Here is a 60948-nt window from a genome sequence, read left to right as displayed (position 1 = left end):
GTGCTTTCTCCAGAATTCTGTTTTCTCATCCCTTTAATGCTTATTGCCCTCCTGGTCCTTCTAACCAGGCTGTTCTCCAACTCAGTTCACTCTAGCACCTCAGTGATTCCAGCTACATACACATCTCCAAATGAAGAGCTAGTATATTGTATCCATAGCTGGATGTGGTGGCACATGCTTATAATCTCAGTGACTAGGGAGGCTGAGGCAGAAGGATTGCAAGTTTGAGGCCAGTCTCTGCAACTTAGTGAGACCCTACCTCAAAATAGATGTAGCTCAGTGGTACAGTACCCCTGGGTTCAATTCCCAGTTCCAAAAAACAAAACAAAACGTAGTCCATGGTATCCTTCCCACATTTACCCACATTTCTTATTTTGTCAACTCCAGGTCTGTTTCAACATGGGGCAGATCACCTTGGCCAAAAAATTAGCTAGGCAAGCCCTTCGACTGCTGAAAAGGAATTTCCCTTGGACCTGGATTGGTGTCTTTTTCCAAACATTTCTGGAAAAGTATTGGTATTCCTGTTTCCCGAGCCAATCTCCAAATAATCCCAGTGAGAAGTGAGAAGACAGTCCAGATTGTCCTGGTTCCCTTTAGGGCTACAGAGAACCACAGCTAAAGTAGGACCCAGCCTAGAGCTTTTCTTATATTGATCTAAGAGTCCTCTTTTTCTTGCTATCAAGTGATTTTCAAGCATGTTAGCAGAAAAGCATATAACAAGATCCATAATAGCAGAGCAGATAAGTATAACACTTCTAGGTCTCCCACCTTCTTCTCCCAGCTAATTAAGTATGACAAATAGCAAGTCAAAGAATGAGTCTTTTTTAAAAAAGGGCTCATTTCTAGACTTTTCCTTGTTTAGAGGGATGAATTAAAATGGTCCGTGGGGTTGGGAGCAGTGGAGTTCCAGGAACATTTCTGTGTTTGACAATCTGTAGATGGCCCCTAATGAGTAGACCTAGGACTCTTGTGGGGAGGAAGAGTTGGGCATGGTGAAGAATAAGGGTGTGCTGACTAACCACCCCGTGCTTCACAACAGTAAGAAGAAGCTGGCAGTTCTACAGCAACGGGTACATTGCCTCTCCTTGCTCTGGCAACTCTATAACCTGGAGGCCACAGCCAGTAGCCGCAGGTTTGCCTGCCTGGCCACTCTCATGCAGAAAAATTCAGCTGAGGAGTTTGCAAATGAAGCCCAGGTGAGCAATTCTTGGACTTCACTGAGAAACCTCAAGTGCCAGAAAGACCCTGCCAAGTTCCTGTTTTTAGCATCATTCCCCAACACCCCAGACTTAACGAGATACCATTGATCATTGATCATGTATTTGAGAAGGGCTTCTCAATTTGCAGTTTATAGAAAGATTTCCAGGTGTGGGGCTATGTGGGATCACCCTGAACTGAATGCAGAATTTTGTGTTATGTTCAAAATGGCATTTCTTGGGTAATAGGAGTGGGAAAGGTCATAGCTTTCTTCAGATTCTCCATGTCCCTGATCTAAAAAGGGATTAGAACTGCTGACTTAAGGGGGGAAACATGGTGTATATCTTCCTAATTTTAGTTCCCATCTGTTTTTCTCTTTTACCCATTTATTCAACATATATTTGATGAAAACATTATATGTCACGTACTGAACTTGGCTCCAGGGAAACATGTAGTATGTTCAAATATAGTAACATATAGTTTGTTAGGTGATGATAAGTGCAATGGCTAAAAATAAAGTGGAGACGGGGAGGCATAGGGTTCTGAGAGCAGGGGTTGCCTTTACTGAGGGGTGAGTACTGGGGATTGAACTCAGGGGAATTCACCCACTGAGCCACATCCCCAGCCCTATTTTGTATTTAGAGACAAGATCTCTCTGAGTTGCTTGGCACCTCACTTTTGCTGAGGCTGGCTTTAAACTCGTGATCCTCCTGCCTCAGCCTCCCAAACCACTGAGATTGTAGGCATGCACCACTGCACCCATTAGGTTGCCATTTTAAACAGGGTAGTCAGAGAATGTCTTGCTGATCAGGTGACATTACAGCAAAGAGCTGAAGGAGATGAGAAGCCAGGCTGTCTTGGAGCAAGATTGTATAGGCAGAGGACACAGTGAAAGCACAAGGCATATCCTCTGTGTGCGAGAAATGGTGAGGAGGCAAGTGTGACTGGAGGGGAGGGAGAGGAAGAGAGACAACCAGGAGATGAGATCAGAGGGACTGGGGAAAGGGGATGGCAGATGGTGCAGGCTTGTAGGCCAAAAATAGGGTTTGACTTTTACTGTAAAAGAGATGGGAAGCTTTTGGTGCTTCACACACACCCAAAAAAAGGGGGGGGGGCAGTATAAGGTTTAGTTTTAATAAGATATTTTAGATGTTATGCCAAGAACAAACTGAAGAGGACAAAGAAGGAAGACCGTTTCAGAGTCTGTTGGCAGTCATCTAGGCAAGAGATGGTGATAGCTAAGATTGTTACAGCAGCAGAAGGAGAAGGAAGAGTGATCTTTTGTCAAAATAAAATGAGCAAAATTTGCTCTTGGATCTCTTATAGGATGGAAAAGAGAAGAGTCAAGGATAATTCCAAGATCTGCGTCCTGCCCTTTAGAGGCATAGAGATGCTCTTCGTTTGGACAGGGAAGTCTGCATATTCAGTGGAAGATTAGGAGCTAGACTTTGGAGATATTCAATTTCAAATGCCTGTTGAACATCCAGGTGGAGCTGTGGAGTAGGCAGTTGAATATATGAGTCTGGACATCATAGGACCTTTCTGAACTAGAAATGGAAATATGGAAGTCACAGTGTATAAATGCTATTTAAAGTTGTGAAACTGGATGAGAACATCAAAGGAATAGGAATAAGCATAGAAAAGAGGAAATCCAAGGACTGTGTTCATATAACTCCAATATTAGAGGTCAGGATGATAAGGGCTGGTTTAATAAAAGAAACTGAGAAGTTGCCAGAGAGACAGGAGAAAAACCAAAAGAGCAAATGTCCTAGAAACCTTGAGAATACAGTATTTCAAGAAGAGAGCCACTAACATGTCAAATGAGTGCATAGTTGTAATAGAGATCTAAGCAGCTGTTCTGAAGAGCCATAAGGAGCAAGACTCAGAAGCCTTAAGTGGAGGGGGAAAAAAGGGGGTGTTTCGATAAGTCTTGGATTGAAGGAGAAGAGGGGCATGTAGAGAAAGTGCTTTGTTTAAAGAACAGGCAGGGGGCATGATCAAATTAGAAGTGGAAGGGTAAAAGGAGCATGTTTTCCTAGGTGGAGTAGAAGAGTGTGGTAGCAACACCAGGAGTCCAGATTGAGAGCAAGAAGGCACCATAGTAGGCCCTTAAACAGGAAAGAAGCCAAATGGAAATGTCACATGAATGGGCAATGGGAATTTGTTTATTACCTACAGGTTGTCTCTACCTACGTGGACCTCTCCCAGTTCTCCCAGAACATGGGCAATAGGGAGAAGTGGCTGCACTGTGAACAGATAGCCATTCAGAAGAGTAGTCTGTGCTGGTTCTCCAGGGAAGGATTATTGGCTACAGCCCAGCTCATGCAGGCCTTGGCCTACACCAAGCTCTGCCTTGGCCATCTTGACTTCTCCATCAAGCTGGGTAATGGGATGTTGGGGCTGGTGGGCCCAGAGATTTCACAGAGTCCAGGTTCACAGACCTCACACAATGCTCTTTAACCTCCTTAGGTTTTCAAGCTCATGAGCTATGCAGACACCTCAAGAAACCGGCTCTGGAGAATCTAGTTCTCTCAGTTCTTTTCAGATCTGCATTTCTGAAGAAAAAGTATTAAGATCATTTTCAGTTATTGTAGTCATTGTATAAGAATGGGAGAGATGTCCTTCAGAGAAGTTTGGGGTGGAATGGGAGATGCTTTTCCATTTCCACAGCCAGGGCTCTTTACCCTGACCCCTCCAAGAAGCATTATCTTAAGTGCAGGGTGTCAGGAGTGGAAATGCAGGGTGGAACTCCACTTGGACCTAGTGGGCAAACTTTGTTTCCCCGCCCCCCATTTCCCTGCAGGGAGGACAGGGGATTACAACAGCTCGGGTTCCTTGAAACTCCCTCAGAGGCATTTCCCACCTCCTTTACCTAGAGAAAGGTCTGATCTCAGGCCTATGTTCTCTATATAAACAAAGCTCTGGAGAGGAGTTCTTGGGAGTATTAGGTGCTTTGAAGGTTAAGATCCCCTCCTTTCCTGCCCCATCTTCCCCCACTCCCTAGCTGGTCCCAGTGGCTCTGTCTCTCGGCAGATATGATCTGTGTGTCCATGTGCTGGAGAGTCAGTGGGCGCTCATTTCCCAGGGTCATGATGTCCTCGGCCTGGCCTGCTTCTACTCTGCTTGCTTAGATCTGCTGTTGTATGGAAAAGGTAAATCTTGCACAGGGCTCTGCTGTATGCTTAAGGGATGCAAACGTCAGATGGGGCACTAGGTTTGGAACATAGGCAATATGAACCCATCCCTCGGGCATGGTCCCTTTTTCCTAAAGTCTGAGTTGTGATTTAGAGGGTATCTGCTTTTCTGGTTTGTTTCCTCCCTGTACCACCCCTTCTATACCTCACTCTCTATGTCGACAATATATACTAGCCCGGTTACTCTCTTTGTCCACAGGATTGCTGTGTCGGCCCTTTGGCGAGTGTCTGTGTTTCATTCAACACTATGGGCACAGCTGTGTTCTAACTTCTCAAAGCAATGTCATGCTGGGGGTCCATTCCTCCCTGGCCATGTGGTAATGTCCCGCTGAGGATCTGTGGGAAAGGGTAGAATTCTAAGGTCCTCCTGAACTCATTTCGGCACCTCACCCCTCTAAGCAGGACAATTCAACATCTTACTTTTAAAGACCATTCATCACCCATCCCCTATATCTTACTAAAACAGTTCTTCTCGCCCTTTGTAGATTTGGGCCCATAAGTTGAGGGTTACATTTAAGAGCTAGAGTAACCCACGGCAAGGCTGATTATCATGGTCTGTCCCACGGCAAGGCTGATTATCGTGGTCTGTTCTTTGGTCTCCTTGCATGTGAGCTAGACTTCAACATTTTCCAGCACCATAATTCTGACTGGGTGCCTCAGGGCCTTAAAGAAGTGACAGTTCATGAAAGAAACATGGTTTATAAACGGGGGATAGAGTTGAGAGTTATGACTCTTTCCTTCTAGGTTTGCCCAGAACTCACAGTGGGACCTATTTGAGCATCACTTCTCCAAGGCTTGCCGATTGGTGAAAAGAGCCAATGCCTCACTATTTGGTTCACATGGCTTTGTGCGATTCCTAGAGTGCCGTGTGCTGATGTTACAGAAAATGCCAGAGGAGGTCTCTGGTCTTTCCCCAGAGACCCCCAGCCAAACCCTCCAGGTAGCTATTTCTCTTCTGTCATTCAACTAACACCTAACTAATGTAAAACTTCCTGCCACTTGCGTCTCTCCACATTCTTCTCTCACTGTCTCTGCCTCCCTTTTCTCCTTGAATACTTTGTTTATCCACCTAGAAAGTTGCTATCAACATCATGTACCTTCCTAGATATTTTTATATCTAGATTAGGACTTGGTTCCTTATATTTATGCCTTCACACAGGTACTACCCAATATCATTAAAATGTTAATATTTAGCCCTCCTCAGTGGGCTTACTCGGTGACTCAGTCTGTGATTAAATACATCTTTCTACAACCTTACCTTCTGAGTATAAGATACATTCCAAGTTACTGTATCCCAGAACCAATTTTCCAGACTTATTTTGCCATCAGTAACTCTTCCCTGTCCCCTAAGCCCTGAGTGAGTATGTTGAGTGAAAACTGTTGTATGTTCTGCCACAGTGGTGTGTAGGGGAAGAGGGTACTAATTCCAGAGCTAATGGATCTTCCTTTTCTTTCAGTACTTTAAGGAGTTCTTCTCTCGGTGTGTGACCTGCCCTGTCTATAAAGAGTGGGTCTCTGAGCTTAAGGCCTCTGTGATGAGGTATGGAAAGAAAGAATCCATGACCTTGACTAACTCCATCAGACCTTTTGAGACCAGCTTGACCAGGATTTGGATAGAGGGAGAATTCCTAAAGAAAAACAACTGTTATGAAAAAAAAATTAGGAATACAGAGTAAGCATTTCTTCCTGGAACCCTTGTGTGAGAGACACAAAGAACAGTCTCAGATTCTTAGAAGCAGTCAAAGGCTGTACCTCTAATGTAAAAAAAGGACACACAGATATAAGAAGTTAGTCTTTGTTCCAGAGGTAAGTATAATCCTCTCCCTAGTGCTGGACCCAGCCCAGACAATTCTATTGTTATATGAAGAAATTGCTTCAATTGTTTTGACATCTAAAACTCTTAGTCATAGAAAATTTGTTTCTGTGGCTGGATGGTCACAAAGGATAAAAAAGAAGGCCTTAAAATTCACAGAGTAATGTATGTGAAGATGTAGGCATGAAAAAGAAAGAAAGAATATAACTTTTTGCCTCAGGGCCCTGCAGATCTCCTCCTTTCGAGGCTGGTTTGTGATATTTTTTTATGTTCCTTCTTTCAGGATTTGACAGTGTGGCTGATGTCAAGGAGAATAAGGACACAGAAGAAACTCAAAGAATATATATGTTCAAACAAAAGAAAAATAACCTGATGGGACCACGATTCTCATATTGTATATAATGCAAGGAAATGCCCTGAGTTCTCCGTGTTCACCATGTGCATGCTGAATAGACTAACCTTCATAGTCACTGCAGCCTATGTCTTTGTCAAAATAAAAGCCTATGTTTCTAAAGCATGCACTGACATCTTCGTTAACTCTTACAGTCATTACCACAATTGCAACAGAAGTGAGAACCAGAGGTAGACTTGGGGGCTTTGAAATGAACCAGTTCTATCTTATATAAGGTGGGATCCACTAGCAGTTGGGAAACTACACCCCTAATAAAGAGGTTGCCATTAGGGGGCTGGGGCTGGGGCTCAGTGGTAGAGTGCTTGCTTAGCATGCCTGAGGCACTGGTTTCAATACCCAGCACCACATTAAAAAAACTAAACAAAATAAAAAAAAAGAGGTTGTCATTACTTCAGGAAGGCCAGCAGTGGGGTACTTGGGTGTTGCCTTCTTTTGATTGAGATTTGTCAGGGGGAATCCAAAAAAGTCAAGGATTCTTTTGAGAGGTACAGGAGGTGTAGGAGTCTGTTCCCTTCTGTGCTTTGTGATTTGGTGTTCCCAGGGGAAACTGTGGTATTGCCAGAAGGTGGAGGACTCCCACCGTCTTCCTTTTTCATCTTCCTTTTTGGAGCTGCCACCATTGGACTTTTCTCCTTGGTGGTGGTTCATCCACGGGTGTGACCTTCCCACTGACTTTGTATGCTTTATACCTCAGTCACCTGTTGTCCATGGAGTCACTTGCCTAGTGTTGTGATTTTATCCCATATTTACAGATGAAGAAATAGAAGCTTAGAATCTAAGTTTTACCCAAGAAATGTAGCCACAAGGGCTGGGGCTGGGGCTCAGTGATAGAGCACTTGCCTAGCATGTGGGAGGCACTAGGTTTGATTCTCAGTACCACATATAAATAAATTAATAAATGAATGTCCATCGACAACTAAAAAAAATATTTAAAAAAAGAAAAGAAACATAGCCACAAATGGAAATCAGGGATTCTAGTTCAGATTTCATTCCAGAAGTTAACCTCTAGGCTATATAGGCTTTTACAGGAGCTGGCCTATACTAACCTGTCCTATACCCAGTCTTCACTGTTCTCTGCAAATGGCCAAGAAGGGAAATTGAAGGACAAGGAGGGAAAGGTGTGCAAAGAGGGAGCTGTACTTGCCCGATAAATCATGCTGTGCAGTCTGCTCAGGCCCTCACACCCCTTTTCCCCTCTTGCCACCCTTCTTTCTCTCCCTTGCGCCCTCTATCTCCCCCTTGCACTCCTCCATCTCCCCCTTGCCCACTCTTTTCTCTCTCCTCACCAACATTTCCCCCCACACCTTCTTCACTGCTTTAAATTTCTGAGGGGCACTATAGAGTAGCAGTCAAAAGCAAGGACTGGACTTATTAGCTGTGTTTGTTTGGGTGTGTAATTTGTCTTGTGTATGCCTCCATTTCCTTTACTATAGATGAGAATAAAAAGAGCACAAAATAATGTCATTGTGAAAATGAAATAAATACAAAACATTTAGAATAGAACCTGGCACATAGTAAGCACACAGCAAATGTTAGCTATTGTTACCAATTCAATTTTTATATTTCAAAAGTAGATAATGCATTTATAATATGGTACAAAATTCAAAAGGAACAAAAACACTTTAAAAAAAGTCTTTCCCATTCCTGTCTCCAGTTGGCTTCTCCAGAGGTGAACTGTATTAACACTTCCTTGTGAAGCCTGGCAAAATTCTTCTATGCATATGCAAGTAATCGTGTATATTTATCACACTCTTCTTTTCCACAAATGGTGGTGATACACAGTGCCACTACATACTTTTGTTGTTGCTACATTCTTCCCTTTTGGCACTTTTTTGAAGATGGAATTCACATAACATAAAATTCACCCTTTTGGTGTATACAATTCAATATTTTAAGTTCTATTTGCAGGGTCATACAATCATCATCACTATCTAATTCCAGAACATTTTTATTATCCCAAAAAGGATCTCTGTGCCCATGAGCTGTCATCCTTTGCTCCTCTTTCCTTAGTCCCTGATAATACTAGTATACTCTCAGTCCCTATATAGTCGCCTGTTCTGGATACTTATTATAATTGGCAGAACATACGGTCTTTTGCATCTGGCTTCTTTCACTTAACATTTTCAAGATTCATCCATGTTGTAACATTACTTTTTATGGCAAAATAATGTTTCATTGTGTAAATATGCCACACTTTTTAAAAATATGTTTTTTAGTTATAGTTGGACACAATATCTTTATTTTTATGTGGTGCTTAGGATCGAACCCAGTGCCTCACACATGCAAGGCAGGTGCTCTACCAATGAGCTACAGCCCCAGCCCAAATATGCCACACTTTAATTATCAGTTTATTCATCAGTTATTAAACATTTGGCTTGTTTTGACTTTTAAATATTATGAATAATGCTACTATAAACATTCATGTACAAGTTTTTGTGTGAATTCTTGGATATATTCTTGGGTATATATGTATGTAATTTATGAATTCCCAGAAATCATCAAGTCATATAGAAATTCTGGGTTTCACTTTTTGAGGGGCTGCAAGACTGTTCCAAAGTCATTGTACCACTTACTTTCTCACCAGCAATATATGACATTTCCAATTTTCCATAAGCCTTGTTAACACTTGTTATTGTGTATCTTTTTCTTGTAGCCTTTCCATAGGTATGAAATGGTATCTCATGGTTTTGATTTGCATTTCCTTAAGGACTAATGATGCTGAGCATAACTTTTTGGAGAAATCTAATGAAAATCATTGCTTTTGTTTTCCTTGAAGTGGGGGGTCCTCTACCATGAACTACATCCCCAGTCCTCTTTGTCCATTTTTTTTTTGCTTTATTTTACTTATTGTTTTTAAAATTAATAATTAATGTATTTGTTCTAAATTGTTATACATGACAGCAGAAGGCATTTCAATTCATAGTACACATATGGAGCACAATTTTTCATTTCTCTGGTTGTACACAAAGTAGAGTCACACCATTGGTGAATTCATACATGTACCTAGGGTAATGATGTCCATCTCATTCCACTGTCTTTCCTACCCCCATGCCTCCTCCCTTCCTCTCTCTCTCCTTTGCCCTATCTAAAGTTCCTCCATTCCTCCCCTGCTCCCCTGGCCACACCCATTGTGGATCAGCATCCACTTATCAGAGAAAACATTTGGCCTTTGTTTTTTGGGGGGATTGGCTTACTTCAATTAACATGATATTCTCCAATTCCATCCATTTACCTGCAAATACCATGATTTTATTCTCTTTTAAGACTGAGTAATATTCCATTGTGTATATATACCACACTTTCTTTATCCATTCATCTGTTGAAGGACATCTAGGTTGCTTCCACAGTTTAGCTATTGTGAATTGAGCTGCTATGAATATTAATGTGGCTTTGTCACTATGGTATGCTGACTTTAAGTCCTTTGGATATAAACCAAGGAGTGGGATAGCTGGGTCAAATGATGGTTCCATTCCAACTTGTATAAGGAATCTCCATATGCTTTCCATAGTAGTTGCAACAATTTGCCACAAGCAATGTAGGAGTGTACCTTTATCTCCACATCTTTGCCAACACTTATTGTTGCTTGTATTCTTAATAATTGCCATTCTGACTAGAGTGAAATGAAATCTTAGAGTAGTTTTGATTTTGATTTCTAGAGATGAGATCATTTTTTCATATATTTATTGATCGATTGTATATCTTCTGAGAAGTGTCTGTTCAGTTCTTTAGCCCATTTACTTATTGGGTTATTTGTGGGGTTTTTTTTGTTTTTGTTTGTTTGTTTGTTTGTTTTTTGGTATTTTTTTTTTTGAGTTCTTTGTATATCCTGGAGATTAGTGCCTGATTTGCATGTGGCAAAAACTTGCTCCCATACGCTCTCTGCTCACCTCACTGTTTCTTTTGCTGAAAAGAAGCTTTTCAGTTTGAATCCAACCCATTTATTGATTCTTGATTTTATTTCTTGCACTTTAGGAGTCTTGTTAAGGAAGTCGAGGTCTAATCTGACATAATGAAGATTTGGGCCTACTTTTTCTTCTGTTAGTCACAGTCTCTGGTCTAATTCCTAGGATCTTGATCCACTGTGAGATGGATTTTTGTTTACGGTGAGAGATAAGGATTTAATTTCATTTGCTATATATGGATTTCCAGTTATCCCAGCACCATTTGTTGAAGAGGCTACCTTTTCTTCAATATATGTTTTTGGCACGTTTGTCTAATATGAAATAACTGTATTTATGTGATTTTGTCTCTGTGTCTTGTATTCTGTACCATTGGTCTACAAGTCTATTTTGGTGCCAACACCATGCTGTTTTTGTTACTATGGCTCTTTTAAGGTCTGGTATTGTGATGCCACCTGTTTCACCCTTCTTGCTAAAGATTACTTTGGTTATTCTGGGTCTCTTATTTTTCCAAATGAATTTCATGATTGCTGTTTCTATTTCTATGAGGAATGTCATTGGGGTTTTGATTGGAATTGCATTAAATTTGTATAGCTCTTTTGGTAATATGGTCATTTTGACAATATTAATTCTGCCTATCCAGGAGCATAAGAGATCTTTCCCTCTTCTAAGGTCTTCTTTAATTTCTTTTTTTTTTTTTTTTGGTGGTCTGTAGTTTTCATTGTAGAGGTCTTTCACCTCTTTTGTTAAGTTGATTCCCAAGTTGTTGTTGTTTTGTTTGTTTGTTTTTTGAGGCTATTGTGAATGAGTAGTTTTTCTAGTTTCTCTTTCAGAGGATTCATCACTGATATATAGAAATGCATTTGATTTTGTGGGTGTTGATTTTATATCCTGCTACTTTGATGAATTCATTTATTAGTTCTAGAGGTTTTCTGGTGGAATTTTTTGGATCCTCTAAGTATAGAATCATGTTGTTGGCAAACAGTGATAGTTTAAATTCTTCTTTTCCCATTTGTATCCCTTTAATTTCTTTTTTTTAAGAGAGAGAGAGAGAAATTTTTTATTATTTATTTTTTAGTTTTTCAGTGGGCACAGCATCTTTTTATTTTATTTTATGTGGTGCTGAGGATCAAACCCAGTGCCCCGCGCATGCCAGGCAAACACATACCACTTGAGCCACATCCCCAGCCCCATATCCCTTTAATTTCTTTTGTCTGTCTAATTGCTCTGGCTAGAGTTTCAAGAGCTATGTTAAATAGAAGTGGTGAAGAGGGCATCCCTGTCTCCTTCAAGTTTTTAGAGGGAATGCTTTCAATTTTTCTCCACTTAGAATGATCTTGGTCTTGGGTTTAACATAGATAACTTTTACAATGTTGAGATATATTCATATTACCCTAGGTTTTTTAGTGTTTTGAACATGAAGGGGTGTTGTATTTTGTCAAATGCTTTTTCTGCATCTATTGAGATGATCATATGATTCTTATATTTAAGTCTATTGATGAGATAAATTACATTTATTGATTTCTGTATGTTGCACTAAACTTGCATCCCTAGGATGAACCCCATTTGATCATGGTGCACTATCTTTTTAATATGGTTTTGTATTCGATTTGCCAGAATTTTATTGAGAATTTTTGCATCTATGTTCATTAAAGATATTGGTCTGAAGTTTTCTTTCCTTGATATGTCTTTGTCTGGTTTTGGAATCAGGGTGATACCGGCCTTATAGAATGAGTTTGGAAGAGTTTCCTCTTTTTCTATTTCATGGAATAATTTGAGGAGTATTGGTATTAGTTCTTCTTTGAAGCTGTGAATCCATCTGGTTCCAGGCTTTTCTTGGTTGGTAGGCTTTTGATAGCGTCTTCTATTTCATTGCTTGAAATTGATCTGTTTAACTTGTGTTAACATCTTCTTTTTCTAGGGCTTTAAGATGTATTGGTATGACATTTTATTTGTTGACTTTTTCCTTCTTTTAAGGAATGAAGTCCATCCAATGAACTTTCTTCTTAATACTGTCTTTATAGTATCCCAGAGATTTTAATATTTTGTATCAGGGTTTTCATTTGCCTTTTAAGAATTTTTTATCTCCTCCCTGATATTTTCTGCAATCCTTTGTTCATTCATACTCCAGGTGTTGGAGTAACTTCTATTTTTTTTTTGTTTGTTTGTTTTATCATGATATCATTCCATTCTGGTAAGATAGAATGCAGGGTAGTATCTGTATGTGTGTGTGTGTGTGTGTGTGTGTATTTGCTAAGACTTGCTTTGTGGCATAATATATAGTCTGTTTTGGAGAAGGATTCATGTGCTGCTGAGAAAAAAATGTATTTACTCCTTGATGGATGGACTATTATATATATATATGTCTATTAAGTCTAAATTATTGATTGTTCTATTGAGTTCTATAATATTTTTGTTTAGGTTTTGTTTGGAAGATCTATTCAGTGGTGAGAGAAGTATGTTAAAGCCATCCGTTATTATGGTGTTGCAATCTATTTGATTCTTGAAGTTGAGAAGGGTGTGTTTGATGAACATAGATGCCCCATTGTTTGGGGTATAGATAGTTACGATTGTTATGTCCTATTGATGTATGATTCTCTTAAGTAGTATGAAATATCCTTCTTTATCCCTTTTCACTAACTGTGGTTTGAAGTCCACTTTACCTGATATGAGGATGGAAACCCCTGCTTGTTTACATGGTCCATGTAAGTGATACATTTTTTTTCCCATCCATTCACCTTCAGTCTGTGGTTGTCTTTTCCTGTGAGATGAGTCTCTTTAAGGCAGAATATTGTTGGATCTTTTTTTTTCATAAATTCAGTCTGTCAGTCTATGTCTTTTAATTGAGGAGTTTAGGCTATTCACATTTGGGGTTATTATTGAAGCATTGTCTGTATTTCCAGTCATTATTCTCTTTTAATGCTGAGTAATATATATTGTACATATATACCACGGGGTTTTTTTTTTATCCATTCATCTATTGAAGGGCATGTAGGTTGGTTCCACAGTTTGGCTATTGTGAATTGTGCTGCTATTAAACATTCATGTGGCTGCGTCACTATAGTATGCTGATTTTAAGTCCTTTGGGTGTAGACCTGAGAGTGGGATAGCTGGGTCAGATGGTATTGTGATGCCACCTGCTTCACTTTTCTTGCTAAGGATTGCTTTGGCTATTCTGGGTCTCTTATCTTTCCAAATGAATTTCATGATAGCTTTTTCTAATTCTATGAAGAATGTCATTGGGATTTTAATAGGAACTGCATTAAATCTTGGTAGTGTGGCCATTTTGACTATTAATTCTTTCCATCTTCTAAGGAAAGTTCTTCAGTTTCTTTCTTTAGTGTTCTGTAGTTTTCATTGTAGAGGTCTTTTGCCTCTTTTGTCAGATTGATTTCCAAGTATTTTTTAATGTGTCTTATTTTTTTTTTAATATTTTTTTTTTTAGTTCTGGGCGGACACAACATCTTTGTTTGTATGTGGTGCTGAGGATCGAACCCGGGCCGCACGCATGCCAGGCGAGCGCGCTACCGCTTGAGCCACATCCCCAGCCCTCCCTTCCTTCCTTCCTTCCTTCCTTCCTTCCTTCCTTCCTTTCTTCCTTCCTTCCTTTTTTTAAGACAGGATCTCACCAGTTGACCAGACCATCCTTGAGCTTTCGATCCCCCTTCTCAGTCTCCTGAGTAGCTGGGATTACAAGCATGTGCCACCACACCTGACCAGGGAAAATCTCTTTAGGCTAAACTCTCTGCGATTGTAATATGGCCAGGTTCCTGAGTACTTATCTCCTGCATTTAAGTTGTATATCCCAGTTTGGGCAGATGTTTTCAAAGGAACAGTTTCAGATGAAGTTCTGGCAGAGACCTTAAAGGCTTTTCTGTTTCCAGCCTGGACTAACTTTCATTCACACTTGAACATAGCCACAGCCCTCCCTGCCCTGCTGTGCCTTTTCTCCCCTGGGCTTTTCCCAGCCTCTATAGTTCAGACCAAAGGAAACAGAGCTACCAGATGGTCACCTAATCAAGAGAGCCAGTTCTGGTCAGACTGATGTCTACAAAGGTCTTTTATACCCTAATGCTTGAAACTCCTTTGTCTTTCCAGGGAACAGTCATGGTGTCTATTTTTATTTCTCTCCTTAACTCCTGTTTCTTTTCAGGCCCATCTCCCATATCCCATCTGTCCTGGGTCTCCTTTAACTTGTCACTAAGTGCCCCACTGTCCCATCATATGCTATCAACATGTCGCGTTCAAATGGCGCAAAGCAGGAAGCAAAAGAGCTTCCTTGACTCAAGCAAATGAATCTACTTACAGGCCTTAGGGAAGAGGCAGGAAATAGTTTCAGAGGAGTCTTTTGGGTGACCCTTGACCCAAACTGCACTGCAAGGTTCTGACCAGGGAAGAAACTGCTGCAGGACAGCCAGGAGATCACGCAGCACAAACACTGGACCAAAATAACTTTGGTTCGCAGCCCAAGTGATTGTCAAACTTGGTCCCTTTCCTTCCCAAATCAACCATTAAGAGTTCACATATCATCATTGAGGGTTTATTTAGCCCAATGTGTAATGGCAGAGGAAGCAGCGTGGGGCAGGGGTCTTCCCCAAGACCCCTCAGTCATATCTGAGTAGCACATTCCCTATCCGTAAAGTGAGGATATTTGATAATCCCTAGTTGTTCATAGGTTCTGAGAATACAGGGTCTGAGCTGGGGGGATGGGTACGCAGAGCCCCCAGGGTCAGCCCCCCTGCGTGTACAGTGTGGTGAGCAGTTCAACTGGGTGGAGTCTGACTGTTAGATAGATCCTGAACCGACTCCCAGGAGGCCCCTCCGCTTTTGTCCCCTCCTGGGAAGAAAACCGTGACATATGTCACAGACTTGGAGGACATAGAACCTTAGGAGGCAGAGGAGGTGAGGATGGGGATGGAGGTTTCCCAGGTGGGCAATCAAGAGGGAGGCTGGCGTAGGCGGCATTGTCGAAGGAAAGTGATGAGTCAAGCCAAGCACATGGTGCGTCCAAAGGCAATCCAGCAGTGGGTCCAGAATCGTCGATGTGGTGGACTACTGATGAGGGGCCCTGCAACAAAAGCAGGCAGGTCAGGCAGAGGGAGTGCCCCCCATGCCCCAGTTACCTTCAGTGGGAAGCCTGGGAGCACCCTGGATATCCATCCCTCCACCTCTCTCCAATCCTAAGTATGTCTGTCAGTGGACAGGAGGACTTTGAAAGTTGATGAATATCTTCAAGACCAAGTTTCTCCCCAGATCTAGGGAGGTGAGTTACCCAGGTGATCACTGGGGCCAAGTTTATAGCATTTAGGAAGAGGACTGGGTCCCTCTCCTTTCTCCACCTTATCATCCTGGGACCTCTCAGCAATTGTGATGAATGGAGACTCTGGGGGAATTTGGTGGTGGACTTGCAGAGGCCTCTTACCGTGCCTGCAACTCTCTGGCTCGGGAACTGGTCATAGACTTCAGGCCTGTTCCCTGGCAAGACAGACAAAAGCACACAGTCTACTTCCAGGGCTGACTCCCACTCCCTCACTCCCTTCAGAAGCCTTTGAAACTTTTTTCCTAGTGCATATTTGCCTGCCCCTTCCCACCACTAAACCTCTAGCCTTCATCTCCCAGACCCCTCCCCCAGTCTCCCCATCTCTCCTCACCCATTTATTGCTTCCATATTCAGTCTACCTCCTAGAACCCTTCCCCTACTTATTCCATCCCCTTTCTTCTAATCCTCATCCCCCATTCTTTCCAATTTGATATTTCCCCAGGCCTGCCCCCATTGACTCCCTCCCTCCTCTTCACCCCTCAGCTATGGGAATTCTAGGGTGTGGGTGCTTAACTAAAGCCCAGACAAGTCTTTCTGTAGGGGAACAGACCTAGACTCCTGGCCTCATCTGCAAAACTGGTTGAGGCTGGGATAGGTGGGTAGACAGCTACTGACCTCTCTTTTTGGTCATGACAGCAAACAGCACCACAGCTGCCACCAGAAGGCCCAGAAGGGACACAGCACACCAGATCAAGGGGATGCTGAGGGACAGAAAGGAATAGGTAGACTTAGCCCTGAACCCTATGGAGAGTTGCTAACCAGGAGCTCTGGAACATTGAGAGGAGAGCCACATTCTTGGGGAACCAGGGTTGAGAGGACATGGAACAGGATGGGGAGAGTAGACTCAGGTAGACGGACACATTATCAAGGTCTCCTGGCTGAAGATCCTCTAGGATGAAGGACCCAATGCTGAACTGGGGTAAAGAGATTGGTCAGTTTGTCTGTCAATCAGAAGCTCCCAGGGATGGAAGGAATCCCCCTTCAATTTAGTCTAGAGCTCAAAATAAGTCACATCTTCACCAGTCACCTTCTCCCAGCCATCCTAATCCAGTCTTGCCAGTACCTCTTCTGCTGGCTGGGCTCCCAGGGGCTGGCACTGCCTGCAGGGTCCAAGGAGGGATCCTCAGCCAGACTGCCATGCTTATGGGTCTCCTCCTCCTCCTCTCTCAGGCCAGGAGCTAACTCAGAAGGAAACATTTAATGAGAAACACCCACTGTGGGCAGGCTTCCATGGGTTGTTGGGGTCTGAGGGACTAGGAAAACGGAGCCAAGGAAGGAGAAGTCCTGTGAAAGGGACACAAAGGAGCAGCTGGGACGTCCTCAGGGCCTCTCACTCTGTGGGTTGGGGAATGGCGCTGACTCTTTGTATCTTTACTTAGTTGCAAATGTACCCTCTTTCCTCTGCCACCAGCTCCCTCCCTGTCCCCCTGCATTTCTTCTCCTTTGCCTGCTCCGCCCCGCACTCCCCTAGTCTTCCCAGGCTGCCCAGACTATGCAGAAAAACCACTGAGTAATCTCTGCCTGTCTTCTGCCCCCACCCAGGAAAGGTCTCTCCAGCTTCACCCTCAGTGGTGACCTTGCTCCCAACTCACTGGCCTCAAATGCTGCCTCTCTATATACCTGTGACCCTGTGGTCCCACCTGAGTGCTGGTCGAGCCCCATCCCAAGCTCTGCCCTCAGGTCAGCATTAATGTGAGGCAACACGGGGACACCTTCTGAGAGCCTCACTAGCACCCGAGACTCAGTTTTGTGACTGTCATCCCTACAAAGTGCTTGAATTCTGGCTACAGGTCTCAGGTTTAGTTGACCTGGGCCAGAACATCAGTTTGGGTACCTGGCCAGTCTTTTCAGGCCTTCTAGGATGGGGCCTCACCTTATTCTTGAGAGATTCACCATGAAAGTGCTGTGGTGCCAATCTTGCTGCCCATGTCCTGCCCTCCTGGTGCCATGAGGCTGCCTTGGTCAATGCTCTCTGAAGCTAGATGCTTGCCTGAGCTTCAGGCCACAGCCCCTGGCTTCCCCATACCATTTCCACACACCTGCCTGAACCTGCATCCTCCTCAGCTGCTACCCATTGCAGAGGGCTCTGGGGACCTGCCTCCCTGCCCCCTCTTCCCAGTGAGGCTTATCACAATTTGCCTTTTAGGAATTTAAAAGAATTCCTTGACCACAGAGTGACATTAATAGTGAATTAACCACTATTTTTGTGGTACAGGTTAACAACTCAAGATGAGCAGATTCCACTCACCATTCAGTCTACCCTCTTATTTATGGAATACATTTCTTAATTTTATTCTTTGGGGATTAGACACAAATGATTTGAGAAAAGGAGGAACAAAAAAGTGGAAAAAAAAGTCAGTATCCATCAGAGAAAAGCAGCAGCAGTCCTCACTTTAGGTGGCTGATATTTTCCTCCAGTATAGTTTATTATAGTATCTTATTTTTCTGGTTAAAAAAAACTGTTTATTTTAGTACTTAAATACTTGAAAGATGTGGACTGCATGAATAAAATGTAAAAACAAAGTGTTTTATATACCGAAATTAGGGTTGAGAATTTGGGCCTACATATTAATGACACTTTTTCCATTTTAAAACTGAATGATTTGAAATAGTTGAGTTGTACCCTGCCTGGAGGTCACATATCCACTTGACGCTCCATGAAGACTTGTCAGGTTACGATATGAATTCAGTTCATTTTAGGTCATCAAACTCGTAATTACAGGATGAAAAATCTTAAAGGTATAAAAATTTTAATTTATTTATATGCTGGAATTCAATTTTGGGGGGTCGGGCAGGTACCAGGGATTGAACTCAGGGGCACTTGGCCACTGAGCCCCATCCCCAGCCCTATTTTGTATTTTATTTAGAGACAGGGTCTCACTGAGTTGCTGAGCACCTCACTTTTTTGCTGAGGCTGGCTTTGAACTCGCAATCCTTCTGCCTCAGCCTCCCTAGCCTCTTGGATTATAGGCATGCGCCACCACACCTGGCTCAAACTCAATTTTGTTTAAAACATTTCTAAGGAGGAAAAAAAAAGATAGCATTGAGTATGCTGGAAAAGGAAGCAAAAACCATGGTGTGTGAGGAGGAGCCTCCTTGTGGCAGGGGAACCCATGATGTGGGAGGTGATTTATCTCAGACTCCCACCCAGTTCAGTTTCCGCTCCCTACAGGGCTGTCATGAAGATATCTCTCCCACGGCCTCCCCTCCCCGCAGGCACCCCCGTCCCTCAAGGCCCAAGAGCCCTGGCCACAGGTGGGGGCTGGGAGGGCAGGTCAGAGGGTGATGGAAGGCCCAAGATAACTCACCCGAGGGGAGCACCTCCAGAGAGACCTGGTGCAACATCTGGGGCCCCAGGGCTCCCTCCACCATGCAGCCGTACTGCCCTGCATCCTCCTCCTGCAGGGTGACCATTTCCACCTGCAGCAGACCCCCTCCCAGGTCGGTGAGAAACATGTGCCTGTCTCCTGGGGCTGAGCGATCCACCCCCGAGGACACCAGGGGCTGGCACCCCTCAGGCGAGAACCGGCACCACACCTTCCGGGCTCTGACATCCTGGAGCCGGTAGTGACACTGCACCAGAATGGAGCCCCCCACAGGCACCTGCAGTACCTCTGGGAGGCTGCCCTCGGAGCCCTGACCTAGGGAAGGAAAGGAGGTGGGAGTGAATGTGGGCTGGGGGCTGGGGCCACCTCCCAACCCAGCCTCTAGCGTGGGGATATGGCATCTGCAGGAACCCCAGCTATTCCTGGACACGGAAGGACGAGTAGCTGCATCTGAGCCTTACCTGCTCGTCCCAGGAGCAGCAGCAGGAGAAGCCTGGGGCCCATGACTGGGCTGGCAGATGTCAGTTCTGGGGTTCGCCTGGTCACTGACACAGCATTCCCCTGAGGGAAGGAAACATCTGTCTCTGATGGTCACATGGGGCTCTCCGTGACCACAGAGTGGGAGGTAGGGACTGGTGGGCATCTCCAGGGTTGGGGACAGGGAGCTCTTCCAAACGCTGGTTGGCTTAGTGCTCAGGATCTGACCCTGCAAGCAGGGGCCAGCAGGGCTGGTGAGAAGACCAGAGGAAAGGCAGGAGCCCAGGGCGGGGGCCAGCCACAGGGGGAGGTAGGGGCAGGATCTCAGAGAAGAAGGAAGGGTGACCTTCAGGGTCTTCCAAATCTGTGGATGGGAAGCTACAAAGGAGGAAGGAACGTGGCCTACTAATGTCCAAGACCAGCTGGTTTTAAGTTATTCACAAATGCCCCCATCACACCCCCAGGGCTTCAGGACACTGCCCCTCCTGAGTGCCCCTTCACAGCCAGTACCGCTACCTCCCTCCGTGGTGCACCTGGCCTGGGGCTGGCTCCTGTCTCCCCTGCACACTCCAGACCCTTTCCATAGGGATCCAAGCTCCTCGGCTCTGGAAACCAGATTACTTCCTTGACAGTTACTTCTCTGTATTCCTTTTCCTCCCTCCATTTTGTCTACAACTTATTAATTAGTTGGATGTGGAATCTTTCATATCCATCTCTTTTTCGTACCTTTGCTCATTTCCGTCTTTGTGTCCATGTTGCTCTGCCTTTTAGGCGATTTCCTCATATTTTTCTCTACCTCTTCTTTTACTGTCTTTTGAATTTTTATTCTTTAATATTTTTAATTTGCAAGATCATTCCCTCCCCGCCCCTCTCTTTCTTCCCTCCAGGCTTTCTTTACTGATGGCATACTAGTTTGTTTCATGAATGTTCTGTCCTCTCTGTTGGGAGACAATGCTCAGTTCTTCACCTTTTTTGCAAAGAGGCCTATTGAGAGAGGAACACTGCGGGTGGGGGGTGACTATGCTCAGTCTTGCCTTGGAAGCTAGAGACAGTGTCACCTCCAGGGAGATTCGAAGCCTTCCCCTTCCTCCCTGGAGAAAATTCATTCATGCTGGAGAACAAAGTTCTCCCTCTTTCTCTCTCTTTCTCTCTTTCTCTCACTCCCTCCTTCCCTTCTGCTCTCTCTCAAGATAGACCAACATCCCAGATGCTCTACATAAACTGCAAATCTCATAATTTGGGGTTCCTCTCCTGGGATGCAAACCTACTTCCCGCACTGGAGACACCAGGCCTTCATTCATGCAGCCCAGTGCCTGGACTCTGAGGAACAAGGACAGAAAGTGAGTAATAAACTGACCACCGGCATCAGGGTGGACAGCAGCCGTCAAAGAGATTAGAGCTGAGCTGGGGGCTGTAGCTCAGGGGTGGAGCACTTGCCTAGCATGGATGAGGCATTGGGTTCGATCCTCAGCACCAAGTAAATAAAATAAAGGTATTGTGTCCATCTACAACTAAAAAAATAAAATAAAAAGAGACTAGAGCTGTCTGTGGGGACACCTGGGTGGGGCACCTTGCAGGGTGAGGCCTAAGATAGGACTGGAAAAGCCACCCTCCCTCCCTCCTCTGCTAAGAGCCACAGCCAAGTAATATGATGCATGGCATTTTTGGTTGAAAGGTGATGCCAGCTAGCCATTGAGATGATATGATTATGTTAAGATTTGCATTCATATGGATATTGGACTCCTGCTGTTCACCTTGGCCTGCTACGGGACTCCTGGAGAGTTCCCATTGGTTGGGGAAGTGCGGTAGGAGGGAATTCCGGAGGAGGGACTTCCTGTTGGGACCGGGGAGAAGCCGCGTGGCTCGGTCGGCAATCTTCCCTGGAGCGTACGGGGCCATTGGTGACAGTTTCAAAAATAAAGTTTGTTCCTGCTTGAGTGGCTCGTGATTTTGTGCCCAGCCAGACTGCGGCACTCCTCTCCCCTCTCTTGTCCTTCTTTCCTTTAGGCACAAGGGAGTCGAGAAAGGGAAGCTGGCCCTGGGAGCCTGAGACGGCCAACTAGGGTAAGCTGAGCCTAGTGAGGTGGGTGGTAGGGTGACCCACTAGCCCTGCACGCCGGGGACTGAAGGTTTTCCCAGGACATGGCAGAAAGTCCTGAGCAAACCAGGTATTTATCTGTTCTGCCAACACTTTAATTTCCTTGCAAGAAAGTTATTTTCACATTAATAAGCCACCTGGGAGTGTTTTGTGACAGCAGAATTATGTTCAACATTCAACTGAATTCCTCAAATGAATATTGTCCACTGCTGGGACAGAGGTGGCCAGGCAGGAGGCTGGCCTCCAGGGAGGTGTCATGTTGCTGGACAAGACCGGGAGGAAGTGAGTTCATTGAGGACGTACTGTGTACCAGACAGCTGGCCAGGGACTCTCACAAATGATATTAGTTTTAACCTCACAACCCTGTGAAGACGGCCAGGCATGGGAGGGGGAGTGTTTGTTGGTTAGTTCTGTTTGTGGGTGAGGATACAGGCTCAGAGGGTCTGAGGCACTCAGCCTGTCTGGCCAGGGGCAGAGGTCAAACTGAGGCTCAGTGATCTGCGTGCCCTCAGTCCAGGGTGCTCCTGAGCCTACTACGGCTGGGGACCCCAGTGGTGATCCCAATCCAGAGGTGGAGGACTCTGAGGGGGCAGAGCAGGGAGGAGAAAAGGCCGCGTTCTCAAGCCGAGGAAGCTCCATTCTGAGCTGGAGCTGAGTGGGGGCCACTGTGCCTGACGCCAGGTGTCCCCAACGCCTCCTCCTGTTGGTGCCCATAGGGGAGTAGGTACCGAGGGCTCAGCTCAGTCCTGGCACTTAGACTTTGTCCAGAATCTGTGGGGACAAGGCTGCTGGCCCAGGATGTAATGAGGGAGTTTGATGTGCCACTGAGCCAAGGAAGCCCGAGAAACAGTTCAGCCCAGAATCAGAGCTCCAGGGTGGGGGCCCAGGGAGCAGCCTGAGGGGGGTGGGAGGCAGGGTGGGGACACAGCTGGGACCAGGGGAGTGACGTGAGGCTAGAAAGTGACCTCTGTGCTGAGCACCTTCTCAGTGACCCCAAGTCCAGCCACCTGGGGCCGGAGCAGAGAGCCCAGGGCTGTGGCCCACTTGGTTCCTCCTCCTGCTGCAGCCTGCCCTCAGGAACCTCACCCCGTCTGTCTCCCCCTCACTCCCGCTTAAGATGAAGAGGCCCCTTCCGGAACACCCTCCCTCAAGCCGTCCTGGTTCATTTCCTCCCCTCCTTCAGGGACACATCAATGGCACCTCCTGACTGCCCGTTTAAAGCAGCCCCTCCCCAGCCCTCTGCAGCCAGGACTCTCCACCTGGCTTTGGTTTAATTTTTTCCCTGGCACTTTTTGCCCTCAGGCAGGGCACACGGGTCAGGTTTCCTGCTGTGTTGTGCTCCTGTTTTTCTCCCTCTTCTTCCTGCAGACCACTCTCCGTCGGGGTGGAAGCCTAGTTGCTGTTCACTGCTGTCCCTCCAGTGCTCAGGATGGTTCCTGGCAGAGACCACCAGACATTCTGAATAAATTAATGGATGAATGAGTGGGACTGAGCAGAGGGAAGGGTCCCTTGAGTGCCAAGTGAACTTTGGATCCCGAGGCAATACTGGGGAACCCAAGGAAGCCCCGTCCCTCTTGGAGCCTTGGTTTCTTTTTAATATGATGAGGGGCTTGGACCACATCTCAGCTCTGATAGGCTGCACTGTGGCCCACCCCTCGTCACTTGTCTGGAGGGAAGTAGCCTGATGGATGCAAACTTCAGGGGGTGAAAGGATGAGTCAGCCACCTGCCAGGTGCAGGGCCTTGAGGGCAGGAGCCCTGGAGGGGCTGGTGGAGGGACGCCTGGGGCTGGGATGAGGCTGGTGAAAGGAAAGTGACCACAACACTCTGAGCCACCAAGAGGTCTTTATTGCAGCCGTGCAACAGAGGAGAAAAAGAGTGAGAGAGAAAGAGCGGGGAAAGAGAGAAGAAAGGGGGGGAGAGCAAAGAGAGAGAGAGAGGAGAGGAGAGGAGAGAGTAAGAGGGATAGTGAAAGCAAGAGAAGAAAGACAGAACAAGAGCAAGAGAGAGGGGCCGGCAGGAGGGAGCTTTTTATAGCCCAAATCTAATGGGGTCTCTGGTCTGCAGGCTGCCTTGTTGGCTGCAGTGATTGGGTCCTACAGTGGTGTCATCTTCTGCCTTCAGGCAGACGGGGCAGGGGCTAGATGTGGGTTTCCATTGCACCAGACAGGTGGGGGTTGAGTGCTCAGCCTTGAGGCAAACAGGTGATAAAGGACCAGACAGAGGGGGTTTGAGTGCCTGGGTCATCCTGCAGCTAACATTGGTTCAGCCTGCCCTGCACCTAACAGCTGTCAGTAGTCCCAGGAAGCAGGGGGAAGGGAAGGGGAGAGAGGAGGGAGGGAGAAGCAGAGAAAGAAGGGGGAGGGAGAGGAGAGAGGGAGGGAGAGAAAGATGGGGGAGGGAGAGGAGAGAGAGGGAGAGGGAGGGGGAGGGAGAGGAGAGAGGGAGGGAGAGGGAGAGAAAGATGGGGGAGGGAGAGGAGAGAGAGGGAGAGGGGGAGGGAGGGAGAGAGAGGAAGAGGGAGGGGGAGGGGATAAGAGAGGGAGGAGGGTGAGGAGAGACAGGAAGAGAGAGGGGGAAGGGAGAGGGAGGGGAGGGAGAGGAGAGGGAGGGAGAGGGAGAGAAAGATGGGGGAGGGAGAGGAGAGAGAGGGAGAGGGGGAGGGAGGGAGAGGGAGGAAGAGGGAGAGAAAGATGGGGGAGGGAGAGGAGAGGGAGGGAGGGAGAGGGAGGAAGAGGGAGGGGGAGGGGATGAGAGAGGGAGGAGGGTGAGGAGAGACAGGAAGAGAGAGGGGGAAGGGAGAGGGAGGGAGAGGGAAGGAGAGGGAGGGAATGAGCACAGAGGGTGACAGGAGAAGGGGGACTTAATGACTGAAGCTAGGGAAGGGAAGAGAAAAAGGAAAAGGTTGGCCAGATGGGAGCCTTTGAGAATAGAGGGACATGGTACCTAGGACCCCAGGCCCCAAGCAGTGAGATCCTTTAGCTTTCCTTCATCTAAAGTCATTCTCCTAGCCAGGAAGCAAAAGAGCAGACCTTCTGGAAGCCCCAAATCCAGTAAAACAGGACAGTCGTGGATTGACTTCTGAGAGTGTTTAATGTCCAAAGCCCAGGAGTTGAGAAGTGACCTGCCTCCCAAAACACCCCCCCCACACACAGACACACACACACACACACACACACACACACACACACACACACACACACACGGCCTCCTTCCGGGCCCCAGAGCAAGCAGGGTACAGGCTGAGTGATGTCTTGCTGGGGCAGAACCAGGAGTCTCGAGCGTGCAGGCTGGGGTGGCCCCTGGATGGCCTCTCCCCAGCTTCTCCCGTCTGGGGTCCTCTCCTCTCATGTGTCCGTGGGGCCTGCAACGATCCATGCTCAGCCCTCCTGCCCTGCCGCGCCCCCAGCCGTGGCCAGGCTCCCCAGCCCACCTGTCAGCGTCTGGAGCTGGTGCCCTGGGTCGTAGCCACAGCCCAGCCCGCTGGCTGGAAAGCTCCTCAGCTTCTGCCACCGCCAGGCTGCCACCCAGAGAGCGCCGGCAGTCAGCAGCTTGCTGAGAAAGATGAAGGCCAGGAGGAGGAGGACGGAAGTAGGTGGAAACGGGGTCTCCCTTGAGAAAGAGAAGGAGGACACTTGGGAACCTCGAGGCGGCCTGGAAGCTGGAGTCTCCCCAGAGGGTTGGGGAAAGCTCTCTGCCCAGCACATCCTGGGTGGGCTGGCGGGGCCTGCACACCACCCTCCCTCCCTGGCCCAGCGGCTGTCTGCTGTGCCCTTGGTCTCCTAAGGTGTGTGAGTGTGTGCACATGCACGTGCACTCAGTGGTTACATGAGCATTTAAACACTGACACTCAGCCATGGACCAAAGGGCGGGGACCCAGGAGTCTGGGGCTGGTGCTGCGACTCTCGCTGTGGCTGAGGCATGGGGTCCTGGGCTGCCAGGGGAGGGGTGGGGGGCTCCCCAGTCAGACATGTCAGCTGACGGGCAGGGTGTGAACAGGACCTGGGAAACAGGACCTCTCCTGCTCTAATGGTCCTGGAATCTGCAGTCCTGGGACCTCCGTCCCCACCCGGCGTGGGCTCTGCAGCGCGGGAGTCTGCCAGGGTCTGCTCACTGTACCTGGAGATACTGTGCTCCACAGGGACAGCCTCGAAGCTCCCGGACTCCTCCGGGACCCAGAGGTCTTCCGTGTCCTGGTGATCCTGGGGGTCTGCGGGAGACAGAGATGTCACTTTGCAGCTCTGCCCTCCTTCGGGCCAGCTGCCTTGGTGGGGAGAACCCAGGTGGGGTCAGTGAGGCCCTGGGAGCTCCTGTTCTGCATGGAACCTCTCTGAATTTCAATTTCCTCACCTTGACAGCGGGGCTGTTAGGAACACCTCCTCCCGCAGGAGTCAGCAGGAGCCACTCTGCGGAGTGTCTAGTGTCACACAGGCGCTCAGGGGCTGCCATCCCTCTCTCCATCACACATCCCTCCCTCCCTCCATCCAAATGGAATCGTGGATGGGTTTAAACTGTCGGGCTGTCTGCACAAGCAACGGGTTATTATTACTATATCATTTCCTGCCATCCTCTTGAGAATCAACTGAGCCTAAGACCCTGACAGGGCTGGAAATGCACGTCTCTGTGCCCCGACTCCATGAAAGAGAGGGGGGGATTGGTGTCTAGGGCTGGCAGTCCCCCCTCCTTAAGGAGATACGTTTGACCCTCGCTGATGATAAAGAGCCATACGGGGGGTCACCGGAAAGGAGGAGAGTCAGGAAGGGATCTTTGCCCTTCTTTGGGACACAGCTGTCTCCTAGAGACAGGCAGAAGGGTGGTCCCTGTGCAAAGCTCAAGGGTGTCTCTCCTCCTCAGGCCTGAAATGCTAATCTCAATTCAGTTCAGTGTCAGGAGGTCTGCCTCCGGTGTCACCCCCTGGGGTCACCAGGACAAACGCCATCATCTCCATTTAAACCACCCCCCCCCCGCCTTTTTTTAGCAGTACTGGGGAAAAAAACAGGGGCCTCTCACATGCTAAGCAAGATTTTGACCATTGAGCTACACTGCCAGCCCCATCATTTCCACTTCAGGATAGGGAAATGGAGAACCAGAGAAGTGAAGCACATTCCCGAGCAAGCATTCCTTTGAGGGTTGTTTTTCTGTACCAGAAAACTTCCTTGACTGAGTGGGCAAGTGAATAGATTAATCTGCTGCCCCTTAAGGACCACCTGTAGGTGTTCACATGCTAATCAGATGTCAAATGGGTGACGCAATTTGAGAAAGTAAGACCAAGGGTAACTCAGACAATGAATGCAAATTAGAGAAAGATGCTCCGCCTACAGGTAACACAGCCCTGCACCAGGGCACAAGAGGAGTCCCCGCTGGACTTGGCTCCCTTGCACAGTGAGCAACCTGCAAAACCGTCCATGGGACTCACAATGTGAGTTTTCCCAGGGACCCTATGGTCCTGAACACAGATGCCCAAAACATGAGGCCTGGCCCCAACAGCCACTCACTCACCTGCCAGCACCTCCACCAGCACCTTCCGGAGCGTGTCGGCCTCACGGCCACGGAGGCTCTGGCACTGGTAGAGGCCAGCGTCGTGGTCTTGAAGATTCCGCAGGGTGATGGTGAGGGTGCCGCCCAGGGCATCGTCCGTGATGGCCGTGCTCCCATTCCACTTCTTGAGGAAGGCCAGCAGCCACAGGCTGTGCGTACTGACAACGCGCTGGCATGGGCCCTCCTGGTCCAGTTGGCGGCACCAGGCCTTGCGCCGCCCCCAGTGCTTGGTGGAGTCGTAGGGGCAGGAGACCTGCAGGGACTGGCCCACCACGCCCTGGAGCACTGTGGTATTGGGGGCTCCGCCCGACTCTGCAGAGGAGACATTCGTTGACTCCTCCATTTATTTACCAAATATTTATTGAACACCTGCTATGTGCAGCGAACTAAATGGACAAAAATTCTGTCCATAAGGAGCTTGTGCAAATGGGGAGGAAGAAACAGGTACCTGGCTCAGCTCAGGCATGTTTTTGTGGGAATTTGGGAACCGGGAAACCTAGGTCCTGAGGCTGGTTTTCTCACTTTTTGACTTGCTGGGTATCCTTAGAGAAGAAACTGGCCCTCTCTGGGCCTCTTTCCAGAAACACATGGTTTTTAAAACCCCTCCAGTTCTCTTCTGCATATCTTCTTCCTGTCTTAGGGGAGTAGGACCCCTCCTGTCCTGTCTTCATTTCAAGACAGCAGGGCCGCTGGCCCCTCAGGGCTGGGGCTGGTTCCCAGTGGGCTGGGAACGCGCCTGCCTGATCTGTGGCACCCACACTGGTAGTGCTCCACAGTCTCCTCTCTCTTGACCTTGAGCCTCCAGCTTCCCTATTTCTGTGGCTTTGTTCCCCTTTCAGGAAGGACTTGTTTCAGAACTATTTTGGGAGAGGCATGAGGCTGCTATTTTGGGCATCCTCTTTGGGCTGGAGGAGACAGACGTGGAGACCCCGCTTCTTGCCAGGCAGGGGCTACCAGGGAGTCACCCGGAGCCTCCTGCCTGGGCCTCTTTCCTGCCCACCCCCGTCTCCAGCCATTATTGTGACAGAAACTGGAAAGGTCAGACCAAGAAGCTGACGACCTGCCTTTTTTGGAACCAGAGACACCAATGCGCAGTGGCCCCCCAACGCATCCCCTTTCATCCATCCCCCTGCCTCCAGCCGGGCCACCAGGGACCACCACGCACCTCCTTTCCTCTCCCCCTCCACCAGGAGCTGCGGGAACAGACTCCATCACCTCTCCTCAACCCAGGTTTTCTACTGCCTTGGGGAGCGAGAAGTACCATTCCCCAATGGAAGAGGCCATCATGTGCAAAATTGGGGGTGTCAGTGCCCCCAACTCGGTGGCCAAAACCCTTATTCCATACCTCCCATCAAGAGCTGAGGCCAAGGGGACCTTCCAAGGGTGAGAGGGTCCTCTCCCAGATGCAGGACACAGTTCCAGGTCTTTCCTCCTTCCTTCCCTCTCTCCCTGCCACTCCCTGGAAGCTGGTCTTGTGCTTAAGTGGTTCATAATTTTAGGGGCTCCTACCAGTGCCCCCCAAACTTCCCCCGACTGCCAGCCAGAGCCTCAGATGCCACCGTCAGCATTCTCTCCTTCCCATAAGACTGGGGGCCAGAAGTCCCTTCAGCCTCCATCCCACCAAGGTGGGCCCATGTGGGTTTGGATCGGGGGGGAGGGGCAGGCACGAAGACCCCCGGCAGGGTGGGGACGCTGTGCAGAACAGGTCACTTGGGCGAGGCAAGGACTTCCATCTGCCTCATAGTTCAGCCCAGTGCCAGCTCCCCGCCTCCACCTAGTCATATGTTCAAGGAAGGGGAGGGAAAGAAGGAATGGGGGGGGGGGACCTACCTGTGACAAAGAGCAGGATGAGCAGCCAGAGAGGCTCCATGCCTCCCACCCTGGCCAAGGGCTGATGTGCCTTGTGCAAGATCTTGTCTTTCCCTTGAACTGCAGAAGAGAGAGGGACCCACACGTCAGGCGCTGCGCACAGGAAACTGGGCTCCTGGCCATTGAGCAACACCAGGGCTGGGGTCTGGCTTCGTGATTCAAGGAGGGGCTGCGTGGGAGGAAGGGAGAGGAGGAGCCCGCACTGCAGCCCGGCTGGAGGAGGCTGGGATCCCAGACCTCTGAGAGGCCAGCCGCCACCGGCCAGTGCCAGCCCCGGTGACCCCACAGGGCTGGGGCCGCTCAGTCAGTCTCCGGGCTGGGCCTAGCCGGGTGGTCACTATGCCCACAGCTGCATGCCAGCCATCTGCCGGTGCTGGGCTCCCTAAGGACGGAGGACAGCTGCTCCTCTGGGAGGACATGACTCATATTCAGCCCTTCTAGTCCTTCCCCCCCGACTGGCACCCCAGAGTGTGGTAGCCTCTGTGAACATGGACCCAGACTTCCTTCTCCACGTCTGCCCTTCCTTGCTCCTGGTGTCTGTGACCACACACCCAGAACCCCTCCGTGCCTCAGTCCCCGTATCCGTAAATGAACATGATGATGATAATATATGGCGCTGTCGGAGGGTGACATGGATTCCTACAAGTAAAGGACTTCTGAACAAGGCTCAGGAAGCACAGCACGAGTACTAACCGTGACTATTACCTAGTTAGCAGGAGAAAGGGAAAATGGGTTGTCCCCCAGAGGAAGGAGTCTCTCTCTCATTTGAAATGTCCTCCAGCGTGGCCTCCTTTGACCAGTAGGTGTTTGCTGCGTGACATGCTCGCACCAGCATTTATTCTATGCACAGGGCACGACACGAAATCCTGACCATCCAGTGGGACAGAGTAGGACATAGCACTTCCCAGAGTCCTTGGGTACGGGTGTTTTCCCACAGGTACAGGTTCCCCCAAAGAGTTACCCAGGCACAAGGACTCACATGCAATGGCACAAAGGTGGGAAGTGGCCCAGAGTCTGGGATGGGGATGGGGGAGGTTGAAGCAATTCCCAGGGGCAGGAATTAAGTTGTGTTGGGAGTCATGGTGGGAGAGGCTGGGCGCTGTGGAGACTGCACAAGATCAGGCTCTAGTCTCTGGTGGACACGCATCTATTCTTCTTCTTTTTTTTTTGGGGGGGGGGTTGGTTTTGTTTTTTGTTACTGGGGATTGAACTCAGGGACCCTTAACCACTGAGCCACATCCCCAACCCTTTTTTGTGTTTTATATAAAGACAGAGTCTCACTGAGTTGCTAGGGCCTTGCTAAGTTGCTGTGGCTGGCTTTGAACTCACCATCCTCCTGCCTCAGCCTCTCGAGCTGCTGGGATTACAGGTGTGCACCGTCACGCCTGGCTTATTTGTTCTTTATTCACGTATTTACTCAGATCTGTTGTGGCCTGGCCGTGAGAACAGGAAGTGTAGTTGGAGATGGGAGTTCAACTGCCTACCCTTAACCTGAAGGCTCAGGGTCACTGGCTTCCTCTGTTTGCCCCCTTTTGGAATTTTTTCTTCATTAGGTTTATTGGTGAATAATTTGTATGTAAAACAAAACAAAACAAAAAAAAACACAACTTGTCCTTTGGGGGCATCCAGTTCTATGAATTTTGACAACCTCCTACATCTGTGCAACAACCACCCGGTCACCAAGGCCATTACTAACACTGTAGTAGAGAAGCCTTCCAGAGCCCAAACTTAGCCAGCCTCTTCCTCTCCAATTTTAGGCCCTGGCAACTACCCCGTTGACTTCTGTCCCTGCAGCCTCCTGCCCTCCTAGAGTGCCGTCTGCGTGGAACCACATGTAGCCTTTTGAGTCTGTCTTCCTTCACACAGCACAATGCATTCGACATGTGAGAAGCTGTGTTTCTCAGCCATTCATTTCTTTTTACAGAACAGTATTTTGTTGGATGGCTGGACCACAGGGACTTCAGCCATTTACTGACTGATGGACATTTGGTTGGTTTCCAGTTTGGGAAAATTGTGAAAAAAAAGCTGTGACTTTCATGTTTATAAACATTTATGCATCTAAACCTTCATGTATACACAACTCATACAGATGAGCATGCAGGTATTTATCTTTTGTGTGGACATATTTTCCATTTCTTTTGGATAAAGTCCTAGGAGTGGGAGTGCTGGGCCATACCATACGTAAGTGAATAGTTATCTCTATAAAGGCCAGTTTCTTCCAAGAAGCTTCCCAACACCTGATATTGTCAGAATTTTTTTATCCCCCCCTCTCCACCCCCAACTCCTCCATCCCCCCCCCCCCCCCCCCCCCCAGCCCCCCCCCCCCCCGCCGCACCCACCCTTAAATGCTTGGGATTGAACCCAGGGCCTCACGCATGCTAGATAAGCACTGAGCTACAACCCCCAGTCCCGTCAGATTTTTAAAAAAGCCTTTTTATATATTTATGTTGATATCTCATTATGGATTTAATTTGCATTTTCCTAATATCTAGTGATATGGAGCATCTTTTCATTGTCATCTGTATATCTTTGGTAAAGTATTTTTAGTTCAAATCTTTTGTCTATTTATTATTTATTATTACCATTATTATTAAGTTGTGAAAATTTTTTATATTCTGGATACCAGTCCTTTATTGGATATGTGATTTGCAGATACTTTCTTCTAGTCTGAAAATTGCTTTCTTCCGTAGCAGTGTCTTTCAAATGAATAGACAATTTTGATGTTAATGAATCCAATTTATTGATTTTTTATTTTATGCATCGTATTTGTGTGTGTGTGTTCTAGTAAGAAACTTTGCCCACCTCTAAGTGACAAGAACTTTCTCCTGTATTTTCCATTAAAGGTTTTGCCATTTGGGATTTTACATTTTGGTCTAGGCTCCATTTTTTAGTTGATTGTTACATGTGGTGTAAAATATAATCAGAAAGGGATGTTTGGGCATGTGGATTGTACCAGTGTCACTTATCAAGAAGACTGTCCTGGGCTGGTGCCGCAGTCTGGCTGGGCACAATTCACAAGCTACTTGTCAAGCAGAAACGAACTTTATTTTTAGAACACACGCTGCACCACACAGGCTCTTCAGGAATTCCCTCAGAGCCCAACTGCCACCACCAGCTTTGGGTGAGCCTCTCAACCCCCACTCCTCCCACTCTTGAGGCCGATTGGCTGGGTCGTGTGGGCGGAGTCAAAAGAGTCCCCCAGTGAGCAGCTCCGTGGTCTGAAAGAGTGGGAAACAGCCCAATGAGCATCACTGCAGAGGAGCCAATCAGCTGGAAGTTTGCTGAGGCCGCTTTGGCTGTGGCTCTCAACAAGCTAGGGTTGTGGCTCAGTGATAGAGCACTTGCCTAATATGTGTGAGGCACTGGGTTCAATCCTCAGCACCAAATTTAAAAAAAAATGAAATAAGGTTATTGTGTTCATCTCTAGAAATATTTTTAAGAAAACTGTCCTTTCTCCATTGGATTGCCTTAGTGTCTCTATTGAAAATCAGTTGGCATGGAGGTCTATTTCTTGGTGGTGGGGGGGTGGGTTACTGGAGATTGAACTCAGGGGCATTCAACCACTGAGTCACATCCCCAGCCCTATTTTGTATTTTATTTAGAGACAGAATCTCACTGACTTGCATAGTGCCTCAATTTTGCTGAGGCTGGCTTTGAACTTGTGATCCTCCTGCCTCAGCCTTCAGAGCTGCTGGGATTATAGCCCTACACCACCACGCCTGGCAGAGGTCTATTTCTTAATTGGTAGTTGAGTTCCACTGACCTACACATCCATCTCTTTACCAATATCACACTGTTGCGACTGCCTATTGTAATTTATCGTAAAATTTGAAATCAGGTTGTGGTCCTCCAAAATGATTTTGACTATTCTAGTTACTTTTAGTTTAAATTTTACAACTGGGTTATTGATTTCTACACCCACTCGCACACACACACACCTGCTGGGCTTTCTATTGAAACTGCATTGACTGGCACCGTTTGAGAAGAAACAGACACCTTAGCAAATATTGAGCCTTCTACCCGATGGACAGTTTAGCTCTTCATTCATTCGCTTCTCCTGTCTCAATGATTTCTAGTCTTCCACATGCAAGTCTTGAATTTTAATTTTACCAAAGCATTTCATAATTTTGGTGCTATTTTAAATGTTTCAAGCTTTCTAAATCTTAGAACTCAGAAGTTCCATAAATCTTTATCTCACTTTCTGACCCATTAATGCTCCATTCTGGTTCCTTCTCCCACTTCCTTCCTACCCAAGGCAAGGGTCTCATTTATTACTTTAAACCCTATAGCAAAGGACAGGCATCAAGAAGTATTTACCAGTCACTTGCAGCATGTGCACAACAAACATCCCCTTTTTCTAGTGCATGCTGATTCGTGGTTCCTCTGACCCTCATTTCTGAGTGCAGGAACATTTCTGCACTGTCCTAAGCCAAGCCCAGGCTCCTTCCTTTTCCTGCACTAAATCTGGGTCCAAAGACACCTGCTAGCTCACAGCTGGGCACCGAGGTACATCCACTCTATTAGGACACCCAAACCTCATCGTTCACAGATGCGTGCGTTCATCCAACCACCAGGCATGTGCCGGTCACTGTGCTGGGCAGCTTGGGTCTCTTGGAGCCTTGGTGATCCTAGATACATTGGTGACTTTGCTGAGAAAAGCCCCAGAAGCTTGGCTAGCACTGACATGGCACGCACAGGACACATGACATATTCCTAATGTCTAACTTCAGCCGAGACCTCAGAGCAGCTGGACAGTCCTTCTCAGAATTCCTGGAGGCTCCCGGGTGAGCTCCCTATGGTGGCTGCTCAGAATCGTGGCTCTCCCCAAACACTCCTCCTCCCCTAGGATCAACCCAGACCATCCTCACCATCTTTCAGATCCTCCATCCTCCTCCCATCCCCACTCCAGCCCATCTGAGCGGCCAGGGAAGCACCAGATTCCTGCCAGGACCGCAGCCAGTGCCAATACCGGCTCAAGCTGGGGGCCAGTGTGACCCGAACCTGTGGCACGGGAACAGGCCTCTCAGCAGGAACAACACAAACTCCATCAGGACACACCAGCAGCCCAACCCGGGAAAGCCCCTGCCAGCCCTGCCTGAGGGGGTGGTTGGTGGAGTCCACTCCACCATTGACTGGGGCCACCAACCACAAACATCAGAGCCCGCTGATGGCAGCTGATGGCATTCATGATCAGCGGCCACATAAGGCTTCCCTGTCCCACTTTCCTCTTTGACCTCGCCCTGCTTTTGTTTGATCTCACCATCCTGGATTCACACCCCTGGCCTCAAGTGCCAGTCTATGTCCCTCCTCTGATTCCTCTCAGACGGCCCCCTTCTCCCCCCTCTCTGTCTCTCCACCACTGTTCTCTGACAATTCTGCCTCAGGTGGTTCTTCTTTTCTTAACATCTGATATTTTTCTAAGTTGAGGATCTCCGCCTGCTCAGGGCAGGGCATCTCTCACAGGGAACAGAGAGAGAAAGAGGGAGAATGTGGCTAGAGGGTGGGGGTGGGGGTGGGAGGGGGTTAGGTCACAGGCAGGGGGGTAGCAGCCAGTAGGCCCAGCAGCAGTGACGCAGGATTGTCAGCCCAGAAGGACATTCTGGTGGCGGTCACAGGACATGAGAAACAGATGCTTAACATGGCATGAGCCACTGTAGAGATCCCTGGCTGAGGTCCAGTCACGGAGGGGCCTCAGATGACATTCTCATCTGCCATTTGATTGAATCAGAACTGGACAAGTCCTGGCCGTGTCAGAGAGGATGTACACCCTGCACAGGGGGCAAACTGTGGGGACAGGAAGACGGGGTGGGACAGAAATTGGAAATACAGAGTAGGGGTTAAGCGCGTGGCTGGGGCTTCACACAGATCTGTGCTTAAACCTAGTTCTGTATTAATGCAGCCCAGGGCAAGCCTCCTAACACTGAATTTCACTATCTGGGTTTGTAACGCTGTGGCAAAAATAAAAGAATGAATTAAAAAATTAAGAAAAGACCAGATGTAGTGGTGTGCACATGTAATCCTGGCAACTTGGGAGGCTGAGGCAGGAGGATGGGAAGTTCAAGGACAGCCTGAGCAACTTAGTGAGAAATGAAAAGGGCTGAGAATGTAGCTCAGTGGTAGAGAACCCCTGGGTTCCATTCCCAATACCAAAATAATAATAATAATAATAATAATAGTAATAATAATAGTTGTTATGATTTTCCTTCAATTTCAGTGTATTTCTTTCTAAAATCCTCCCTCCATCCTGGTCCATTTTTCTCTTCCCAGATGACGGTTCCCTCAGCCCTGATGGTCCCCAGCCACACACTTTCTCACCTATGCCCTCTCTTCCAGGGTCTCCCATTTCTCTCTTCCCAACTTCACCTCCATCTTCACAAGGTCTGGTCTCCTCTGTCCTGAAATCTCCACGTGTGCCTCCACCTCCCCTCCAGGGGCTACCCTCCCATGCCCTGCTCCCAGGGCTGTTCTGAGGCCTCCATCTCCACTCCTTCCCAACCACACACTTCTTTCAAAAATATTTTTCCACTTTTGTTATTGTGCAGCATTTAAAACATATTCAAACACAGATGGAATACTATAATAAATCCCACTGCCAATCACCCACCTTCAACAACAGCATCACTATGTCCAATCCTGGGTGATCTATCTCCCTTCCTCACGTATTATTTTGAAGCAAATCCTATCTTTCGTGTCATTTTATCCATAGGTATCATAGTTATGGATGAAATACTAAAGTGACTCTTTTTAAATATCTAATAGAAGTAGGCCCAAATCTTCATTGTATCAGATTAGGCCCCAACTTCCTTAACAAGACTCCTATAGCACAAGAAATAAAATCAAGAATCAATAAATGTAATGGACTCAAACTAAAAAGCTTCTTCTCAGCAAAAGAAACAATCAGTGAGATGAAGAGAGAGCCTACATTTGGGGAGCAAATTTTTGCCACCTGCACATCAGACAGAGTGCTGATCTCCAGGATATATAAAGAACTCAAAAAACTCAACACCATAAACCAAACCAAAACAAAACAAATAACCCAATCAATAAATAAGTTAAGGAACTTAACAGACACTTCTCAGAAAAAAATACACAATTGATCAACAAATATAAAAAAAATGTTCAACATCTCTAGCAATTAGAGAAATGCAAATCAAAACTAAGAGTTCATCTCACTAGTCAGAATGGCAATTATTAAGAATACAAGCAACAATAAATATTGGCGAGGATGTGGGGGAAAAGGCACACTCATACATTGCTGGTGGGACTGCAAATTGGTGCAACCAATCTGGAAAGCAGTATGGAGATTCCCTAGAAAACTTGGAATAGAACCACTATTTAACCTAGCTATCCCTCTCCTGGGTCTATACCCAAAGGGCTTAAAAACAACATACTACAGCGAAGCAGCCACATCAATGTTTATAGCAGCTCAATTCACAATAGCTAAATTGTAGAACCAACCAAGATGCCCTTCAATAGATGAATAGATAAAGAAACTGTGGTATGTATACACAATGGAATATTACTCAGCATTAAAAGAGAATATCATGCTAAGTGAAGTAAGCCAATCTGAAAAAAACAAAGGTCAAATGTTCTCTGTCATAAGTGGATGCTGATCCACAATTGGCGTGGCCAGGGGAGCATGGGAGGAATGAAGGAACTTTGATTGGGCAAAGGGGAGGGAGGTGAAGAGAGGGGGTTTAGGGGTAGGAAAGATGGTGGAATGAGATGGACATCATTACCCTAGGAACATGTATGAAGACACAATGGTGTGACTCTACTTTGTGTACAACCAGAGAAATGAAAAATTGTGCCCCATGTGTGTACTATGAATCAAAATGCATTCTGTCATATATAACAAATATATGACAAATTAGAACAAATAAATGATAAAAAATATTGCTATAATCTTAAAAAAATTCTGATAGTTCCAACAATATCATATGTATTTCACAGGTTTAAAAAAAAATCAGGATCCAAATAAGTCCATTCATCCAGTTGGCTAATATATCTTTTATGTCTCCTTAAAGTTTTCCCTCCACCTTTTCCTTCCATTGCAGTTTATTTGTTGAAGGAGTCAGACTGTTGATCCTGTAGAATTTCCCAGAGTATAGTTTGCTGACCCGTGCTCATGGTGTTGCTACCTTTCTCCTCTGTCTCTGCATTTTCTATTATTAATGCTTAGCTATAGAGCTATTTCTAATTTTTTCCCCCACTTTGGTAAATACTTTGTAGGTAGTAGTGTGTTCTCTAGCAGCAGGTACCTAACCTGGGGAGGGGGCTTCTTTTTGTGATGCTAGCAGCTCTCTTGCTCAACCCCCAGATTCATTAATTCACTTGAGGCTGCCAAAGGGATCATGTCTTCTTCAAGGGTTAATCAGAATACTCGTGTGAGGAATGATACTCTCTCCTCTGCTTGGCTTGTGCAAGAAAGGCAAGAGGCATGTTTTTATTAGCATGCTTTTAAAAGTTCATTACCACTCTGCAATTGTGAGGGGTTAGATTTCACATTTTGGTGTAACTATAAATGAGTTATTTAAACAGATTGGAAACAACCTTTCAATCCATTGTCATGGTTACCATTACTGATGTTCAGATAATTACATCTTTGATCAGTTGTTAGTTCCTGAGTCCTTTTGAGCTGATCCAAGTTGTCGTCAATGACTTCTTCACCATCTGGTATGACAAGATGTTCGAGGCTTAGCTTGTAAATTTCTTGCTAGACTTGGGTCAATCAATTTTCGGGTGGGCCTGGTTCTTTTGAGTAAACACTGGTATTTTAAAACCTACCATCTGGGCACTATTGGAGTTCAACTACTATTGGTTTACTCATTGTCTTTAGTCGTTTTTACTGGACAGTCATTTTTATGTTATCTTTCTAACTACTTCTTCAAGAGTTTATGCTGATACTCTCAGTTTAATATCAGGACTATAACCAGTACAGAATAAGCAGTATTGCACGCCTATAATCCCAGCAGTTTGGGAGGCTTAGGCAAGAGGATTACAAATTTGAGGCTAGCTTCAGCAATTTAATGAGACCCTGTCTCAAAATAAAAAAACAAAAAAGGGCTAGGGATATAGCTCTGTGGTAAGTGCCCCTGAGTTAAATCTCCAGTACAGGGGTGGTAGGTGGGGAGTGGGGGGGGGACACACAACCAAGTTACTATCTAATAACTTTTGTCTTGCATCTTTATCTTCTTTCTCTCACATTGAGAATTCTACCCCAAAATGGTAGAATTAGAGAATCACGTAGTTACCCATTTGTTTTATTTCTTATTATGTTTCAAGAGCACAGAATAATAATGCCAGTGTGCTCACCAACGATATGCTTACTAAGAACAGATAAACATTTTATTTGGCTATTATTTTTATTCTTAGGGTTTACCTTACTAGGGATATATAATTAATATACTGTGTAAAGTTGCTCCTCTCTGTGTGTTATGTCCCCAAATTAAGAATAGGTGGGTTCATGGATTTCTTTCTTTTTCCTGGTCCTTTATTTATTTTGCTATTTTTAAAATGAAATGTCTTTGTGACATTGTGATATAATAAGAAATATGTATTTGGTCTCTGCCCTGGGTTCCTGAGATAGCTCCTAATCTCCTTGTAGATGGGGGTACTAGGAGAATCTTTCGTTCTAATAGTTGGTCTTTGAGCCCCAGCTCCTGTCACAGAGCTCCTGAGATCTTTGTAATTTTCTGAATGATGGGAACATCGGACACGGAGCTCCTAAATCCCTTAGAATTTCCTGGGTAATAGGCACCTCTTTCGTTCTAAATAAAGGAAGTCAATGTAAGTAAAGCGATTCCCTGAGTTCTGTGAGTCTTTCTAGGAAATTAATCAAACCTATGGAGAAGATCATGAGAACCTCTAATTTCACAGTCAGTTGATCAGAAGTACAAGTCACCCTGGGACTTGCAACTAGCATCTCATAAGGGTAGTGGCACGGGCCTGTGCCCTAACCTGTAGCATCTGATGCTATCTCAAGGTTGAGCACATAAGAATTGAATTGAACTGTAGGACACCCAGCTGGTGGCCAGTAGAGGCTTGCTCAATATGTGGGGAAAACACACACGCATTTTGTTGGTTGGAGACGTGTTCTTTATTAAGGGTTGAGCAAGAGAGTAGGAAAACCCTTGTTCTGTTTTGGTTTGGTGTTTTGTTTGTTTGTTTTCCTATCTTAGCATTTTATTCATGCTCTTCATCATGAATGGCTTCCTCTCAGCACTTACCCTCCTTGTCATTTCTATTGCCTTTGACATTCTTGACCACAGGGCTACTTATTCTCCATGCCTGCCCCTAGCCTTACCCACGCTCTGCCCTATTCAGCCCTGCTCTGTCCCTGGGAGGCTGGTCTCCCCTGTCCCTGGGCCACACTGTCCAGGCTTCCAGTGCTCTGGTTTGCCGATGGATCTGGTCAAAGGGAGGCACTGGCAGGAGTTAGGTAGGAGAGTGGGGGGAGAAATAAGTGTTAATTTTCCCTCCTCCCTCCCTGTCCTGTGGCCACAGCTCCTATTGGTGCTGCAACCGGATGGTTATTTCTTCTTGCTCTTCCAAGCCAGGGGACCTAACAGCTGCCTGTCTTTGGATGCATGACCATCCCTTATTTTTTTCCCATTCCTCAGTGAAGAACCTCATTTAAATGATCAGCATTTGAACTCTTTTGTGTGTGTGTGTGTTTTTCTGTTCCTGAGTGGGAACTTGACCTACAACTACCCTCTCTTTCTTGGTGTTCCTTTCCCTCCAGGAGAAACTGGAGAGCTTGGAGAGCCAGGAGCAGCCCTTCCCCAGAGTCATGTTTATTCCACAAACACTTTCCAAGCAAAACAGATGCCAGGGTGCGGGTGAGGCGCTGCCCCTCTATTGCTGATCTGAAAGGGATGTTGATGTGAATCTGTAGGGACAGATTCTAGAAGGTCAATACCTTAGGTTGAGGGAGTGGAGCCAGGTCCTCAAATGAGAATGTGGAACAGGGGACTAACGCCATCTCAGCCAGAAAGGCGCATTTGGTCTGCGAGTGAGATGAGAAGTCAGGCAGACCATCAGCATGGAAAACGGAACCCAAGCTTTCACCACAGAGGTCTGACGACTGAAGACTCATCCTGCTGTGGCTAGAAGCACAATGCCTTAAATGGAAGAGGGTTGTTGAAGAATTGCTGCCTTCCTGCACCAAGACAGTTCCTCTAGGGAGGGGCTGATTCCCACTGGTAGCACTAACCAACATCCACCAGAGGGTGGCGCTGTTCCCCTGTAACACCCTGGTCTGAGGCGGGACGTGGGGGGGGGTGGCGGGGCGGGGGGTCTTGGGGGGGGGGTCCTTTCCCTGTGTGCCATAGCACACTGGCCAATGAATCAAACCACGTAATACATCCTGAGCCCAGTCTCGTCCTGACTGAGTCTAACCTGGAAACCCTGTTAAAACTATTCTAAATTTTGGGGACATTAGCTAGAGTTCTGGAGTTAAAATATGAGCCTGAATTAGAGTAGGAAGAAAAAAAAATTCTTAAATCAGTTTCTGCAAAATTTAATTGATTCTCCAAGACTTTAAAAAGAATTTTTAAAAATAGAAATTTTAAAAATTAATTTATAGAAATCTACTTGTTGAAATTATGACCCCATATATAACAGCATGCATAAAGTGGATATAATATATCAATATCAATAATTCCATGATAAATACTTCTTGTGCAGTCAAAACACTGTATGTTTAACTTACAGGCAACTTCTCCCAGGCCACATGCCACACTTAGATGGGATGTCATCCTTAAAGAGAGTACGTCTATTATACTGTCTGTGTAAAATATGTTATATATTTTTTAAATCTTTTAAAGACCACATCTAATGACTTTTTATATTAAAAAGATAAATAAAAGTTAATTCTAAAAAGAAAAAAGTTTTCCTTAATTCCATCACTTAAAACATGAGCATTTATTGAATGAGCTAGGCATTGTTCTAAATATTTTACATGTTTAGAACATCATTATTATTAACATAGTAATTATGTTGAGTATTAATATAATACTATGTATTACATTACTCTGTTTCAATGTATTTTGTCATTTCCTATGAGGTAGGTAATATAATTGCTGCAGGTAACTGAGACTCCAGGATCACAGAGCTGGTAAAAGATGAAACTTGGATTGAGACCTGGGTCATCTGACTCCAGATTTTATTGAGTGGAATTTTCTTCCACTCCTCTAATCCCATTCTGCATAGATAATTGCTATTCACATTTTGGTGACTGTTCATCTAGTCCTTTTTCTGTGGTTACACACAAATGAGCTCATGCTAGATGCGTTATTTTGGGCTTGCATTTTTTTCATTTAATATACCTGGGACATCTTTCCACATAATAAGTAGTTTTACTTATTATTAACAGTATCTTCATAATCTATTTAAGCAGCCTCTTACTAATGGACATTAAGCAAGTTTCTGGTTGACTCTTGCCAACTTTTCCTTACATTATACTACATTATAATATAATATAATAATATTTTGAAATGATATATGAAAAATATATGATCAGCATATATTTTTTAAATATATAATTTTAGTTGTAGATGGACACAATACCTTTATTTTAGTTATTTGTTTTTCTGTGGTGCTGAGGATCCAACCCAGTGCCTCACACTTGCTAGGCAAGCGCTCTACTACTGAGCCACAACTCCAGCCTAGCATGGATTATTTTCTCATGGCACTAATGTCTGTCTTTTGTTTGTTTTAATTTGTTTCATATTTTTATTGGTGCGTTATAGTTGTACACTATGATCTCTTAAGAGGTTAATGTTTGGTGGAGCATTGGGATTCTAATTTACATACTTGACTAGACACAGTAAGCTGCAGTAAGCTTGTGACTCACTCCTTTTGTGGTCCAGGGTCACTGTCTTGTAGCAGACCTCACCTTTACACAATTTCTTGCCCCAAGTCTCCAAACCATGACCTCAACCGCAAATATTTCAACCCCTAAAACACACAAGCTAAAATGCCCTGTCCAGAGAGATCTGGAGGGTCCTCACTGTCCCCCGCTGAGGACCAGCATGTTGATGTCCATGTTTGTGACCGAGGAGAGCTGTTTCCTTTTGCAAAGACATTATGGACCTACCAGTGGGCTGCAAAGGATTGAAGAGCCAGGAAAATGGGTTTGAGGAGAGATGTGAATGGGACATGTGAGACAGTAAGTAGCTGCCAGGTATCAACCACAAGCTAAATAAGGACTTTGAAAATGTACATTTGTGTGTTTCCTTGAAAGTTTTATTTTATTTTGATTGTGTGTGTGTGTGTGTGGTGTCAGCCAGAGTTTCCTAGAATGAAATCCCAAGAAAGCCAGGCCCACCCTGAAGCCCAGCGTGTGGGCTTACACACATGGCAGTCTCACCAGACAGAAGCAGGGGAGAAGGTACAAGCCCTCACAAGGCGGACAAAGTCAGGCAGGAGAAGAGGTAAGTGCAGTTAGGAAAGAGAAAACAGGCCAGATTTCTGGATCCTGTGGAGGTTTTCCCAAGGATTTAAAATTTACATTATTTCAAGTATCTTGGAAGAGACTACATCGCCGTTCACTAGACTATTTCCTCCAGAGAACACATCTAGACAGTATCTCCCAGCCTCTTGCAGTCAGAGGCCGCCACAAGACTGGGTTCTAGAAGAAATGAGGTTTGCTACTTCCAGGCCTGGCCCACGGAACCTCCTGGACAATCCTAGTTCTTTCTCTCCTCTCATTTGCTGCCCAGGGGTAGAGGGTTCCATGGCCTCCCTAAGGCTTAGAGGTAGTAGAGTCTCCAGTGGGAAGAAACTTAGGTCCCTGAGTGACTGCGTGGAGCAGAGCCTTCTCATTGACCCACATTGTGCTAGGACTGGAGTGAGAAGTAAACTTGAGTTAGGGGTTTTGTTCCTGCAGCTAGCTTACACTTTGGAACAGCAAATGGGTACTGTGCTACCTCTCTGGCAACTTCTCTTTCTTTTTCCTTTCTTTCATCACCTAAACAAAAGCACCTGCCAAGTGTCAGAGCTCTTCTGTCCACTTTCCCCAGGTCAGCAAGCGCCCCTCGTCCTGATTTCTCTTCTTGAGCCACCCGGCAGTTACCCACACAGGCAAACGCCTCTGAATCTAGACTCCTGAGCTTCTCCCCAGAGTGCTTCTCTCTCCCAGCCTCTCTTTCGCTGTCACTCTTTGGCCTCAAGCTTCTGCTGGTCAAATCAGGTAGGCGTCTCTATGAGTTTTCAATTCCCCTTCCTCTTCATCGCCTGCACCAGGCAGAACACAGTCACTCCTTCTCCACCGCCCCTCCCCCACTCTTCCCCTCACTTCTGAGTCCTGCTGGCTTCAACTCTGTCCTCAAGCTGGGTGTGGCTGTGCCAACCCCTACCTTCACATTACAGAACCCAGGGTTATGTCCACATCAGCCCTTGCTGGGACTGTTGCAATAGATGTGTTTAAAAAGTAAGACATATTTTAAGCATACAGAAATGCATAGTTAATATAACTAACATTTGTACCAATCACCAACTTTGTCCAGCAATATTTGGCTCTATATGAAAATGAAGGGAGAAAAGAGGGGAAATGATTTGATCTAGGGAATGAAAGGCTATGTTTTCTCTTATGTTGTATTACATGGAATTTCACAGTAAAATTTCACACTAAGGCTTATGTATAGTACCATATCTAGATTCTTCTTTCCATTTCCATGTTTAAATGTTTTCTCTCTGTTGCATAAACCTTTGGTGTAACAGAAACCTGATGTCAGCACACACCCCAAATGATTTTTTATGCATTTTTACAAAAAAAAAAAAAGTCATTTGGGCTGCTCAATTTCATACATGGAACTAAATATTTTTCTATGGATTATCATCAACTCTCAGAATCAGAAAATGAATGGGAAGCCATCTATCTATCCTTCTATCTATGAACATCTGTCTCTGTGTGTATAGAAAAATAACTACATGTATTTTAAAATAAATTATTAGATATATTTGAAACCCCCAACTGCCTCTGCTAGAGATACATGTCTAGTTAAGAATTGAGTTTCTCTGGTTGTTGGGGAAGCTCAATGTTGTTTAAATGCCTTTGGTTTTTCCAGCGTTCTCATCTGCTTTGTTTTTACCTATATGCCATTTGAAAATGGTTTGTCCCTTTTCAATTGATATGAATGACCTCTTTACAAATCATGGCCTCTGATCCTTCATCAGGTATCTGCAGAGCAACAACAGTTCCAAGTCTGCAGCTCCCCCTCTTACCTTATTCCCAGGACCTTCTTTTGTACCACAGTTTTCTATTTTAATACAGTCAATAACATTACATTTTTTTACCCTTTGTGGTTTGGGCCTTTGATGAGCTACTTAAGAAATCCCTCTGCAGCCTGAAGTCATAAAAACTCTTATATTTTTGTCTGAACATTTTATTGTTCAGCTATTCATATTGAGGTCTAAACCCCACCAGGAATTTATTTTTTGTGTGAGACATAAGGTAGGGACCTAATTTTATCTCCCCCAGATGGATAGCTAGTTGTGCTCCCGATGCCTGCTCTGCTGCATATCACACTCCCACCCATCCATGGGCTGCTTCCCGCCTCTCCATCCTGTCACCTTGGCCGACTTCCCGGGGAAGGATGGCACAGTAATTATCATCACGTTACTGTACATCTTGGTCTCTGGTGAGTACGGCCTGCCTCCTCCCCTCGTTCTTCTCCAGATCTGCCTCGGCTGTGTGTTTTGGTTTCCTGTTGCTGCATAACAGACCATCTCAAGACGCGATGGCTTGAAGCCACCGCTGAAAAATAAAATGGACGAGCTGAGGAATGAGTCCTCCCATGTGGCACCAAGTGTCTGAAGAGGAGGAGAGGCAAAGGAAGCAGCGGCTGTGCAGCTGCTGACAGACCCTCAGGGACGCTGCTCCTGGGGTGGGTGGCTTGGACATGACAATGACCTCACACCTCCTGGGGCTCCAGGTCAAGGATGAGCAATCCCCTCCTACCTCGACCTTGGGGCCTGGGGTTTAGGGGTGGCTTGGTTGCCATGGAGACCCAGTACTGAGAAAAGGGAAAGGCTATGCACAGCTCTGGAAAGGGACTCCCAGGCCTTTGGTGGTCACAGGGCCAGCCTCCTCCCTGGGGATGGAAAGGACCACCCAAGTCCTGGGGTCTAATTGTGAACTGGGAATCTCTCCCCTTGAACTTTCCAGCCCACCTCCCTCAACCTGAGTGCCTGGCCCCACAGGTCTGCTGCACCCCTGTGATCCCCTCCTGCCTCTGGAGGCTTATATCACAAAAGCTCATCTTCCACCACCCTTCCCCAACCCCTGCAGCATTCCTCCAGCTGTATCTGTGCCTGTTTGTATTGTCACTAGTTTTTCACACACACACACACACACACACACACACACACACACACTCTCTCAGTAAACAGGGACCCAGAAATGAAGTTGTTAAAACTTCAGAGTCTAGGATCTACCATTTACTAGCTGTGTAATTTGAGGGAGTTACTTAGCTTCTCTGTGCCTCAATTTTTCCATCTGCAAAATGGGAAAAAGTAGTTCTCTAATTGGGATCTTGGAGCCGTTAATCCACATGGAGGAATCTGGCATTACGTGCTCTCTCTCCATGTTGGCCTATTGAAATTAACTTCTGTATCCTCAACCCCGAGCCAAGTGCCTGGCTGTCTGTGGAACCCATAAATATTTCTCTAATGAATACAGGTCAGTCAGCTCGAGGACCTCCAGTCCAAGCTAATTCTTCAGTTTTGACAGTTTGAGAGGAAACTTAATCCCAGGATAACTCCTGGGGTGGCAGCCAGTCTTGCAGGCAAGAGACCCAAGTTGGGGAGCACATGGTGAAGATGGGCTTCCCCAGTGGGTACATAGGCGAAAATATAGACCAAAAGCAGAAGTGCTGCTGGGGGTCATGAAGGACCAAAGGTCAAGTGTGGCTGGTGGTCAATCCCAATGACCTCCTCAGAGCAAGGCTGGGACAGGTAGAGTCAGAGTGCACCCATCGCCTCCCTCTAGCAGTCAGATCTGGATTGCAGGAGGAGGATTGGGCAAGTGGAGCAGGGCAGAGACCCCAGGAGGCAGGATGACACTCAGAGACCCCAACTCCCTCCCTATTCCCACCTCCCACAACCTGAGGGCCTGGCCCCACAGATCTGCAGTCTGTGTCCCACGGTGACCCAGGCCAAGGACAGACCATATCAACACTGGTATCCTGCCATCGACACTGCAGATGATGGCAACACAGATGTCACAGTCAGAGATGACAGGAGCTTGCTCACCTTCCTCCCAGAGGAAGACCTCATCCTGGAAGCCCAGCCCCCCAGACACCAAACCTCCTGTCCTTCTCTTGCCCAACCACTCACTCCCTTTCTGGCCATGGTGCAGCCTGGCCTTAGTCCCACCCTGTGGGCAAGGCCGAGGTCTCCTCGTGACTGAGGGCAGGCCATGTCCTGTTCCACAAAAACCTTCACAAACCAACTGCCTGAGCAGGAACAGGCGAGCTCCCTTCATGGAGAGACTGAAGGCCAAGCTGAGTCCACGGGACTCTTTATTGGAGCCTGAAAAGTGGGGTTTACATCCCCACTTGCAGGCAAGAGACCCAAGTTGGGGAACACAGGTCCAGTGACCCTGGAGAAGTGACAAGCCTGCAGTTCCCAAGGAGCTTCCCCAGAGACAGCAGAACACTATCCTGATGCCACCTAACCTGGATCCCCCCCTCCCCCCGGACTCAGCATTCAGAGTCACTCTTTGAGGGCACATAAAGAAAAAGAGACCCTGTCTCCAGCAGGGCCCTGCGCAGCCTGCTGGGTGTGACTAAGATGCGGGTATAACACCTTCCACGGAGGGCAGAGGAGCCCGAATCAATTCGGATAGAGTTGTGTGAATGGCCACAGGGAAGAAGCTCCCCCACCCACACTACCTGGCAAGGGCAAGGGCTCAAGAGTAGTGGGCACTGCCCACATCCCACTGTTCTTCCTGGCAGAATCTAAGAATCCCAAGGGTGGGAATGGAGGTAGAATCAGGAGACCAGGCAGGAGAGGAGGGAGCTGGGGTGGGCAGCACTCCCCAGCGCTGGCCTAGAAGCACCAACAGGGGAACTTGCACAATCTGGCAGGATTTTGTGGCCCCTGGTCAAGAGGAAGTGATGGTCACACAGGGAGGCAAGAAATGGGTTACTCAGATGGGCTGGGGTTGTGGCTCAATGATAGAGCACTTGCCTAGCACGCGTGAGGCACTGGGTTTGATCCCTAGCACCACGTGAAAAACTGCAGAAACAAAATAAAGATATTGTGTCCATCCACAACTAGAAATATTTTTTTAAAAAGAAAGAAGGAAAGAAAAGAAAGAAAAAAAATGGGTTACTCAGAGGGCCCCAGGCCCCTGCCTAGTTGGACTCTGCTGTAGCACTCTTCCTAGCCCCTGGGGGGTGGTACCGGGGAGGGACCCAGAAACCCCTCTCTTATGCCCACAGCTTGTCTATGGCAGCACTCTGCCTCCAAAGGGCGTGGCCCCTGACGGCTTGTGGTCATCTCTGCCACATCAAGTCCCCCCATTGCTGGTAGAGTAGCTTTGTACCTAGGGAGCATTTTAGCCAGTGGTCACTGCCTGGTGAATTCTGCTTCAATTCCCAGGCTCCCCACTGAGGGCGGCTGGCGGGGAGGGTGGCAGTCTTTTTCCGGTAATGCTGGCATATTCCACAGTCTGAAGGGGGTCGGGCACGGGCTTCAGGTTGGAGTTTGGGAGAGTGTTACTGTAGATGGAGTCCTCAGTGCCAAAGTGGTTTAGATGGATGAGTGACGCATAGCAGATGGCCCCAGTGTCCTCATCAGAGAGGATCTGCTGATGGAAGCCCTGGAAATCAAAAAAGATAGACGTCCCACTGTACAGATCACAGCTGCAGTGGTCAGGGGCCCTCAGAGTGCCAGGAACTGAGTGGAGGACACAGATAAGATGTAGGACAAGGCATGGATCCTGCAGAGCCTTTGGCCGTGAATGGCTTTCATGGTCACCGCGCATGAGGAAGAAGGCTACACAGTGTGGTCTGTGAAGCAGCCTCATCAGCATCACCGGGAACTTGTTAAAAATGCAGAACCAGGCTCCACTCCAGAGCCACGGAGGCAAAGTCCCTGGGGAGAGGGCTAGAACACTGGATGGGGTGTTATTTGTACTGTGATCCCAGCATTACACAAGGGCTGAACCCGAGGACTTGAGGTCCTTCCCATCCTATGTTTCTGTGACTCCAAGAATCTTAGGTATTTAGACAGGACAGGCCTACCCAAGAGAAGCTGCCCAGTCCTCAGCCCTGAGGAGCCATGCTGCTTCCCGTGTTGGCCCCACGCAATTGAACCCAGGCAGCCAATCCCTAGGCAGGCTCTGACCCGACCTCTTAGGAGAAGCTGCCTCCTGTGAAGGCCTGGGGTGAAGGTCAAGAGCCAGGTCAGCCAACTCTCTCCAAGGAACCTGAATTGAGGAGTTTGGGGAAAGGAAGTGAGTAGATGGGTCTCAAGGCGGTGACGGCCCAAGCAGCCATGAGTATGTCAAGGTCTGGGGTGAACAGAAACTGTGAGAAAGCGCAGGCTGGGAAGTTAAGGTATGTGGGAAGGCTGTCAGTCCCCGTCCCAGGGGAGGGCTGTCCTACTCACAGGGGCCTTCACTTCCTTGTGATCTGAAATGTCCTCATAGATGTGGTGGGATTCCTTCTCACCTGTGAAGAAGACTCAAACTTAGGGGAAGGACCTCTACCCAGCTCCCGTGGAATAAGGCAGAGAGACCAGGCCCTGGCTGGGTGGTGGAAGGGACTCTGATGGGGAGAGGCCAGAGCTTGTTCCTGCCTGAGGAGGCCTCAAGTGCCTGGCACAGAATAGTATCCAGGGACACTACGGAGCAAAACAACCCAGCTGCCCGTGTCTAACTGGCCTAAGCTAGGTAAACTTCATTATCAGTGCACAGAGAATTCCAAATTTAAACATCAAATTTAGGTAGGATCTATTTGCTGATGCAGATATTTGCAGTAATGTCTTTCAAATTTTTTGAACCAGGAACCCCAATGAGAAATACCATTTACCCCACAAACTCACACTCTCACACCTGGGCACTCACTTTTCAAAGTTCAGTGAGAAATTGTGCAAAGCATTTTGACGTTTTGCTTTTCTATTCTGCTTTATAAAAATGCTGTTGTGACCCACTAAACTGATTTTATACCATTTGAAAAATATACATCTAAAATTTTATAATCCTCTCTTCCCCTGAGGATTTGTACTTGAAAAATTCATATCCACGAGCTCCAATATACTTCTGACCCATGCATACATTTTAATCTTGTTGTCAACAGAACCATCTCCAGGGCACACAATTAACAAGCACATAGTTTTATGTTCTAAAGAAAGCAATCAACAAAAAAGAATCAAGAAAAGTGGTAGAAGTCATCAAAGTGCGGCAGACTTCACATGCAACTGATGATAGAAACTTTGAACTTTGAAGATTAAAGTCCTAGAAGTGCTTTTAGGAGGGCAAAAAAAAAATCCCCTTTGTTCCCCTTTCATTTATGTATTTTTAAATTTTATTGTGGGGCTGAGGGTGTAGCTCAGTGGTAGAGCATGTGTTTAGCATGCCTGAGGTCATGGGTTCCCTCTCCAGCACATGGAAGAAAAAAAAAATCATTGGGTATATTTAAGGTGTACAACATGATGTTACAAAATATATAACCACAGTGAAATGGTTACCACAGTAGAAGAAATTAACACATCCTCTCCTCATTACCCATAATCCTCCCTGTGGCAAGAGCAGCTGTAATCTCCTGGTTTTGCAGAAATCCCGCACAGAATATGCCATTATTAGCACAGCCCTCATGTTGTACATTAGGTCTTTTGACTTATTCATCTTGGATATTTGCTACTTGGTGTCTTTTGGCCTCTATCTCCCCATTTCATCCCCTACCATGAGGAAGATGAAATATAAAAATGATAGCAACAATATTTTTTAAATGTCATTACCCGGAAAAGTTCATTACATAGACTTGTTAAAAAGTCCTTAAACATAAAGATGGTAAAAGTATGCGATCCCAAATGGATAGTACTAGCACACCTAGATTCAGGTAAATGGGCATGGAGTTGAATTGGCTTCAGGTGAACTGACCTTGAGCTTCTAAGGAGGACTGGTTAACCCTCAGGACCAGGGGACCTGCCATCTGGCAAAGGGAAGGAGAGCCACTTGGACACATCACCTCTTCTCAGTTTCCTTGTTGGTAAAATGAGCATGATAAGCCTTGTCCCCACCGTGAGGGGACTGCCTGTAAATGGCTGAGCAGTCATTAGTCCACCCAGAGCCAAGGACAGGGGCTCACCTTTCCTGTCTCTTCCTCGGGCTTTCCTGAGATATAGGACCATGAGGACAATGAACCCCAGCAGCAGGACGGCCACCACCACGCCAGAGGAGATGAATATCCACTTCCGGTTGCCTGAAGGGCTTGGGAACAAGGACCGGCCAGGTGAGGGGAGCTGGAGTCCAGCTTCACCTCCTGCCAGAAAACCATCCCTCCCCATGCCTGTGGTCCCTCCAGGCCCTCCTGGGCTTCCCTTCTGTCCCTGCTGCTGGGCTGAGCAGGAGACAGTCACAATGGCAGCCACACTGGCAGGGGCTCTGCCTAGCAAGTCTCACGGTCTCACCTCTGCAAAGTAAGAATGCTGCTGATGTCATGAGATTTTTTTTCCTTTTCCTTTTCTGACTTTTGCAGCTTAACTTTCCTTCCGGGCCGCCATTGGAAGGTCTGCACTCACCCCTCTTAGCCTCCTGAACTGACCTTTGTCCCTACTGCTTCACCCCAGCCCTTCTCTGCGAGGTGCAGGCGGCTCTCAGGGTACACTAGGGTCATCTGACAACAGCTCTGCCTGCTAATAAAGCATTTCCCTAGGTCCTGTCCTAAGTCAGAGGAAGGACACAGAGGTAGGCATCCTTACGCTGGAGCAGGCTCCTAGGGAAAGTGACTGGGCGTCAGGGTCAGAGGGGGGCGAGGGAGTAGTTCCAGGGACATCTCTCAGCTCCACTGACAGGCACCTGATTTCTGGGTTAATCTCTTGACCTGGGATGGTTTACAAGAGCCCAGGTTCACAATCTGCAGGGAGGGTGGGTAGAGGGCAGGGGACAGAGACCCACTTTCTGGGGTGGCAGCAGAAAACAATCAATGACTACAGACCATGCCTTTCCCCAGACCCCCTGCAGCTCTGGGATGGCTCCCTGCTCTTTCTGAAGATAGAGAAGGCTGAAAGAGGGACAGAGGCAGAAGCCACAGCCATGGTCTTGCCTGGCATCGGGCTACATCCCTGGAATCCCCGCCCTCAGTAGTTGGGGGCACCCAGCACAGTCCACCAAGGGTGGGAGGAAACAGGGCTAAGAGATTGGGGGAGGGGCTCAGCAGTACCTTCCAATGACAGGGCTGGTGGCAAAGGCCATGGCTGTTGTCATTCTGATGCTCCTGGTGGTGGGAGGGGTTGAAGCTGTAAGAGATAACAATATGTGGAGTGCCCATCTGCTCCCCTGCACTCCAGGTCTCCCACTCCCAGATCCTAGCCCTGGATGGGAGGAGCCCACACATGGCCTTGGACCAGGAGGGGATGTGCTGCTCGATTTCCCTCATCGGGAAGTGCCACAGCGTGAGCGGCTTTAGTGTCACTTGTATATCGGTTATGTTGTGGGCATCTCTGTTTTTGCTATTTTTGAGCATGTCTTACACTTCCAACCCCTAAAGCCTCCTCCTAAGCACCCTGGGGTCTCCACTAAATAAATTCCTGCTCATCATCCATCAAGGCTGGGGGGTACCACCTCAGAGTCCTTCCAGAGTGAGAGGCTGCACCCTGGGCTTGTCCGACCCCTCCCTTCACTGGGCCTCTACCCAACATGCTTCTACTGAGGCACCTACCACCCTTTATGCACATGTCTGTTCTAGCCCTTTATGAACATGTCTGTCTTTCTCTCTGGGCGTGGGGTCCTCCAGCATACAGTTGGGACTTCAGGTTTTGGGATCCCCTTCCACAGCCTAGCTTCCCCCCATGATGTACGTGGAATGAGCACTGAGCTAAACTTGGACAGCAAATGGCCAAGAATGACCTTCAGGCACCTGTTAGACCAAATGGCTGGGCAGACTCAGCTCCACGGGGAGAGGGGGCTAAGAAGGTGCAGTTTGAGCTCTGATGTCACAGATAAAGGCAGGGCGTTGCAACTCTGCAGTTCTTAGAAAGAATACCCAGGGGCCTCAGAATTAGTGATCACCCCTAAATCGCCATTCTAAACCCTAAGGCTCTCAGTGGTTAGGGGCAGGTCCAGGGTGAGGATCCTTAGGTGCAACCCCTCCAGGTCTCAGCCCTTGAGTCTCCCGCCTGCCTGGCTCTTTAGCTGCCTCCTGTCTGTTCACATTTCTCCAGGACCCACCCCACTCCCAGAACTGCCCTGTGGTCTTTCTGTGCAGCGGACCCCACAGCCCCTCGAGAGAACACTGGGGTTAGGATCAGGGGTGGGGATGTCCAAGAAAGGACTGCTCCTCGGCTGTGCTCAAGCTTGGGGATGCTCTAAGTTCCTTCCAAATAGATGGCAGCATCCTGTTGGTGGCAGCAAAAATGTTAAGAGAAACACGTGAAGGAAGAATCGATTGGAAACCAGGAGACTCCAGTTTCTAGTGCCAGTTCAGCCCTCGACCACCAGGTGACTGTGGGACGCACCCCGTGACGCTACTTGAGTGGTCTTTTACTCAGTACTGAGCCATGGGGAGTTAGGTCTCCCCTTGGGAATGATCCCAGCTCTACCAATGGGACAGCCCTGGAGCTCAGGGATTTGGGCGTTACCCTGGGCTTGGACAGCCCACCTACTACCTTATTTGGCAAAAGAAGATTACATTGAAAGCCTTTTGAAGCCCCCTTGTATAAACAAAGAAAACGTGGGTTCTTACTCTCTCTTCCCAGTGTGGAAGCAGGACCCTTAAGGTCGCAGAGCTGCCCCACCCTCATTTTTCAAAATTATTGCTGTGTCATGTGATTTTTCACCGTATTTCTCAGCCAGCACATTTCACGCAAGGGAAGCCCAAATGTCATACCCTGCACAGGACTCAGGAGAGAAGAGTAAGAATCAGAGGTGACCTTGAGCAAGGGGCTTTTCTTCTTATGCCCCAGATATTAGGTAGGAGAAGGTTGGAGAACATGACTTCTAGGTCCTCTCCAGCTCTGACACCTTGTGATTATGGAAGGCCAAGAGCCACATATATAAGAAGGGGGATAACTCACCTTTAAACACCTTCAGATGGATGGTTCTGAGAATGTAGACCTCGGTATTTTCATAGATTCCACAATAATAGACTCCGGAGTCATTTACCCTGAGTTTAGTCATAGTGACTTCGAAGTAGTCAAGCTTGAGTTGATCCTGGATGGAGGATTGGGGCTCTTTCCTGCCCCTGCCCACTAGTAATGTACAATAATCTGCTGACATTTTCCGACACCAGGTCTTCACCTTTGAGCGTTGGGAGGGCTTGTACCAGCATCTCACTACGATCATCTCACCCTCTGGTTTTTGTAGGAACTCTGTGTTCTGTGCCCAGGAGCCTGAGAACACACCCTCAAGTCAGAGAGCCCCCACACCTGCCACAGCAGGGCTAGGAAGTGGGGTTTCCCTCCTCAGAGAGCAAGTTGCTGTGGTTAGCCTCAGAAAGTGCCCCAGAGCCAGCCTCTGGCCACAGGGCACCCTTTCCTCGCTCTCCCCTCCACAGAGCCCCGTTCATGTGCATCTCACCTCTCCATCCTCCTCTCCTCTCCCCCGTGCCCTTCCCTCCTCCCTGGTCCCTTACCTGAGGCCAGGAGCACCGTCAGGATGAGGGGGATCAGGTGTGTGGCCTCCTGGGCCATGGGTCGTCTTCTTGAACTGCAGTGGAGGGAGGAAGGGAGGGGGCAGGGAAGCCCTGAGATCAGGGGGCAGAGCTGGGTGGGATTCAGCCTGGGCTAGGTGAGGTGCTGAAGATGGCAGAGATCTTGTAGGGAAGCAGGGAATCTGGGGAGGACGGAGGAGGCCTTGACCTTCATGGACCCTCCAGCCCTCGGCTCGACCTTTGGGTTTGGAAGGCCCACAGCCCTGGGACTGACCGCCCAGGCTCCTCCAGGACACAGCCTCTTCCCCTTTGTAGGCCACCCCCCTGGCGAGGCTGTGGGAGGAGGAACCGATGGTGAAAGAAGAGCCATTTCTCTTCCCTCCCCCAAGTCAAGGAACTGCTGAAGGTGGGTGACAGAGTTAGGGGCCTTTTTGGAGGTCTGACCAGAGTCCTAAGTCCCATTGGTCCCCAGTGGTTGTAGACTTGGGGTCCAGGTCTTCCAGAAAAATGGGAAGCTCTGTGGGGACCAGAGGAGAAAAGGAGGAAGAAGATGGAGACTGATTTCCTGGAAATCAGGAATGGGGAGGGTCCTGGAAGAGGTGGGAAAGAGCAAAGCTGGTGGGGGTGTTAAATCCAGAAGGAGGGAGAGGAAGGAGAAGAGGAAAGCAGGGGGTCTCAGCCCCACATCATCCCCACACCCCAGCCCCCAGCCTGCCATCCGCACTCCACTAAGCCTCTGCTGAAAAACTGCTCTAATCAAGGACGATTTTAAACAGCTGTCATCAGACCAGCTACGAAAATCATCGCAGGTTCCAGAGAACAGACTGTGCGAGGCAGAGGGAGGGTCGATGGCTCTGGGAAAAGAAGCACAGGGGGCAGCACAGGACAGGAGGAGTGGGTTGTCATGCAGGCCCCGGGGAAAGCCCAGGGCCCAGGGCCTCGCCAGGCCTGAGGACAGGAGAAGCCCTCCAGACTTGCCCAAGCTGGGAAAGGGACGTCGGGGCCCCAGACCCCAGGCCAGTCAGTCGGAAGGCAGGGCGCCCTGGCCTGGGGGAGGGAGGTCTAGCCTTGGCAAGGTGACTTTCTACAGCAGAAGCCAGCAGAAGAAACTTGTGCCCTCGCCACTCCTGGCCACACGCCATCAGTCCTGACGGGGGAGCAGGCACCTGCGCCTCTGTGTGATCCGCGTTGAAAAACCCCATTCAGGGCCAATGGGAGAGTGGCGAATCTGACATTTGTTTGTCAGACTTCACAGAAGGAGTGTGTGCAACCTGTGGGGGCTGGGGCTACTTTATTCGTAGCAACGCTAAGCCCTGCGCAGGGGTAACTGGTCTCAGGAGCCCTGCTCTCTCCCACTGAGGCCAGCAGCATCCCTGGCCTGTCTGGAACCCTGCCAGCCCCGCCTGTCCCTGCCTGACCACTGTGGAGCTGGCTCCCCACCCCCAAGCTCACCTGAGAAGGGTGAGGACAGGAAGGAGACAGAGGCCGGGGATTTGAGGGGAAAGTCCCAGAGGCCACTCAGGCCCATAGGAGCTGGCGAGGTGGACCTAGTTCTATAGTTCCTTCTCAGTGCGCCACATTCCTACCATGGAGTCCTCACGTGTTATGGTTTGGAGGTGAGGTCTCCCCCAAAAGCTCACATGTGAGACAACGCAAGAAGGTTCAGAGGAGACATGATTGGGTTGTGAGAGTCTTAACCCAATCAGTGACCTAATCTCCTGGAGGGATTAACTGGTAACTAAAGTGGTGGGGTGTGGCTGGAGGAGGTGGTTATTGGCGCATGGCTGTGGGTATATATTTGCATCTGGTGAGTGGAGTCTCTCTGCTTCCTGATCACCACGTGAGCTGCTTCCCCTTGCCACCCTCTCCCACCATGACGTTCAGCGTCACTTGGAGCCCAATCAATGGAGTCGACCTTCTGCAGACTAAGACTTCAAATAAAGTATTCCTTCTCTGCAGTTGGCATGCTCAGGTCCTTTAGTCACAGCGGTGGGAAAGCTGACTAAAACGCAGGTTCTCAGGGTAAACAGCTCATGCAGTTTCCCCCCAGTTTCAGGAAGCCCCCAATGTGGTCAGAAAGGACGATTGGTGGTCCCCACACAGCCCTGCCTGAACTCAGGGGACATCTAAAGGCCTCTGCCTGTGTCTAGCACCCACCAGCTGGTACCTCCCTCAGGCCCCTCTGTCCCTCCATAGCCCATTCCAGCAGACCTGCCCACAGCTCCCAGCTGCCAGGGCCTGTCTGGCCTGGGTGCCCCCACTCCCAGGGCCCTGCAGATGTCACTTACCTCCGGATTGCAGCCTGTGCTCCAGGCCTCACATGGGGCTCACGTTTCTGTGAAGCTTGCCTGGCTGGCCTGAGACCACTGGATCCCCAGGTCTCCCACACCCAAAGGACTCCAGCCCTCCGCCCCTGAGTGAAGGCCACACCATGTCACCCCTCTCCTTGAAGCCATGGGCTGACCGAGGCCAGGGCTGACTGCTCTTCCCCAACCTCCCTGCCTCCCCCAGGCTGCGTCATGGACACGGAATGGACCTGCACATGCCTTGGACCCAGGAAGTGATGGGAGGGTCTTCAAAGCTCATCCCCATCCTCCTTTTCCAGATAAGCAAAAAGATCAGCAAGGGGTGGTGACAGGCCAAGGTCACACTGGGATGAGGGGACGCATGGGGATTTGGACCCCAGCCTTGATCTCGGTGTCACTGCCTCACCAGCCCCAGTCCCTTCGCTCCTCACCAAAGGAGCTGCGTCTCAGGCCCCGACACCCATGTACCGAGGAGACTTGGGGAGAGGATGAAACAGAGAACTGGCGTCGCGAGGTCTTAAATGCAAAATGTGAGAAGCAACAGAACCAGAGAAGAACCCGAGGGGCAGGAACATCACGGCATCCACACATTTGCAGTGTTGGTGTCATTTTGTTGTATTTTGAAAACAATCTTGAGAGGTAGGAATTATTGTCCCCTTTCATAAGAGAGGAAAATGAGGCCCAGATAGGGTTAGTGACTTGCTCAGGGTCATACAGTGACAATGGCATCACTGGTCCCCATCCCTGACTCCTTCTCCAGTGCCCTTCCCATTGGGCCTCTCTCTCTGGGAGCTGGTGCCATCAGGACTGTCAGTGATGCTGGCAAAGGGTCACCAGTGGTGGTGGGGTCTCCAGAAGCCATTTTCCCCAGATAAGTTAAGCCCTTCCTAGTCACACGCCAGGGCAGTGGCTCTTAGCAGGTTGCTTGCTGACCAGACTGAGGTCATCGTGTGTGTGTGTGTGTTTGTGTGTGTGTGTGTCTGTCTGTCTGTCTATCTGTCTGTCCGTCCGTTCTGGGACCAGTTCTGTCAGTTGCTCAACCTGAATCCTCCTTCTGCCCTCTGCTGGATGAATGGAAGAGGTGTCCCTCTCTGCATTGTCCCCTCTTCTTACAGCCATCCTGTGGTGCTCCTCCAGCTGCCTACCAAGGCCCTAGTTATGTCACCCTCCTGACATGAGGTTTGCGCTCTCACCAGGAGGTCCCTGAGCCAAGGCCAAGGGTACAGATGTCACACTTATCTCTGGTGCTATTCCGGTCACTGCAGGCTGATGGAACCCCTCATCCTTCACTGCTAGATTCCAGGACAGGGGTCTAGACATCAGAGGCCAACTCGGAGCCACGAGCGGAAGGCAGGCTCTGCAGGCCGTGGACCCCTGGCCTGAGGCTTCCTGGGTCCCATTCTGCCTGCGCCTTCCTGGGCCACTTCTCCAGGTCGAGGTAGCTCTGAGTTGTCTTCACTGTGTCACAAGTGAGTCATTTTTTTCCCAGTGGACAGAAGCCCCTTGGGGATGAGGAGGTGACCCCTTACTCTAAACCACAGCCCCTCCACCAGTGTCTGGTGGGTGAGAACCCTCCGCAGAGCTGGGGTTTCGAGCACCCCAGGATGGAGGACGGAGGCTGCTGGGTCCTTAGGACCATCTGGGAACTCAGACCTGAAGCCCAGGTGCAGGATCCTGGGGAGAGAGTCCTGAGTTCGGCTTCTGCAGAGGCTGGCCTTCAGCCAAGGGCTCTCAGCTTCCCAAGAGGGGCCAGCGGCAGGTGGCAGTGGTAGGGTGAGGGCTCTTCAGGCTTCTAGGGGGGCAGGGGCCAGCAGCTGCAGCAGGCAGAAGCCCCATCACAGGACACATGGCCAAATGGGAAGCTTTGGACAATTCTGGGATCTGCTAATACCAACCCCTTTGTGGACCCATCCCTTAGTCACTGTCCCTTCTCCTCTTCAGCATGGGACTGTTGGAACATCAGCTGCCCCAGGACTCATGAGCCCCAACTCTTGTCCCCACATGGATGGGGAAATTTGATGAGAACAGAGGATGCTGAGGACCCAGTGGCCCTGGGTGGAAAGAGGGCAGCTTTAGCTGTCCCCCCTCCCCTCAGGACAGTCGCTGGTCTCCATTCCTCATCTGGCCTCCTAGTGTCCCCCTGGGAGAAGATTCCCATCCCGTCATTAAGTGGTCTCAAACTAAGCCAGCTTCCACAGGGGCTCTAGTCTTCTTGGTGGCTCTGCCCAGGCTCCAGCAGAAACATTGCACAGGCTGTAACCTGTAAGAGACGGAGAGATGGGGTGCAGGCCCTGCCCAGAGCCCCTGAGCCCCGGAACCCTGGCTTTGCCTCATTCCTGCAAGGCCATCCCCTTAGGGTGATGCTAGGCCACCTCCTCCCTTGCCAGGTGCCTCATGGTCCTCTCGACTGGACACAGGATGAGGGACCCCTGCCCCCCTCCCGGGACTTGGGGTCACAGCCCCTGGCACAGTTACTCCCTGGAGAGGCTCAGAGGTGGCTCCACTTACTTCCCATGTGTCTCTTCTTCCAAAAGCCATAGACCATGACCATCATCACGGGCGCTGGGAGGAAGGTCAGCACGGCCACCAGCACGGTGAGGTCAGAGTCCGGGGGGGGAGGGCGGGGGGAGACCAGCTCCCCTGTGTGCTCGCTCGCTGCGCTAGAAAGGCCGGACCAGAAAGAAAGCACTCGCCTTCGCCTTTGTGGTCGACGCCTCCCGTCCTGGGGACCAGCTGAGGCAGAAGCTAGTGAGACACCCAGAGTTCCAGGGAGGGCGTCCCCAGGAGGAGGGGGCATCTCTCCACCTCAATGCCTCTCCTCTACTATGTCCCCAAATCTGACAATCTGGGAGGAGCAGGACACTAAGAGACTCCCAGTTGTGACTGAAGGAATCAAGATTCTTACTCTCTTCGGTGACGGAGACCACCTCTTGTCCCCTTTCTCCTCTGGGTGGAGGCCAGCCTGCACCCCGTCGCCCGCAGCATTTCCATGTACATCAGCGAAACATATTTGTCCTAAGAACTTTCCTTCCCCACTGGAGCTCTCTATGCCACCCACATCAGGCAGCGGTGCTTGTGACCAACAGTAGCTGGTGTATACACTCCAGCTCCCTCAACTTTCCCATAAGTGACACTGGATCCAGAGTCCCCCACCATATTAAGTTTTTACGTGGGCACGAGAGTAATTGGCACCTCCCCTTCCCTGTTCCTCTTTCCCACCCACATTCCAGTGTTCCAAACAAGATGTCAGTCTTTATCTCAGAGTCGGCTTCTGGGGGACCCATATTAAAGTATCCCCCATTTCCCACTTTCTATCCCTTTACTCTAGCCTGGCACAGTGAGGCATGCCTGTTATCACAGTGTCTCAGGAGGCTGAGGCAGGAGGATCACAAGTTTGAGGCCAGCCTAGGTAACTTAGCAAGACCCTCAGCAACTTAATGAGACCCTGTCTCAAAATTAAAAATTAAAAAAGGACTGAGGACGTAGATCAGTGGCAAAGCATCCCTGGGTTCAATCTGCAAGGATTAAAAAAAAAATACCTACTCCCTTCCTGTGTCCTTCCCTTCTACTGTCATCCAGACTCTTCAGGAGACTCGGTCCTGCTGCTCATCCCCACTGCCTTCCTTTATGTCCCCTCCAGTCACCCACCTCCCATAATAGCAGCAGTCCACACTGAGGTCCTGGGGAGCAAAAGGGGAAGGTCACCCTGATGTGGGTAGCATAGAGAGCTCCAGTGGGGATGGAACAACAGCTGCCCTGAGGTCTGTTCAGGGCCCACAAGCTGGGGTCACATGTAGGGAAACGTCACCCAACAGGTACCTGAATGAGGGTAATTGGTTGTGGCATATTCCCGTGGTGGGCGAGTGACTGCTGTGGTACCCGGATGTGGTGGAGATGGATGTAGGGATGGCAGGAGAGGCTCTGGCATCACTGGGAGATACTGTCACCCGTGGGGGTCCCATGGTCTTTGTGGGTCCCGTGGTCTTCGTGGGTCCCCTGGTCTTCGTGGGTCCCGTGGTGATGGCTCTGGTACTGATGAAGCTGTAGCTGGTCACAGAGGTTGGCCCGGTGGTCCCTGAGGCAGTGGAGGGCAAGAGTCTGGCCAAGGTGAGGAGTCTAGGTATAAACAGGGTTGTGCTGGAAGTGGAAGAGGTGTCAGGGTCTGAGGTGGGTACTGGTCCCGTCGTGAGAACCTGACCCTTGAGGATGTCCAGACGTGTGAGAGGAGAGCTCCTCTGAGTCGTGAGGGCTGCAGGACCAGAGAGGGAGGAATGTCAGGCCTAGCCCAGGGCCTTGGTGTGGGGAGCAGATTTTGGCAGCCCACACAGTTGTCCAGGTGCTGAAGGGAAGTCCTGTCCTCCTGGCCCTGGGCCTAGGATTCTGAGTGTTTGCTCAGAGGGCAGTGTCAGGAAGGAGGCATAGCAAAGAAGGGAGAGACTTATGTGATCTCTTCAGCCTCCCCACTCAGGTCACCTGTTCCCAGGGGACAGCACCACCCGTTCCCACCTCTCTTGTCACTTCCCGGGCCCTCCTCATTCCTGTGGGTTAGAGAGATCTCTATAACATGATGTTGAACAGAGACAATTCCAGCTACCCCGTAACTGTCCATTAAGGTCCAGAGATGAGGACAGGGGGGTATCAAGGGCCTCAAGTTCCAGAGAAAGCTACCAACAGCCAAC

The 60948-nt window shown here is 48.3% G+C and overlaps 4 protein-coding genes and 1 non-coding gene across 8 annotated transcripts in view; 1 reads left to right on the top strand and 4 right to left on the bottom strand.

Annotated features, from left to right (window-relative positions):
- The first annotated feature begins 3384 nt into the window (after positions 1 to 3384).
- On the top strand, positions 3385 to 6710 carry LOC124096714 (uncharacterized). Its single transcript, XR_009227374.1, has 3 exons — positions 3385 to 5331; positions 5849 to 6063; positions 6488 to 6710. It is a non-coding gene; the product is annotated as an uncharacterized LOC124096714 (transcript).
- An 8329-nt stretch (positions 6711 to 15039) lies between these two features.
- Treml1 (triggering receptor expressed on myeloid cells like 1) lies at positions 15040 to 19744 on the bottom strand. Its single transcript, XM_046450676.2, has 6 exons — positions 19623 to 19744; positions 19144 to 19476; positions 16899 to 17013; positions 16451 to 16536; positions 15938 to 15990; positions 15040 to 15583 (listed from the first exon to the last, which is right to left on the bottom strand). The coding sequence occupies exons 1-6, from the start codon at positions 19663 to 19665 to the stop codon at positions 15377 to 15379; spliced, it is 837 nt and encodes a 278-aa protein (XP_046306632.2). The 5' UTR covers positions 19666 to 19744; the 3' UTR covers positions 15040 to 15376.
- A 5065-nt stretch (positions 19745 to 24809) lies between these two features.
- On the bottom strand, positions 24810 to 29269 carry Trem2 (triggering receptor expressed on myeloid cells 2). Its single transcript, XM_046450671.2, has 5 exons — positions 29104 to 29269; positions 27235 to 27585; positions 25855 to 25945; positions 25169 to 25347; positions 24810 to 25099 (listed from the first exon to the last, which is right to left on the bottom strand). The coding sequence occupies exons 1-5, from the start codon at positions 29141 to 29143 to the stop codon at positions 25083 to 25085; spliced, it is 678 nt and encodes a 225-aa protein (XP_046306627.1). The 5' UTR covers positions 29144 to 29269; the 3' UTR covers positions 24810 to 25082.
- An 18138-nt stretch (positions 29270 to 47407) lies between these two features.
- On the bottom strand, positions 47408 to 54635 carry LOC124096713 (CMRF35-like molecule 7). The gene is made up of 6 exons (XM_046450660.2): positions 53946 to 54635; positions 53389 to 53703; positions 51537 to 51612; positions 50463 to 50584; positions 48763 to 48824; positions 47408 to 47971 (listed from the first exon to the last, which is right to left on the bottom strand). The coding sequence occupies exons 1-6, from the start codon at positions 54001 to 54003 to the stop codon at positions 47741 to 47743; spliced, it is 864 nt and encodes a 287-aa protein (XP_046306616.1). The 5' UTR covers positions 54004 to 54635; the 3' UTR covers positions 47408 to 47740.
- Positions 54636 to 56859: 2224 nt separating this feature from the next.
- The window catches only part of Treml2 (triggering receptor expressed on myeloid cells like 2), a 10463-nt gene continuing 6374 nt past the window's right edge, over positions 56860 to 60948 (bottom strand). For 2 of the 4 annotated variants that reach the window (XM_046450782.2, XM_046450783.2), the window contains 3 exons: positions 60089 to 60518; positions 58778 to 58929; positions 56860 to 58529 (listed from right to left, as the gene is read on the bottom strand). In XM_046450782.2, the coding sequence (XP_046306738.1) occupies positions 58450 to 58529; positions 58778 to 58929; positions 60089 to 60518 (662 nt within the window). In that variant the 3' untranslated portion in view covers positions 56860 to 58449. Of the gene's footprint in view, positions 58530 to 58777; positions 59015 to 60088; positions 60519 to 60948 lie in introns of those variants that run through there. The other 2 variants (XM_046450784.2, XM_046450785.2) reach the window with 2 other exon arrangements.

Source organism: Marmota monax, unplaced genomic scaffold (assembly GCF_021218885.2).
Source record: "Marmota monax isolate L192 unplaced genomic scaffold, Marmota_monax_Labrador192_F-V1.1 WCK01_AAM20220418_F8-fsc00127, whole genome shotgun sequence".
Classification (NCBI taxonomy): domain Eukaryota; kingdom Metazoa; phylum Chordata; class Mammalia; order Rodentia; family Sciuridae; genus Marmota; species Marmota monax.
This window is presented reverse-complemented; position numbering and strand designations above follow the sequence as displayed.

What these genes read in the sequence shown, in the direction of transcription:
- Treml1 (XM_046450676.2), bottom strand. Translation starts at nt 19,665, where the DNA reads ATGGGCCCCAGGCTTCTCCTGCTGCTGCTCCTGGGACGAGCAG. An exon ending in GCTGCTCCTGGGACGAGCAG is followed by an intron (nt 19,477 to 19,622) that starts GTAAGGCTCAGA and finishes TTCCTTCCCTAG; the next exon opens with GTCAGGGCTCCGAGGGCAGC. An exon ending in TGTCATGACCAAAAAGAGAG is followed by an intron (nt 15,991 to 16,450) that starts GTCAGTAGCTGT and finishes CTGTCTTGCCAG; the next exon opens with GGAACAGGCCTGAAGTCTAT.
- Trem2 (XM_046450671.2), bottom strand. Translation starts at nt 29,143, where the DNA reads ATGGAGCCTCTCTGGCTGCTCATCCTGCTCTTTGTCACAG. An exon ending in CATCCTGCTCTTTGTCACAG is followed by an intron (nt 27,586 to 29,103) that starts GTAGGTCCCCCC and finishes TCTCCTCTGCAG; the next exon opens with AGTCGGGCGGAGCCCCCAAT. An exon ending in GTGGAGCACAGTATCTCCAG is followed by an intron (nt 25,348 to 25,854) that starts GTACAGTGAGCA and finishes CTCTTTCTCAAG; the next exon opens with GGAGACCCCGTTTCCACCTA.
- LOC124096713 (XM_046450660.2), bottom strand. Translation starts at nt 54,003, where the DNA reads ATGGCCCAGGAGGCCACACACCTGATCCCCCTCATCCTGACGGTGCTC. An exon ending in CCATCTGAAGGTGTTTAAAG is followed by an intron (nt 51,613 to 53,388) that starts GTGAGTTATCCC and finishes TATCTCTTACAG; the next exon opens with CTTCAACCCCTCCCACCACC. An exon ending in ACAAGGAAGTGAAGGCCCCT is followed by an intron (nt 47,972 to 48,762) that starts GTGAGTAGGACA and finishes TTTGATTTCCAG; the next exon opens with GGCTTCCATCAGCAGATCCT.